Source organism: Mesoplodon bidens (assembly GCF_964165515.1).
Source record: "Mesoplodon bidens genome assembly, chromosome: 3".
In the NCBI taxonomy this organism is placed as follows: Eukaryota; Metazoa; Chordata; class Mammalia; order Artiodactyla; family Ziphiidae; genus Mesoplodon; species Mesoplodon bidens.
The window spans coordinates 90,290,355-90,362,167 of record NC_138178.1 but is presented as its reverse complement, the minus strand read 5'-3'; the positions used below and the strand labels follow the sequence as shown (position 1 = coordinate 90,362,167).

Below are 71,813 nucleotides of genomic sequence, written 5' to 3'. Positions count from 1 at the left end.
TGCTCTGCAGCATGTGGGATCTTCCCGGACCAGGGCTCGAACTCGTGTCCCCTGCATAGGCAGGCGGATTCTTAACCACTGCGCCACCAGGGAAGTCCCTAAAACAATGATTCTTAATCATTAAACCTTCAGACCTCACTGTGCACATATTTTTAAAAGTTACTTTGTTTCTAGGCTTTCCTTTTGGATCAAGATAGTTCCTATTTTACATATTTGTTCAGATATTATGCTTGTACAGATGAATCAGATATTTAAGATTTGTTCCATTGATAGCTTATTCACATTGTTTCAGCTCTGCTTGCATGTATGAGGCCAGGTGCCATCTAGTCTTCAGGTTAACATTTGGGTGAAACTAGGTGTATTTTCAAAGCCATTAAGAGAGTGAAGGGGAGTAGTCAAGGGAGATGGTTCTAATGACTTAAAGCAGAAATTCCAAAGAAATACAGTGTGAAGGAAGGGCAGTCAAAGAGAAGATCGGTGAAATTTGGGGTGGGTTGGGGATGGTAATAGAGGAAGAGAAAAGGAAAGGCCAAGTCTGAGGTAGAAGGGAAAGGTGATGTGTCTTTTCCGTACCTTTAATAAAAGAGGCTTATAGGCTTGTGAGGAACAATAAATTAATAATATCCCCCTGTTTTAAGATGAGGTCGCCCCCTACTGTCACTTCATCGTAAACTGAAGAAAAGGTTGTAGCCTGCTGTTCATTCTGGTTTAGATAATGTGTATATTCCTAAAGTGCTTCAGGAGGCCTGCAGTGCTCAAATTTGGGTGGTTGTGTATGGGTGCTGCTCACTCCTATTCCAGGTTTGACTTTTATTAGGACTTTGGAAAAGAGAGTCAAAAAGTATATTGAACACTTAGTACAAGAGAATAAATACTAAGAAATAAAAACATGTATATAGACCTGAAGTTTCCTGGCCTCTGCTTTGATCATAAACCTTTAAATTTTAAAGTATATAGAACCTTTGTAATATAGTGGTTAGGATTGTGGACCTGAAGTCGGACTGCTCTGGTTTATATTCCTGCTTGATTTTTAGGGCCTTGGACTTGCTTAAACCCTGTGTACCTTTCAGTTTTTAAACTGTAAAGTTGGGATAAGTGTTTCTGGCTTCATGAGGTTATGAGGTTTTATGATATCCATATAAAAGCCCGTAACAAAATAGGAAGAGCTCAAGAAATGTTGGGTGTTATATCATGGTATCTTGAAGTTACATATTCACATGTGGGGATGGTGCCTATTTTGCCCCTTTGTGCATGCCTGTTTTTGTTCACAGGATTTCCACTAGGATCCTTGGTTCTTTAATGTCTTCCTGTTAGACACCTATTTGTTCTTTGCAACTCAAATGTCTCTTCTTTATGGTTTTTCAAACCACTTCACAAAGAATTTTTTTCTTGTTTTCTATAGTACTTAATACATTTGCCGTAGCATTTACAGTATTGTTATGTGTTCACATGTCTCTCAAGATCGAGGATATTTCTTAGTCATTTCTGTTCCATGGTGCAGTAGTGCCTGGCCTATAGTTATTAATCAGGGTTCTCCAGAGAAACAGGATGAATCTCTGTGTGTGTGTCTGTGTGTGGGGAGAGAGAGAGAAAGAGAGAGAGAGAGAGGTAGAGAGAGAGGTAGAGACAGAGATATTTATTTTAAGGAATTGGCTTATATGATCGTGGGAGCTGGCAATTGCAAAATCTGCAGGGCAGGCCAGCAGGCTGGGGATGCAGGGAAGAGTTGATGTTGCAGCTTGAGTTCAAAGGCAGTATGGAGGCAGAATTCCCTCTTTCTCAGGGGGAATTTTCTTAGTCTTTTTCTTAAGACTTTCAATTCATTGGTTGAGGTCCACTCACATTATGGAGGGTAATCTTAAAGTCTGCAGATTTAAATGTTAGTCTCATCTAAAAAATGCCTTCACAGCAACATCTAGACTGATATTTGCCTGATATTTGCCCAAAGATCTAGGTACCATGGTCTAGCCAAGTTGTCACATAAAATTAGCCATCATGATTGAGACTGAATTGAACCTAGTAAGAGAAATAAACAGATATTAAAAATAGCTATAATAAAAACCTGGATTACGTAAATGCCAAATAGGGACTATTAAAATAAAAAGATTAAGTTCCTGAAATTGAAACATGGCTTGGGAGTCTGTAATCCTTGGATAAACAGAGCCACTGCTTCCATCCCGGATTACATACTCAATTAGACTAAAAAACAAAAAAAAATGATAGCAAGTCCCAAGATCTTGGGAATAAAATGAGCTCAGAGATAATATGTGTACGGGACTGTAGAAAAATAGATGCTACATCAATTGTAGCTTTATACCTTCTATATTAATTAGGGGCTGTTCAGTTTTCTTAAAAATGGCTTTTAGGAAGAGGTGGGCAGTTTTAGAGCAGGCTCAACAGATGAGCACATCTTAAAATTAAAACCTGATGAAGCACAGAAGGGACAATGCTGCCATCTTGTGGGACTCTGCTCTCCTAGTCAACAAATTCTGTATTGTCTCACTAGTTTGATGAAATTTGGCCTAAGCGTTTTCAACTATAGTGTTTTTGGTAAGTCACGGTTTTCTGTATGGTCTGAACTTTTGTTTAAACAATGAGATTTTTTTTTTGTTTTTTTTGTTTTTTTAAATATTTATTTATTTATTTGGTTGCACTGGGTCTTAGTTGTGGCAGGTGGGCTCCTTAGTTGCGGCATGCAGGTTACTTAGTTGTGGCATGTGGGATCTAGTTCCCTGACCAGGGATCAAACCCGGGACCCCCCGCATTGGGAGTGCAGAGTCCCAACCGCTGTGCCACCAGGGAAGTCCCAACAATGAGATGTTTGAAAATGATCTGTGAAACATCAGGTTGAAAACTACATTTTTCTAACTTTTTGAATCTTTTAGTTTGACGTTAGGCTTGAGGGTCGTCCCCCCCCCCCGCCCCGCCCTTCTCCAATCGTCTATCATCATCCACCATGCTCAGAATACTGTTCTAAAAAAAATATTCCAGGCCAAATATCTTGCTGTGGGCAAAGGTCTCAGGAGTTCTGTGCTTTTATTCACCTGACTGTCCCCATTGGACCTTTGCTGATAGGATCTGGGGTTAACACCTGGCCCAAGGGCAGCCAACCCATGGGCTCAGTGGTGGAATAATTAGCCTGGCAGGAAAAACTCTGCCTAGATGGGGACATAGAGTATCTCATTGGCCTAGTTGGTTACTGTCTTGGAAGTATGTATTAGAATACTCGGAGAGAATCAGCCCTTTAGTAATTGAAGGAGAAACCAGAAGACACACGGAAGCAGACAGAACAGCTGAGTGTTATGTGGGGAGGAGTAGGGATCCATGAACTTCTACTTCTGAAGGGGGACAAGGTCATAGACCCCTCAAAATATCTTGGATCCCGAGCTATTTTCCTGTATAAGGCTCTGTGTGACCTGGGTGCTGGGCTTTTCTTAGGTCCCTATGGGATTTAATTACTGGGCTAAGATTCCTGTTTTCCACAGTACCACCCTCCCTTCCCCTACTTCCCTTATTTATGAGATAACCTTAGCAATTCTTTATTTATTGCAACTTTAAGCATCTAGCGTTGTCATTGTCTTTTAGATTCCTTAGCATGTTATATCTTTCAAAGTGTTTCAGTGTGCACTATCTAATTTAATGATAAGGATGCTATTTAGGAGATTATGTGTTTCCATGCCTGCTAATCCAGGAGTTCAAGGAAGAAGATAACACTGACCAGCACACTGACCAGCACCCAGGTAGGAGCAGTGCTGCTGCCAGCCACACACTTACTCTCATTGCTTGCTGGGGGTTTTCTCTTGTATTATCCAGTTTCTTAGAGTGTTCTCATCTCTGGCTGGATTTCTAATCCCACATCTACTTCCAGCTCATTCCCAAGCCTAAAGTTCAGAGCCCTAGCTCTGTTGAGCATCTGTTATATGCCAGGTGCTTTATACACATCATCTCATAACAACAACTTTAGGAGTTACCACCCTAACACCATATATCCTTATCAGCATTTTATAGATGAGGACATTTTACAGATGAGGACAGCTGAGACACATTGAGTCTGAGTAACTGCCCAGATCACACAGCTGCAAGTGGTGGAGCTGAATTTGATTCTGGGAGAAACCCCAAACTACCACGTTGCTGGGGAATTTTCTTGGGCTAGAGACCCTAGGACCAGAGATAGAAATAGGCTTGGGAGTTTTACTTTAAATTTTTCTCTAAAGCTATACCAATGATAGGGAATTATGTGGACGAACCATCTGCTAATTTGTTTAATCCAGTCTGATAATATTGGAAGAAGTGGAGGAAGCATGGGTTTCCCTGTTAGGAGAGAGCCTGGTAGGAAGAATACACAGAACTCTTCTTTGATTTTCCTGCAAGACTGTTTTAATTTTAGACTGACTCTGAAGCTCCACATTTCTGCAATAGAAACAAGCAACAGTGAGACTGCACCTGGGTGAGATGCGGCTCAGGAGCCTTCCCTTGAGATGCTGCTACTGCTGAAGTAGACGGAAGAAGGGCAGAGCTGCTGGGAGAAGTGAGCGACTCCAGAAGGGCCAGGACATTCCCATTACAGCTGTTTTGAGACATTCACCACCACCACTGCCTCAAGAAAGCTATCATGGATGTTGCCTTGCTCGGCCTGCATTTCTGGGTCTTCAGCTGACCACTCAGCTCCATCTCTTTTTGCACTTTTATGGCTTTGGGGGAAGAACACAGGAGGAGAAGCCAGATTTCCTCACTGGAGGCCCCCGAGCAGTTCAGTTTCCCTTAGGGGTAAACATGCAGACAGGAGGTGATCCCTAAGACTCTTCCGGCATTAACATTATGAGACACCTTGTATCCCATGGCTCTCAAGGAATGTTGGCTTATGGGCTGCTGCTTCACCAGTCCATCTGCTTGGTGCAGTGGCAGCATCCAGGCAAAAGCACTCATCTCAGATGAGATTTTTGTAGCCTTTAACTACCTCACAGCCTGGGCCTCAGAAGAATCCTAAGGTCCGTGAATTTACCCTCCCACAATGAGGGAGCTGGGAAGAGATCGCTTCTGAATGAGGGCAGATGTACCTTTCCTGTCTGGATTGAAAGAATAATGGCGAGGAGAGAGGAGGAGAGGCACACATGAGACACCTTGCCTCTCTGCAGTCCATCCCGGAGCCTCTTATTCTACTGATTCACCCTCCTTTCCCAAGAGAGGTGTCGTTCTGAGCAGCAGCTTGTGCCCCCTTAGAAGTTAGACCTGTTATTAAGGATGCAGACTGGCATGTAAATCAGGCTTTGACACACCCACCCTAATCTTCATTCTGTGCTCCTGTCGTCACCGTCACCGTGAGACTATGTCTCACACACCTCTAACTAGAGGGACCATAGCTGACCAAGGGCTCTGGCCACCGTGCTCTGAGGCGCCCCCTGCATTTGTACTGAGGCACGCTTTCTCCAGGCTGCCTCCAGCCAATGGTCTGCTCCCTGGGAGACATGGGACTTCTGTGATGTCAGCTTTGGCTCAGGGACTGCCCATTGGCTTTGATGAAATTCTGCTTAGCAGTTTAGGATGCTTCTCCCCAACCTCTGCTTCTCTCCTTCACTCCAACACACAGTCCAGGAAGGAATAAAGAGGCTGAGGAAAGTGGACATGCTGGAAGGGCTCTATTATGTAAGCCAAAAGACCCACCAGAGGATGCATCCCATGAGAGGACACACCAGTCACCAAGCTACCAAAGTGTACTGATGAGAGGGGCACCAACATCACTAAGAAGTTCTGGAGGCTGGGGATGATGGAAGGACAGGCGGTTAGGAACTGAGCTTGTTAGCATCTACGGGGTTCATAGAGGCCAAGAGGTGGCACTTAGCTGCCAGAAGCCAGGAGGCCATAATTACCTCCCTCACCAAAAGGCAAGGCTGGAGGGCAGTCAGTGGGCTTTGCCAGTAGGGGGTTGTGGAGATGGCTAATGGGACACGGTGTCGATTTTGCACCTAGGGGCAAAATAGGCAGACAGTTGACAAGGCTGCTGCTTAGCATCTGTAACGGGGTCAGCAAACTTTTTAGGTAAAGGGCCAGAGAGTAAATATTTTAGGCTTTGAAGGTCACATGGTCTGTGTCACAGCTGCTCCACTCAGCTGTTATAGCACAAAAGCAGCCATAAATAATATGTAAACAAATGTATGTAGCTGTCTTTCAATAAAACTTTGTTTACAAGAACAGGTGGTTGTCTGGATTTGGCCCGTGGGGCCATGTTTGCTGATTTTTTTTTTTTTTTTTTTTTTTTTTTTTTTTGCGGTACGCGGGCCTCTCACTGTTGTGGCCTCTCCCACTGTGGAGCACAGGCTCCGGACACGCAGGCCCAGCAGCCATGGCTCACGGACCCAGCCGCTCCGCGGCATGTGGGATCCTCCCGGACCGGGGCACGAATCTGCGTCCCCTGCACGGGCAGGCAGACTCCCAACCACTGCGCCACCAGGGAAGCCCTATGTTTACTGATCTTTTATCTATTAAAAGAAAAACCCCAAAACACGGGAGTTCCCTGGTGTTCTACTGGTTAGGATTTGGTGCTTTCACTACTGTGGCCTAGGTTCAATCCCTGGTTGGGGAACTGAGATTCCACAAGCCGTGTGGTGTGCCCCCCCCAAACAAAAACAAGAACAAAAACAAAAAATTGGAGCAAGAGGCTGAGAGCAGTCACTGTAAGAAAAAGTCATGATCTCTTGCTCAGTTCTCAGACTTTAGTCAGTTTTCAGATCTGGAACCCATTGACTGAAGAAGTGGCTGGAGGACGGACCCTGCAACACTGTGGCAAGTATATACTGTGGCGATTCCTCCAGTCTTTCCTCAGAAGCATCTACCTATGGCCATTTACTTGGGTGACTATACATTAGGACTATTGGACAAAGGTTCTGAGCTGACACTGATACCTAGAGACCCAAAGGAGCATCCTGGCCCTCCTGTTGGATTGGGGGCCTATGAGGACCAGGTGAAAAGTGAGGTCCTGGATAAAGTCCAGCTTACAGTGGGCCCACTGGATCCACAGATCCATGTAGTGGTCACGCTGTATCTTTTCCCACCACTGACCCCTCCAACACCGTGGGGGTCAGCTGGCAGGGCTACCTGCACTGCACTTGGACCTGTTGCAACACCCTTTCCTGCTCTGGCCCCACTCAACGCTGTGTCGCTCAGTATGTGGGCCAGAGAAATATCCCTGGGGAACACAAAGAGGTCTGTAAGACAGTGTGCTTCCTCCTTTGTGACATGGTTGTAAGGTGCAGCAATTTGTCTTCTGCTTTAGAAAGGGCTATCCCAGAATACCCTTGACCAGTAGACTTCTAAAAACGTCATTGAAATGGCCTGTTTCTGACTCTCCATAGGGTTTATTTCCCATCCTCTGAAGCACAAGCATCTTACTGACTGTAGCATTCTAGCCTCTTCTTGCTTGTCCTGTCCAATCAGGGAAGTCATCAGTGTAATGGATCAGTGTGATGTTCTCTTGGATAATTAAGAGGTCCAGAGTTCTCAGACTATAATATGATAGGAGGTGGGAGAGTTGACATAACCCCGAGGCAAACTGTAAATGAATATTGTCTGTTTTTGCTGCCTACAGAGCCTCAACCAGCATTTCTGTCAGGAGGCTTAAGGAATGTCTGATCCACAGGTATGGAATCTCATATAGCAGAGTATCCATTCAGGGGATATACTTTCAAATGGAGGGGGTGTGGGAGAGGGTCATGACCAGGGGTCCTCTGGTTGTGTTGTGTACTGCACCACTCAGAGGTAACTGGCCCAATGGATTGGGAGGGCCTTCCCGACTCACAACTGAAGCGCCAGCTCTGAGGAAGCACTCTGAAAGGATGGAGTGCCGTCATTCAGAACAAGGTGTCTTTATAAATCAGAGACCTCTATATGGTGCTGTGTCCTCAGGAGGAAGGATATAAGGGTCTGGAAACCAAGCGGTGGAAGCAGGGATGGCCTTGTTTGCTGTCATTCCTAATGACCCACTATGGGATTTTGTGCTTCCTTTCCCTGCAACTCTGGGCTCTGCATGGTTGGAGTTTCTGGCCCCCAAAGAGAACACACTATTGACAGGGGCATAATAAAAGTCCCATTGAACTATATGGTAAAGCTGCTGCTATGGGGTAAAAAGTTTAAAGGGCACTTTGAACTCTTTGTGTCCAGGGACCAGCAGGCAAGAGAGGAGTTGCCGTGGTAGCAGGCGTAACTGACCCTGGTCATCGGGAGGAGGAAGGCTGCTTTTACACAAGGGAGGCGAGGAGGAATATGGGTGAGACTCAGGTGCTTCAGGTGGGCATCTCCTGGACTCCTTTGCTCCGTTATAACTGTGAATAGACACATGCAGCAACCCAGCCTGCGGAGGGTTTGATTAGCAAGTGTTCAGACCCCTCAGGAATAAAGGTTTGGGTCACACCACCAGGTAAGCCACCAGGACCTGCCTACGTGAGAGCTGAGGGTAAAGGGGATGTAGAATGGATAGGGGAGGGGGGAAAGGGGAGACGGTGAGTAAAAATGTGGCCTTGGGATCAACTCTAGTGATCTCAGGGGATGGTAATTTACCCAGTTTCTCCCTCTTCTGAGTTGCCCCTCAGGAGGGAAGGCCCACAGGCCCATGAGGAGCTGCTCCCTGCACCTGCGTGGAGAAGTAGATCTATAGGACACAAGGGGTGACTGCGGGGACAGGAGACATGGTTCCCAGCCCCTCCAGGGAAATGCTTGCTGCCCAGAGCCTCAGCTGCACAACTTCAGATCCTCCCAGTGCTCCCTTATAGGTGGACTTTTCCTGTGTTGTTCAAACGTGCATAGAAAAGAGATAGATGAGCTAGTAGATTTGCTACCTGCTCCAGGGGTCAGGAAGGCCTTAGGTCCTCATACTCTCCGCCAACTCCTGAGTTTTTCATTGACTACTGTTCTCCAGGTGCTTATCAAATGCGAGTCACAAGTTTACTGGGCCTTTAACAGCCCTTAGAGGCAGCCTGTTTTAGCTTCTTTTGACACTTCTACCTGGGAACCATTCCATGGAACCCAGCACACTTTTATTGGGAAAAAGACATTGCTAAGTCCTGGGGACAAGAAGATGTAGAAGACACAGTTCCTGCCCTCAGTGGCTTTATGTTTTTCATGGAGAGATGCAGTTTGTCACATTATGCATAACTTTATTAAAGCGGGTAATAAGTAACCATGACACGAAGTACCAAAGGAACAGAAACTGGTAATGACGGGACTCACTGCTGGCACGAAGGCAGGTTTGGGAAGAAGCATCTTGAAGGAACTGATGCTGACAGGGAGCCAGCCCTCAGCTACAATGGAGCCCCTCCTACACACCAGCTCTTGATCTTGAGGCAAAAGGAACACCCACAAGCATTTATTTGCCCTGGAGGATACGTTGAGACTTCCCCCACTTTTTGCTTCATCTCTTGGGAATATCAGTTCCACTCTCGGATTCAATTTTATGTCTAAGGGGCACTTTGCAGTGCAGTATATCTGTACTGTAAATAGTTAGCTTTTGTACATTTCCGATTACTCCCATCTTTGAGAAATGAGGTCTAATATTCTTATATTAGACTCAATACTGTTTCATTTGCCTTAGGGCAGACCTGTAGAACTTTCTCTTCAGTACCTTGTATAACGCCTGCCTGAACACTGGATAACAATAATTCCTATAATACTATAGTTACTTTAGTAACTACAATTTACTGAATACTTATTCTATGCCAGGCATGGTACCAATCACTTTATATATATATTAATTAATTTTCATAAGGATACTATGAGGTAGGTACTCATAAAAATACTCATTTTACCGATACGGTTAACTGAGGCACATCAGTTCATTCTTTCTGAGAGTGGTGGTGTATGAACACAAAGGTAACCTTTGGTCTTCATAGTCCCACATACTCTGAGGTATTTGTGGCCCAAAAGTCATAGTGTTTATTCCTCCAGCATATCCTTGAGGTAGGAGGACATATTTATTCCTATCATGTAGATGAGGAAATTTAGGCAAAAGGAATTTCCCAAAATTGAGTTTATGAAGCTAAGTTTCTGAGAAAGACTTGATTCCAGTCTTAGGTCCTCAGAGACCCCTTTGGATGGAGAGTCTGAGTCTGCTTGAGCCACACCGTCATTCTCCAGCACTCTAATGTACACGGTTTTTTTTTTTCCTTAAATTTTTGACTGCATCGGGTCTTAGTTGTGGCATGCAGGCTCTTCCTTTAGGCGCACGGGCTTCTCTCTAGTTGTGGTGCATGGGCTCCAGAGCGTGTGGGCTCCGTAGTTGTGGCACACGGGCTCTCTAGTTGTGGCTCGAGTGCTCAGTAGTTGCAGCGCACTGGCTTAGTTGCCCTGCAGCATGTGTGATCTTAGTTCCCTGACCAGGGATCGAACCTGCATCCCCTGCATTGGAAGGCAGATTCTTAACCACTGGACCACCAGGGAAGTCCCTCTATTGCACGTGTATTTAGCAGAAGTCTTTGTTGTTCTAGGGCTGAGGGTTTTCACTATCATACCACCTTGCTTATATAAGTAGAAAACAATATATAATAAGATCTAATATGTAAGGAGCCTATAGTTGCCATTTTCCTTTTTTCTTTTTTTTCTCTTGGCCGCCTAGTATTCAGTCCCTTTCCCAATTTGGGGGAAATACTCATCATAAGAATCCTGGTGGAAGTCAGAGGGGCCATGTACACTCTCTCCTTCCTCTGACAGCTGTGGCGCTGGCCTTTGACATCAATTTGGTCAGTGGACACTTCTGTGAGGACTTGAATTCTCGTTCCCTTTATATTTGTGTCACTTCCTCTGGAGTCATTTGCCAAGGCAGGGGCAGTATTCTGAGGGCTGCCAGGCTGTTCGTGCTGAAAGATGGTGTTGCGTTTTCTGCTTTTTGATTTTGCAGAGCTGCTGATTCCTGTGCACTTTTCCTGCCATCATTACTTTGTCATTTTGAGGGTACTGTGAACCCCTGAAAGCCTTAATACATTCCTTTTCTGTATAAGTTATCCAGAGCTGCTTTCTTGCCTTCAACCAAGAGTGCTGATTGAGTTAGAGCTCTTTGTAGTTTGTGAAGCACCTCCATATGCATTAGTGCTTCTGGTCTGAAAAACAGCTTCATCTTCTATGTAACAGATGAGAAAACTCCAGCCACCCTGTAGCCTGATAGCAATTCTAGTTTTTATTTGACATGCAGAATGACTGTGATGAAAACAGTACATTCAGGAGGTGCTGGGGCTGCCTTTAAAAAACACCTGGCATAATACACACAATCGTTATGCTCTGTCTGCCCACCCCCTTCCGCTTCTGAGAGCGCCTGGTGGTCTGGCAGGATGAACACTGTGTGCTGGCGGGTCCCTGCACTAGGAACTCACCCCAGCTCACACACATCTTGCTGCAGCTCCTCAGAAGATTTTTGTCAGCTGCACTGCTCTCTCAGCTAGGGAGGGTTTGCTGGGGCCAGGGGCTGAGGCTGCTTCTCTAGCTACTCAGGGAGGGGAGAATTTGCTACGGGGAAGGGACGAGGGTGGGGCGTGCTGATCCGGCTAAAGCAGGGGGTACTATTTAAAGCTTCATGCCTGTAGGAACAGCCTCTTCACAATGCTTCCTCCTGCACCTTCCTTTTCCTGTTCTCCAGAGAGCACTTTCCTCTGTTCCGTTCCCCATGCCCACCCATTCCTGTTGCCAGCCCTTCCTGCTCCCTAGCCTGTGTGTCTTCCCAGAGCCCGGTCAGTTTACTACTCTGTCTCCTGGATGTTCTTGAATTGGGGTGTGTTCCTCTTCGTGTCCGCCCCGCCTATCACTTCCTCTTCCCACTCTTTAACAGTGCGTCTCCTAGTTTCCCTTCTCCCCGGGTGCACTTGCTCTACTTGGCAGACCCCACATGGGTAGGAACCGAGTCTGAGTTTTTCAGGGCTTGCTTGATGCATAGCAGGCAGGGACCCAGGGATCATCCATCATATGGAAGAATGACTGTGTGAGTGAGCGAGCGTGTGAGTGAGCGAGCGTGTGAGTGAACTCTCAGCCCCCCTTCCTGGCTGTCTCATGTTACAGTCCCAGCTCTTCTTCAAAGGCTAAAGAGAGGGCTTAGGTGAGATAATAGGATGAATACAGGTAGAAGCCCCCAGCATGTGGGATCTGCTCAGGACACCTTTCTTAACTCTGAATCTGATTCCACACCACCAACCTCAAACCACCCAGCAAGCAGCACATCTCTTGTGATTCTTTCCTGCCTGCACCCTTCCCATCTAAACCAGGGCTGCTGCTGCTGCTTTTGTTGTTGTTGTTAAAACCAGGACTGCTGATGCTTTTTTTAAAAAAATTTTTATATTGGAGTACAGTTGATTTACAATGTTGTGTTAGTTTCAGGTGTACAGCTAAGTGATTCAGTCTAACATATACATATATCCATTTTTTTTTCTCAGATTTCCTTCCCATATAGCTCATTACAGAGTATTGAGTAGAGTTCCCTGTGCTATACAGTAGGTCCTTGTTGACTATCTATCTTATATATAGTAGTGTATATACCAATCCCAAACTCCTAATTTATCCCTCCTCCCCATTTCCCCTTTGGTAGCCATAAGTTTGTTTTCAAAGTCTGTGAGTCTGTTTCTGTTTTATAAATAAGTTCATCTGTATAATTTTTTTTTTAGATTCTACATATAAGTGATATCATATGATATTTGTCTTTCTCTGACTTACTTCACTTAGTATAATATCTAGGTCCATCCACGTTGCTGCAAACAACATAAGCCATTCTTTCTTATGGCTGACTAATATTCCATTGTATGTATGTACCACATCTTCTTTATCCATTCCTCTGTCAGTGGACATTTAGGTTACTTCCATGCCTTGGCTATTGTAAATAGTGCTGCAATGAACATTGGGGTGCATGTATCTTTTTGAATTAGGATTTTCTCTGGATATATGTCCAGGAGTGGGATTGCTGGATCATTTGGTAGTTCTATTTTTAGTTTTTTAAGGAACCTCCATACTCTTATGCATAGTGGTTGTACCAATTTACATTCCCACCAACAGTGTAGGAGGGTTCTGTTTTCTCCACACCCTCTCCAGCATTTATTGTTTGTAGACTTTTTTGATGATGGCCATTCTGACCAGTGTGAGGTGATACCTCATTGTAGTGTTGATTTGCATTTCTCTAATAATTAGTGATGTTGAACATCTTTTCATGTGCTTTTTGGCCATCTGTATGTCTTCTTTGGAGAAATGTCTATTTAGCTCTTCTGCCCATTTTTTTATTAGGTTGTTTGTTTTTTTGATATCGAGATCCAGGAGCTGTTTGTATATTTTGGAGATTAATCCCTTGGTCACTTTGTTTGCAAATATTTTCTCCCATTTTGTGGGTTGTCTTTTTGTTTTGTTTATGGTTTCCTTTGCTGTGCAAAAGCTTTTAAGTTTAGTTAGGTCCCATTTGTTTGTTTTTATCTTCATGACTCTAGGAGGTGATCCAAAAAGATATTGCTGCGATTTTTGTCAGAGAGTGTTCTGCTTATGTTTTCCTCTAAGAGTTTTATAGTATCTGGCCTTACATTTAGGTCTTTAATACATTTTATTTTTGTGTATGGTGTTAGAAAATGGTCTAATTTCATTCAGGCTGTGGAACTGGGAGGTGAGGTGGGGCATTTTGGAAATACACAGGGGCATTTTTATTTGTCAAGGTGATTAGGACACGATCTCTTGGCACTTAGAGGGTGGGAGCCGGGAATACCAACATCCTGTACTCTGTGGATAGTGCCATATACAATTAATTGTCCCGAGTCCTGCGTGATTTCTGGTGCCCCCTCTTGCCCCAACATTTAAGTATGAAAAAAAAAAAAAAGAAAGAAAGAAAAACAGGTGGGTTGATTGGAACATAGAGAAGAGGCAGAACCAAGGGAACAGTGGAGGTGGTGCCTGTAATCCCGGCCTTCCCCACCATGGCAGCTGAGCCTGCAGCCCCAGAGAACCCAGGAGTAGCAGGGGAGGCAGTACACATGACTCTGGCTTCCTGGCCACGGCAGTGCCTGCAGCCACAAGTAGCTGGGCAGCAGTGGCAGTGGTACCTAGGATACCGGCCCACCAGCTGCTGAGGTGCCTGTGACTCTAGCCCCGTGGTCTACCACCTGCAGTGGTGGACCCTGCAAACCTGACAACACTGGACACGGCAGAGGCAACTGCATGACCCCAGCCGGCCTCCACCCTCCCTCCCAGTGGTAATGGAGCCTGTGACTCAGGGGATCTTTGACGCAACAGAAGAGCCCACCATCCTGGTGCACAAAGCAGCCACATCAGCAACACTGACCCCAGAGGAGCAGAAATGATAAGGAGGGCCACACCTGTGACAGAGGTGGTAGAGGGTGGAAAGTACTGATTCTCAAACATAATTTATCAGAGGCAGTGCAGGGAAGAGAAACTCAAAACTTGTGCTATAGTGCCACCTACTGGAAAAACAAAAGAAAAGCCTCTAATTTCTAAGCTGTTGAATTGTTAGAATCATGCAGAAAGTTGTTGGCTACTTCAAATGCATGGCAGAGGAACAATTCATCAAACACCATGAAGAACCACAGTAACACCATACCACAAAAAGAAAATGACAATTCTCCAGGAACCAAACTTAAAGTCACAGAATATTGCGATCTCACTGGTAAGAGAATTCAAAATAGCTCTCATGAAGAAACTCAATGAGCTACAAGAAAACTCAGAAAGGCAGTTCAGTGAGCTCAGGAATAAAATCAGTGAACAGAAGGAATACTTTACCAAATATGTTGAAACTCTAAAAAAGAACCAAACAAATTCTCGAGCTGAATAAGTCAATAAATGAGATGAAGAATGCATTAGAAAGCACTGAAAATAAAGCAGACCATATGGAAGAGAGAATTAGTGAGCTTGAAGATAGAAATCTAGAAACGATACAACTAGAAGAGGAAAGAGAAATGAGATATTAAAAAAAGTGAGGAAATTCTATGCGAGTTATCTCTTTTAGGAAGGGTGACATTAGGGTAATGGGTATCCCAGAAGGAAGAAAGTGAGAAGGGAGCAGAGAATTTATTTAAATAATATCTGAGAATTTCCCAAACCTGGGGAAGGAACTGGTTATAGAAGTCCATGAAGCTAAGAGAACATCTCATTACCTAAATTCAAAAAGACCTTCTTCAAGACACATTATATTAAGACTGTCAGAAGTCAATGACAAAAAAATGAATTTTAAAGGCAACTGGGCAAAAAAGGATGGTAACCTACAAAGGAACCCCCATTAGGCTTTCAGCAGATTTCTTAGCAGAAACCCTACAGGCCAGGAGGAAGTGGAACGACATTCTTAAAATACTGAGAGATAAAAACTGTTGCCCAAGAATACTCTATCCAGCAAAATTATAGTTCATATTATAAAGGAGAAATAAACACTTTCCCAGACAAACAAAAGCTGAGAGAGTTCATCATCACTAGACCTTCCTTATACGAAGTGTTGAAAGGAGCTCTTTACCAGAAACAAAAAGGCAAAAGTACATAAAACTTTGAGCAAGGTGATAAACAGAACCAGAAAATTGCAACTCTCAATCAGAATAGGTTTTAAATACTTTATTATAGCATAAAGGTTAAAGGGGGGAGCAGAAAAAAATAACTAACTACAAATTATAAAAATAATTAAAATATAAAACTAAATTAAACTAAAAATATAAAACTATTTTTATAGTTATATAAAAATAACTATAACTACAAAAAATAACTATAACTATAACTTTGTAACAAGCTCACAACATAAAGAGATAATTTGAGACAAGAAAAACAAAAAGGGGGAAAAGGAAGAAACCCATATAGGTAAATGAAGATAAGATGCTATCAGCAGAAAAAGGATTATTTTACCTACGAGACATTGTGTACAAATCTCATGGTGACCACAAAACAAAAATCTAGAGCAGAGACACGAAACATAAAAAAAGAGGAAACTGAGAAAAATATCATAGAAAACCCCCAAACTAAAATAGCAGACAGAAACACAAGGAAAAAGAAACAATGGAGATATAGAGCAACCAGAAAACAAAAGGTAAAATGGCAGTACTAAGTCCTCATCTATTAATAATCACCCTAAACGTAAATGGATTGAATTCACAAATCAAAAGACACAGAGTGCCTGGATGGATTAAAAAACAAGACCCAACTATATGCTGCCTCTAGGAGACAAACCTCAGCTCCAAGGACAAGCATAAGCTAAAAATGAAGGGATGGCAGATGATACTCCAAGCAAATGGCAGACAAAAGTGGATGTAGCCATACTCATATCAGACAAAATAGACTTCAAGCCAAAAAAGATAACAAGTGACAAAAATAGACAGTACATAGGGACTTCCCTGGCAGTCCAGCAGTTAAGACTCTGTGCGCCCAATGCAGGGGGACAACTTTATTAGGTTGCTTTTCCGAGCTCTTACCTCTGTGATTGCCTCAATTTGAAGTTTGCTAGGGTTCCTCTTTAAAAAGAAAAAAAGTTGAAACAAAAAATTCAAAAAGAATTATTCAAAATTCACAGAACGAAATAAATGTAAAAGAAACGTAATTATACTTTCAAGGCACTTTAAAGTCTAACACATCTGAAGTTATAAAAGCTTAAAATTGCAGTAAGACTTCTGGACACCCTATATATGTTATAAAAAGGTGCTCTAGATCTGATGTGGTCGAGGACCACTCACCTACGCTTCGCACCTACTTAGAGCAGCCAACTGAAAACATCCAGTCATCAAAGTAGGACGCAACGTGGTGTGGAGACCAGTGTCTGAAAGCCAGCTGACCCTGACCTCCACCCTGAGGGAAGAGCGCTGCTCCGGCGCTTACCAAGGCAAGTTTTGGGGCTTCTCTGAGCCCCGGTTACTTTATCTGTGAAATGAACGCGGGAACAGCTGTCTCTCTGGACAGTTTTGGGAACCAGATGAGAAGCCCAGCAGGACGTCCAGCTCACTGGACGACCCGAAGCAAACCGCCAGGGCCTCTATCCACAGCCCAGCCTTCACATTTGTTCCTCCCAGTTACGCAACAGTGTAGGCACCCGGGAATGGGGGGAGCGACAGGTGGCCTCCGTGCCCTCCTATGTCGCGCCAAGGGCGCCCGGCCGCGCTCCAGGGTGCGCTGCGGGTAGGGGCGTCTGCCCTGCCAGCAGCGCCCCGGGCCCTGTGGACTCGCAGCGCCCCGGGCCCTGTGGACTCGCGTCCCTGGCTGTATCCTGTGCGCGCTCGAAGCCCGGGTGCAGCTTGCACTTGGCCTTGGTTCCCCGGCCCGTGGCGCCGGGCGGGGCAGCGGCGGGACCTATCCGGAACTTTCCTGGGGTGGGGGTGGGCTCGCTTTCCCCGCCTCCAGCTTCCGCCCAGGGCCGGGCGGGCCCCAGCAGAGGCGAGAGCCCTCGCAGTGAGCGGCTGCTTTTGCTGCGCCAACGCTGTGGCCGGAGGCTCTGCGCACCCCGGGGTAAGAGGCATCCCGCGGCCTCTATCGGGCACTTGGCTGGGGGAGGGGGACCGGGCGGGGACAGAGATCACCCCTAAAGCCGATTGTTAACCCAACTCTGTCCCAGCAGCTGGGACTGCGCGGCCCCTGTGTGTCGGGTTACATCCCTCTTCACACTTTTCTTCCCCACCCCCCGGCATCTACAGCTAGTGCTGCCCTTACTGGAACCCGGGTCTTGGGACTCCTTCCGGCAGTGTCGTGCCTCGGGGTCGCGGAGAGGCTGACCTGCGAGGGGTGGTTAAAAACCCGAAGTATCCGTCGTCTTGTGTATGGGAATTTCTTGGTATCTTAGTGTGTGGGAATTTCTGGCACCTTCCGCTTGTTGACACTCAGCATGGTTCCCAGGGCGCGAGGGGTGCTCAGCCCCCGGGGGTAGGAAGTGACGTCTGCTTGCCCACAGTGGGGCACATTTATCTACACAGCTTGTGGCACGGAGGGGCGCTCAAGGAGTCAGCTTCAGCTGCGGCTGGAACCAGCAGAGGAGAGCATTTAGGGCACGTACTGAGCAGGAACTGGTGGAAAGGGTAGAAAGGGTCCTCTCGTGGAATTGGGGTCCTTTCCTTTCCTTTTCGCTTCTCTCTTTTAGTTATAAAAGAATCCCAACCTAGCTTCTTACTCAACGACACAGTGAGCAGAGCCTCTGGATTTGCCTGGGCTGCCCATTGCTGTAATGTAGGGTTCTGACCCATTTTTCTGCTAATGGCACTTTGGCATTTCTGGGAAGACTAAGGACCACTTCTTGGTGCAGTACTTTTGAAGGTGTAAAATAAAAGGCATAGTAGTATAAAGGAAACCTATTCCAAAACACTTGTCAACATATTAAAAGAATTTATGCAGTAGTATATGTGCCTTTCGAAAAAAATGAATGCATTAAGTAACATGATCTAGCAGTGGATCTAATAGCTTTCATAATTTTGAAATAGTAATGAACATAAATAATATTTCAAGATTTGGGCAATGCTTGTAATATAAGAAAATATCTGTGATTTCTATTGGTGACAAAGTCATAGGTACTGCTAGTACTGCTGGGGTTTCTTGCATAAATATATGAAGAAAGTGCTAAAGTTCAGTTAGAGGTTAGTGAAAATAAAGATATAAATTTTTATCTTCCACCCAAGTTCAGGAAGTCAGGTCACGTGGCTTCTGGTCTTGACACTTCCACTGACTAGCAACACGAGCTTGTCTTTGGACTTCTTTTCACCTTGGCTTCTTCATTGTATGGTGGAGGCCATCATCATTATGTCCCCAATCCTGGTACATGGAATGTAGTCAATAAATATTGTTTGAATGAATAAGTGCATTGGAGAGGGTTGCTTATAACCACATCTAAAAAACCCAGAATTTATCCAGGAGACAGCTGGTGGTTTGCGAAATGACTCTGCTTAAAATTCGAGCTGCTTTTTCCTACTGGCTGAACAATGGTAGAAACACATCTGGAGCTGGAGGGCTTGAAATGTCAGTCGGGGCCTATGGGTCTGTGCGTGTGGGTCTGTGTGGCTGGTGTTTTGCCAGATAAAATGAAATTGAGTGTTGATAGGAAACTAGAACTACTTTGCAGAGCAGTTTCTCCTCCATCTTGCGTGTGTCTAGGCCTGTTAATCTGATGTGATGTAACGCAGGAAATTGTCTTATAGGGAGTGGAGACAGACCCATGATGAGGCATTTCTGGGCACGTAAGGACATTTCTCTTTCCTCTTTTCTTTTCACATTACCCTGCTCCGTCACCCATTACATAACTCCTCTATGACCCTTGAAGATTTGGTAAATAGGAGCAGAATGTGAAAGTTGCTATAAGCTGCCTAGACTAGACTTAAAGCCAACTAGTTGCTTCTTAATTCCCAGCCTTAAAAGTCTATGTAATCCAATAAATGTGGAATGTAATAGGAAGAAGAAAAGTAGATCCAGCCAGTGAACCCTGTGGTTTACTTTGTAAAATTGCTAACTTGGGGCAGAGAGATGGGGAGAGAACTTTGTAAAGAACAGTAAATTTAGAGCACGCTGGGTCTGTCTATGCCTGTAACTTTGAAGAGGGCAAATGCTGGTGTTATGGACTGAATTGTGTCCCCTCAAAAATTCATATGTTGAAGCCCTAATCCTCGTACCTTAGGATCTTACTGTTTGGAGAGGGCCTTTAAAAAGGTAATTAACATTAAATGAAATCATAAGCGTGGGGCCCTAATCCATTATGACTAGTGTCCTTATAGGAGAGGAAAAGACACCAGGGGTGTGCAGAGACAAGACCATTTGAGGGCATAAGAAGGTCCAAGCCTAGGAGAGAGGCCTCATGAGAAACTAAACATGCTGACACCTTGATTTTGGACTTCTAGCCTCTAGAACTGTGAGAAATCAATTTCTGTTGTTTGAGCCACCCAGTCTGTGGTATTTTGTTATGGCAGCCTGAGCAGAATAATATATAGGCTGAGGAATTTTACATTGAATGTGAGCTCTTTATTCTCTTTCTTCCTTTGTTGCACTGACCTTCAAGGCCATGTGTTCCAAATGATGTTGCTAAAAGATGGAGGAGGAAGGCTCAACCCAGATAAGTTTTCTTGTGTCAAGCCGCTGATATTTCTGGTTCAGTTTTTGCTGTAGGATAGCCTGATGTTAATCAGGCAGACTAATTCAACCTGGACCTTGCCTTTTGAAAACAAAAGCTAAGCATCTGTCCTTTTGGTTCTGCAGTTCCATGGGATGAACCCTCCTTGAGGCAGTGGATGCCTCACATCTGGATGTATGAGTGGGGTTGACTCCCAGGGTAACTGGGAATCTCAAGGTGAAAAGAGTTGGTTAATATATCAAAATATTATACTGCTGCAATTACATAGGGCCCCAAGAGACCTTGTTCTTGAACTTCCAGCCTCTAGAACTGTGAGAAAATAAATTTCTGTTGTTTAGCTGTGGGTTCTCTCTCTCTCTCTCTCTCTCTCTCTCTCTTTTTTTTAATGGCAGCTCTAACAAGTTAATATAACTTGGCACTCTATTAAGTCGTGATCCCAGCAGGTCCATCACTTTCTTTTAGGACCCCTCTCCTTTACCTACCCAAGAATATCTTATGCTCTCTTTCTGCAGACACTCTGTATTGTCCCTTGGATCTTGTCTGAGGTCGTTAAGGCCTTCTTCACCTTCATGGTCCTGACTGTTAGGAAAAACAGTCTTAAGCAAATGACCAGCCTAGCTGCTGAGCCATGTACAGAGCAGATGCTTTTATAAATGCATGGTGGGTAAAGGGATGATGGTGTTGGTGATCATCCTTAAGTACCATGGGGTAATTCCTTTCCGGTCATAATGAATTTACAAATTTGACCCTAGCCCAGCCCTCAGGGAGCTTTCATTCTGTGTAGCTGGGAACCAGCAGCTCTAGCCCAATCTATAGTAATGGAGAGGAAATATCTGTGTCTTTATCCTGGGACCAATCCCTGACTTCTGGAAGGGGGAGGCCTCAATATTGGGGCCTATGGTGATTTCAATCTATGATACTTTCTTTTTCCCTTGGCAGTTTGCTGTAAGGCAGCCCATGGTGTCTTCATAGGAAAATAATGTGTTTTAACAATCACCTCGTTTACAGTATAGATTGTGAGAACATCCCAAGGAGGTGCTGCAGTTAGTAAATGTGGTTTTGTGTTTCTGTGAGCATGTGCATGGTGCTTTAAGTGGGTGACGGGCCATCCTATTCTCTGGCCAACTGGGTTTGCACGATAATCGTGAGCCTTTCAAGGTCTAGGTAATCAAATCCAAGCTTGTTTTGAGTCATAGAGTAGGAGGGACCTTTGAAGTCAACTGGACACATCCACTTATTTTACACTCGTGGAAGAGGACTCAAAGCGGTTGCGACTTTCCCATGGCTCCACAATGTCTGTTTCCTCACTTATAAACAGGGATAATAATACCAACCTCTTGGGTTGTTGTGAGAAATTATGTGAAGTTCACAGTGTAATGCCTGTCACATAGAAAACCTTCAATAATTTTTTCTGATGTTTTTGTTGTGTCTGGGATAGTGCACAGCAACTGCCCAGTGAATCATGGTCAGCAATGGTGCTGGTGTCAGACTTGGGGGAATAGAAAGGGAGATATGGTTTCCATTCTGATTATGTTCAAGGCTTGGTTACAAACCATTGTCATTCTTTGCTGCAGTAGTTCAGAGCTCCAGTCAATTTATGGAGTTAGTAGGACAAGTATTCCCATTTGAGTATCTGCTTGTGAACCTCTATCTCCCTTTCCCCCTCGTTTAGAGGATCACAGAGTTTAAAAAAGGAAGGGACCTTTGAAACTACCCAGTCCAATCCTTTATTCCACTGATGAAGAAAACATGACCCAAAATAGTTAAGGACAAGCCCTACCTGGCACTACCTGGAATGTGGACCTGGGTCTCCTAACTCCTGACATGTCCTCAGATAAGGCTTTTGCAGGAATGGGGAACTGTGTCATTTATTTAGACATAGGAAAGACACTAGCTTAGGGAACCTGGCACACCTGTTACTGTGTCTACCCCCTCATTCTATTGTAACCATTAAAGTATTGAACTTGGCATCTCTTCAATCACGTTCAAACAACACATGTGTAACGTGTAATTAAAGAGTCTCTTCTCATTGTGTTAAGACCTCACACGCTGGATTCCATGGAACAATATGCCTGACAAATTGGCCAGTTCCTGTTTATAATAAAACTCCACTCCTCAGAGGCTTCTTGTATGTGAAACTCTGAGTGGGAATTCCAGCACTCCAGAGGCTGATGAGTAATTTTATTGTGATCATTGAATGGGTTCAGGAGATCAAGGCAAAGCTGGGTCCCTGCTGTGTGACTGGAAGCAAATTAATTCCACATTAGGCCTCCCTCTCCTGTGTGTCTTGTTGTACAGTCTCGGGATGGACGCACACAGGCATATGCAAACACTGAAACCTTCGGTATACTTGACTAGAGGCCAACTGTGAATGGTGGGGTTGAAGGGGAGCTAAATTGTGATGATTTATACACTAGAGCATGAGTGGTCAAGCTCCCACTGGCTAAAACAAGCAGAGAAGCAAGGCACTTCCCCCCATATAAGTCAGACAAAACCTTTAACTTTCAGTTGAAATAATCCAGTTGACTGTCTTATTTTTTCTTTTTCTGGAGCCATAATGTGAGAGAATTCTCTTTCTGTAAATAGGATTTTTATTTTCTGCTTAGCAAATGCATGGTTTGGTGAAATTGTCAGTCCCCCCCATCTCAAAGCTCTCTGAATGTAAAATGAATATAGGCTAAGGAAACTTGTAGGAAATTTCTCAGTAGCAAAGGGAGCCACTGTTTCATTGCCACGTCCTCATTAGTAACTCTTAATCAGCAATTCTTTAAAGAAAATTCCTACAGTTTCCCCCTAAAGAGTTAGGGAACTAAAAAACCCAATGTGACTCTAAACCCTGAATCATCAGGGAGCTGTACGGGATTGTTTCTGTTGCCTGGACGATTTGCTCTTGGTCCACTACTAGAGCACTACCTTCACAGCTTAGTGTTTAAACAAATATTTGGCATTGTAACAGCTCTAGAGGTAGAGTTCCAACATGGCCCTGCAGGCCTAAATGAAGATTGCCCCATTTTCTTTATTTGTTAACAAAATAGTAATCCAGTTCCTGAATTCAAGGGGAGGTGAGCTGAGAGGAAGGGCGCCACCTGCCTAATCCCTTCTCAGGCTCAGCTCCTTCGGCTCCTTCGTTCTCAGGGCCCTCAAGGGGCGTGGTTTCCTTCTCTCTCACCCTGCTTTGGATCTTCACTGCACTCTGAGTAGTCCAATACTGTTACTTACACCGTCTCTTCAGTATAGCCACCTGAACAAGGTCCCAGTTCGCATCCTTCCTTCTTTATCCCCTATGGCTAATTTGTCACAAAACTTCCTTCAACATCTGTTTTGCATTCACACCTTCATCTCTGTTCTCATGTCTATTTGAAGCCCTTGCTGGTGCCTGAATTTCTGAATCAGCCATTTAATGGACCTTCATATTCCTGGTCTTCCCTGTGACAATAGACTCTTCTTATTCATCCCAGGTTCCGCAGTGCTTAGCACAGTGCCTGGGACATAGTAAACACTCAAAAATGCCGAACTCAACTGAATTGCTCTAAGTCATCCTCTCGACTTCCCCCCCCAGGGGGTCTTCTTCAGTTTCCTTAAGAACTTCCAAGGGCTCTCACTGCCTTCAGTAGGGACCACAGCTCATGTGCAGCTAGGGCTGAGCAGTAACAAAGGAGTATTGTAGGCCACATGGGGCTGGGTGAGAGCTGGAACCTCGTGCAGGGTCTAGATGGGCAGTAACGGCTCAGCTCCAGCCGAGAGTTGACATGTGAGAATGTGGGTTCAGTGTTGTCAGAGAGGCCAATAATCTGGAATTTCAAGGGTAAGGTATCCAAAATTTTTAATGTTGGCACTAATTCAAAATTTAAGCAGAATTTGTGAGTCAAACAAAACACAGCTCTGGTCTGCATTGGGCCTGCAGGTTGCTACTTTGTGACCCCTAGATGAGATTACAATTGTCTAGTATTAAGCTTCCAACCCCAAATTTTACTTAATATGCCTATACAGTCTTTTTTCTCTGTCTTCCCAGTTGGCACCAGCTTAGGCTTCCTTCTCCTTGTCCACAGTTATGCCATGCTCATTCTAGCATTTGGGATTCTATCTCCCAAATCCCTAACTTGTCCCAAACTAGCCCAGACCAGCCCTTGCCTAGATTTCCCTGTTTCTGCCCACACAATTCCTCTCTCTTCAGCTGCCTAGATTCAACTTTGGCTCCGTCCCCGCAGGGGCCCTTCTTACCTCTCATCCAGTCATTCTCTTTCCCTTACCTCTGTCTTATCTGAATCTTTATTTGTATTTCTAGTGCTAGCACTGAATCAGGCCCTCATCATTATACCTGGACCTCTGTACTAGTCTCCTAACTGATGTCCAGAACTGGTTTTGTCTCTCTTTTGATTTAATTTTCTCCCGGACACTAGATTGATTTTCTCAAAGCTTCCCCCTCTGTTTTGAAAACTTTGATATATAAAGCCTCAGTTCCCTAGCATGGCCCTTTATAATCAGGCTATGATGTTTCTTTATTATCTACTCCTCTCAATATCAGTCATATCTGGTTGGCCTTCCCAGCTTATTAGTCAGGGTCTTGTGAAACACTTGGCACACTCAAACAGTGCTGTTAAGAAGGATTTAATGAAACAACTATTTACAAAAATGTAGGCAGGGTTAAAGGGAACCAACAAGAGCGGTGAAGCAATGGTATTGATTTGGGGCCTGAAGAAGCAAGTAGAGGGAGTGATTACTAGAACCCTGAGTCAGGGCACTAGCTGAGGGGAAGGCCACCCCACAGGAACCAAGGCCTTCAGCTGGAGGAATCCAGCAGTGCTCAGCTGAGGGGTGAGGGGTCTGGGGAATAAATATCCTAATTTCATTCTTTCCCATCCTCTGATCTCCTGGTGCCTCCCACTGGCTGAATACAACTGGAAGCCAGAGGACCAGGGAGGCCAGCTGATGTGCACCTCGCAGGTCAGCTCCCAAGGTTTGGAGAGGGCAGAGAAGGCTGGAGAGAGGTCTGGAGGGCAGTAGCCTACTCTTTGATTCATTTACCTATGCTGTTCCCTCCCATAGCATCTCCACTTGTCCAAATGCTGCCAATCTTTTACCTGCTGCTCAGATTCTGTTTCACCAAGTTTTCATTGATTATTTCTTCTCTCCTCAAAACACCTAAGGTGTTTAGCTCATACTGATTACTTTGCTTCTGCTAGTTAAATCCTAGATATGGGATATAAACCCAGATTTTTGGAAGCCAACGCCAACTTTCCTTCCCCTAATCCAGAGATGATGTAGGTGGTGGAAAATACAGGTGCCTCATTTTTTGGTAACTGTCCCTGAGGAGATGGCTAGAGAGTACTGCACTCCTGGTAGGCTGCAGAGGTTTTCTGCCTGTTGCCACCAACTATTTGGACCCCAGGGTTGACAAGAAGGGCCCAAATACTCGATAAGTGTTGTGGGGATAGATGGGACCAGAGTTAGAACCAGAGTCTCCAACTATCAAGAGGTTTCAATCTCTCTGAGAAAACAGGTGCATCAAAATGCCAACAAATAACAGTGACCACAAGAAAGTTCCAAGAAGGGCAAGACAGGTACCATGACTTGTAGAACCAACCTGGGCTGGAGGGACTAGAGAAGCTGGGACTTGGACTGCACTTTGGGCCACGGCTAAGATGAGGAGACAGGAAGGGGCATTTCAGAAGGGAATAATAGCCGGGGGTGAGGGGCTAATGTGTACTCCATTCCACTAGAATGTAAGTTCCTTCAGCACAAGGACCTGATGTGACACATTCACTGGTTTTTTTTCCCAGCACAGCTCCTAGCGTAATGAAGGTTAGGATCTCAGTAATTGTTTTAGTCTGTTTGGGCCGCTATAACAAATACAGTAGCCCCCTGTTATTGGTGTGGGAATATGTCCCAAGACCCACCCCCTCCCCCCGCCCCAGTGGATGCCTGAAACCATGCATAGTACTGAATCCTGTATATACTATGTTTTTTCCTCTATGTGCATACCTGTGATAATGTTTAATTTATAAATTAGGTACAGTAAGAGACTAACAAGAACAATAATAAAATAGGACAATCATAACAATGTACTATAATGACAGTTATGTGAATGTGGTCTTCAAAATATCTTGCTGTATGAATTTAATGCCTTTTGCATCCTAACTGTGCACTTATCGCACCGGGGCTGTAACTTTGGCAGTATGAGATGCAACATCAATACTAACACGAATTTCTTTTTCCTTCTTCATAATTTCATGGATAGAAGATTCATTCCTACTGTAGATCTTAGCAACCTCAGTATATGATTTCTTTTATTTTCTTAAGTCAAGAACTTTCACCTTTTCAATTAAAGGGAACATTTTACAGCTTCTCTTTGGCAAATCCAAATTGCCAGCATCGCTACTCTTGTGCTTTGGGGCCTTCATTAAGTGAAACAGGGATGACTTGAACACAAGCACTGAAATACAGTTGATCTGATAACCGAGGTGGCCACTAAGTGACTAAGGGGCAGCATACGCTGGACAAAGTGATGATTGATGTCCCAGGTGGGGCGGAGTGGGATGGTGTGAGATTTCATCACACCACTCAGAATGGCATGCAGTTTAGAACTTATGAATTTTTTATTTCTGAAATTAAAAATTGAATTTCATTTAATATTTTTGGACTGCAGTTCACTGTGGATAATTGAAACCACAGAAAGCAAAACTGTGAGTAAGGAGGGACTACTGTACCACAGACTGGGTGGCTTATAAACAACAGAAATTTATTTCTCACAGTTCTAGAGTCTGGAAAGTCCAAGATCAAGGTGCCAGCATAGTTGAGTCAGGGCCAATGTCTTTTCCCTGTGTTCTCACATAGTAGAAGGGATGAGGGATCTCCCTGGACCTTCTTTTATAAGGCACTAATCCCACTCATGAGGGTTCCACCCTCGTAACCTCATCACCCCCAAAGACCCCACCTACTAATACCATAACCTTTGGGAGTTAGGATTTCAACATATGAATTTTGGGAGGGCACAAACATTTAGAGCATAGAATGAATTAGCAGATGGCTGGATTTATTCAGTACCTTTATATGTCAGATGTGTACACAGTGAATGAAGGTAGAACTTAATTCATTCAGAAACACTCTATTGAGTGTAGAGGAAAACACAAAGCACTAGGACACATCCCTACTCAAGCTAGAAAGGGAAAGATGTACACACATCTCACTACCTTTAACCTTCCAATATTTAAATTAGACCTTCTAACGTTAAAATAACTTTCCCCTGGGGAATCCCGTGGTGGTCCAATGGTTAGGACACCACGCTTCCACTACAGGGGGCCTGGGTTTGATCCCTGGTTGGGGAACTAAGATCCTGCAGCCCACACAGTGCGGCCAAAACCAACCAAACAAACACCTTTCCCCTGAAATTTGGCTCACCTTATTATTGGCCTACCTTATCAGTAACTGGCAAGCTCTGCTGTTCTTCCATTAGTATCTAAAGCTAATAGACTGGGAACGAGACCAGGGCTGGGTGGGGAAATTTCTGTCCATCTGCACAGGTCCTTGTATGTAGTAGGTACTCAATGAATACTTGTAGAAACATTCTTAGATACAGCAGAATTGTGGCCATGCAGATTTCATGTAACTCTTTCTTTCCATAAAGATACGATTGCACATTTAGCATAGCTAAATGTAATTTAATCTGCATACGTTTTGTGTAGGAAATAAATCTGTAAATAAAAATATAGCTTAGGTGATGCTTTTTGAGCACTTCTGGCTGATGACACCTCTCTTTTATCAAGGTTAAATGGCTAAAATATATGTGAAAACTTTCCTTGTTGGAGAAGATATCTCGTTTCAGTACATTGATAGAGTGGGACAAAAGAGAGGACGCCCGGTGCTGTATTCTTCAGGAGTAATTACTGCATTAAAAAATCATACCGTAGCTATGTTATTTAGTTGCAAAATTTGGCTCACTCACTCACATAATTATAGCATTCGGCAGTAATATGTAATTAAATTGCTTTTTAAATGCCACCTGACAGTTCAGCGAGTTTGTAAGGAGAAGGAGTATAGTATAGCAAAATTTGTTAAACATGTAAAATCTTCCATCCGACTGGACAGTGGTGAATGCACGTTAATGTAGTGTATTAAAATGTACCTGGGATTTGTTTTCAATCAGGCACGGTGAAACCAGCACATCAGGAGATGACTGCCACGAAGGACAAGAGTTTTGACTCCGAGTTCCCTAGGAATGGGAGGCCTGGTACACCATGTACCAGGGCCACATGGGGAAGCATGCAGGTTGGTCAGGAGGCAGAAAAATTAAGGAAAACCTGTAATGTGGTTTTCATGAGGCAGGGGGAACAGACGGACCAGGTTTGGCATTGGCTAATTTGAATAATTTGAGTGGGCTCTGGCGTATAGGGACTGCCCTAGTTGTCTGATGTCTGGTCCTGGGATGAGTAGGGCAGAAGAATGTTGCCTTCTGGAGTGTAAAAGCCAGACAGAGGAAGTGGTTCGGGTATGGACTCTGGGTTTGTTGGCTTTACTTATTCAAAGATGTGCTCCTAGACTGAGTTGTATACTGTCTTTAGGAGTTGGTCAGCCCTGAGAGGGGCAGTCTCTTTAGCATTAACAAAGCCCCCAAATGTCAATCATAAAATACAGAAATTAAAAACATGATTAATACAGTAGGATTCAAAATACCTCTGGGAAGGTTTCATGAAGTATCTTATTCAGTGCCATTGATAAGTGCCACAAATATGCCTACATACTTGCATGTACTTCAGATTGAGATGAGATCACATTAAGGTACCATAGCATTTGGGGGGCAATGTTTGGTATTTTCCTGGCAGTCCAGTCACAGTGACAATGTCCTTCCTGAGATTTTTCCATATTTGGACCTGCCCTTTTATAGTTTAAGTCAGAGAGTGTGATGGCCAATATCATGTGTCAACTTGACTGGGCCACAGGGTGCCCAGATATTTGGTTAAACATTATTCTGGGTGTGTCTATAAGGGTGTTTCTGGAGGAGTCAGTAGACAGGGTAAAGAAGATTGTCCTCGTCAATGTGGATAGTGTCATCCAATCAGTTGAAGGTCTGAATAGAACAAAAAGGCTGACCCTCCCACGAAGAAGAGAGAACCCTTCCTGTCTGCCTGCCTTGACCTGGGACATTGGTTTCCTCCTGCCTTGGTACTTGAACTGAAACATCAGCTTTACCTGGGTCTTGAGCCCGCTGTTCCTTTGGACTGAAACTACACCATTGGCTCTCCTGGATCTCCAGCTTGCTGACTGCAGATCTTGGGGCTTAGCCTCCATAATCGTGTGAGCCAATTTCCAGGAGTGCCCTTTGTATAATAGGGAAAGTGATGACGTTTGCTTTGGTTCTCTCCCTCTCTCCTTTCCATCCCCTCCGGTTTAATCCTGGTTTTGTCCTTTTTTGGCTGTGTGGCCTTGATGTAACCAGTCTCCTGGAGCCTCACTTTTTTCAACTGGTAAAATGGGGATGATATGTCTACCTCTAGTGCCTAGCACAGTGCCTGGCACATAGGAGTCTGAGATGGTACAGTGATGAGCCAGTTTTACAATAGGGGTCAGGATCTAGCTTCAAATTGTTCAAAGTAGACATGGTATGCTGGCACGGGGTGGGAGGGGCTTTGGCAGAGCTCAGAACTGGTAGAGGGAGGGACCAGGCCAGTTCAGTGAGTCCCAGAGGGGTGGGTGGGCAGAGTGCCCTAGAGGAGTGCAGTAGGCACTAGAGGTGGATTTACCCAGAAGCAAATGAAGTTTAAGCTTCAGGGCCTCTCTCTTGCACAGGTCTCTGTGGGTGCTGGGAGTTCCAGGAACAGAGGGGTAGCCAGGTTATAACCAGAAAGCATTATGCTTATGTTTCTGATAGACTGCCTAAAAGAGATCTCAGAAGAGTCTTGACTCACCAAGGATCCAGACATTTATTTGGACTTGTTTTCTCATTCAAAATTAATATTAACTATCTAATTTTGTATTTGTAATTTTGGGTCTCCAACATGTATAGGCTTCACTGCCCATAAAACCTGGATCTGCCCCTGCCTGGAGGGCTGCCCTTCTGGGGGATGGCATGTGGGGCCCCAGCAAAGAGGTCATCTTGAGATCCGGAGCTGGGAGAAGGTCCAGACTGGGAGCTCTCCACCTCTGAGTTGCAGGCTCCCGCTCATGCCTGCATTGCTGCTCCAAAGGGCATTCAGAAAAAGTTGCTGTTCACGGAAAGGACTCACTGTAGCTCTGACCCTGCTGCAGATTCAAGTGACCTTTGGAAGATCACCTTGGCCCTCTGAGCCTCAGTTTTCCCATTTGTAAAGTGGTATCAATACCTCCAGTGTAGACTCAGGTATGGGTCCTGTGAATTGTAAAGCTCCAGGCACTTGGGAGGGAAGTATTATAATTGTGTTGCTACTACTTGTATTTCTGTTATCTTGCTATTACTTGAAATATGCTTAGACCTTAACATTTCAGTGACTGAAGAGCAAAGGTACTGTCCACCCTGACACACTGTTTTTTGATTTCTGTTTTTTGCTGTTTCATTCATTCGTTCATTTTAATTTTTTATTGAGGAACCTTTCCAGCATGTACAAAAATTCACAGATTACCACAAGGAATGCCCATATATATATCCATAACTTGGCTTCAGATTATTATCAACTCTGAAATAATGCCATTTGCAGCAATGTGGATGGACGTAGAGATTATCATACTAAGTGAAGTAAGTCAGACAGAGAAAGACAAATAACATATGATATCACTTATATGTGGAATCTAAAAAAATGATACAAATGAACTTATTTACAATTACAAAACAGAAGTAGACTCACAGACATAGAAAACAAACTTATGGTTACCAAAGGGGAAAGGGGGGGCAGGGATAAATTTGGAATTTGGGATTAATAGATACAGACTACTATATATAAAATAAACAATCAGGACCTACTGTATAGCACAGGGAACTATATTCAATATCTTGTAATAACCTATAATGGAAAAGAATCTGAAAAAAAATATATATATAATGGAATCACTTTGCTGTACACTTGAAACATTGTAAATCAACTATACTTCAATTTAAAAAAATTATTATCAACTCATGGCCAATCTGATGTCATCTACACTCCTACCTACTCACCTCCTGTAATATTTTTGAGCAAATTCCAAATCATTTAAACTGCAAGAATCCCAGTATTTTAAAAATTTAAGGGCCCATAAAAACTTATATCAGTACTATTATTCTACCTCACTCATCCCCCAAAAAACTTAAATTTTTTTCTTCCAATTTGTTTAGTAAGCTAAAATTTAATATCATATATTCCCTCCCAACTCACTCCCTGGGGCATAAGCTACTTTACATTTGAATTAAATAAAATTCAGCTGGTAGGCATTTTCCCTGAATTATCTCTTAGGTCTAACACTGAGAACTCAATTGAGGAGTAATTTTGAATTAAACTCTTCTCTTCAATCAGTGAGGTGACCTTAGGCAGGTGCTCTAACTTTACACTAAACCTCAATTTTCTCGTCTGTAAAATGGGGATACTAACACCCTCTTTACAAAGTTATTGTCTCTGAGACAACATAAGTACAACTAGTAAACACTCAATAAATGTTAGCTATTATTATTCTGATGGTTTCTCCCTACTTTTTCTTATCGAACCCTGTCTTCTGGAAGTAATTTTGTTGAGAGATGTAAATAACTGATGATAGCCTTGGCTGATTTAAGTTAAAAGGCCCAGCAAGCCCAAGGGGGAGGAGCTAATGGAGGAGGAAGAGCCTTCCAGGAGTCTTACCACCTGGGCACTAGGTGTAAGCCCAACCCATGCTGTGTAGACAAGGTTCACTTGTGTCTCAGAGACTGGGACCCACGGGGATCCAGACCCTCAGGACATCACAGCTCAGCATAAGCTTGGCTGGGAAGCTGGAGGTCCAGAGGTCAGGTAGGAGGAATGGGGTGGGTGGTGAGAGGTGGAGGCTGTTCATTGTCTGTTTTCCTCTTTGATTTTTGAAGTTTTCTACAAAGACGATATAATAAAGGTTGGCCTTGTAGTTATTGAAACCGAAAGCAATGAGGGCCCAGCCTGGCATGGGCTTGAGATAAGACAATCGTGACCCATACAAAGACCCTCTGTTTCCTCAAGAGCAAAAATAGCTGAAAGATTGACTAAGTCTTGCTGGCCTGTTGGGTCTTTCATTAAGATGCTCTGAATAATCCTTGTTTAGAGGCCAGCTCTTTTTGAACTGAGCCAAGTGTCCTAGCTGACACCCAGTGAGTGGCATGCATGTGGCATAGGATTAGGGAGCTCTTGACACTGGCAGTCTGCGGCTTGTCCCAGAAAGGCTGGCTGTGAGAGGTGGGGAGTCCCAAAGACTTGTCTAGACCAGGGTGTCTGGAGTCAGCAGCCAGCGATGTAAGTAGGAGATGCCTAGCAGGCTGTATTATTTTTCAATCAGCAGGGATTTTACTTCAGTCAGACTACAGCTATAACAAAGCATTTATTTTGATTCTTTGAAGGAAGCACTCAATTAAGTTAGCATTAATTGAATTTTTATCTAACTTAAAAGCATGACGTTATTTAACTAGGACATGTATTTGTTATATGAAATACATTTATTTCAATTAAATAAATGTGCCACTTGTTAAATGAAAGTTAACTTTGCCCTATTTATTGATTCTTTTAAAAAGTGTGTGTTTCGCCTTGTAAGTGGGTAGAGAGAAAGCAGCTGCATTCTTCTGCATCGTTAGTGGGTAATTCTTATTTCTTAACCTAACAGGTAGATGTGTTTCAGGCTACCTTCTAGGGAGACTCAGAGACTTAGACTTATGCTCCTTAGTTCTTTTGTTGACAGAGGTTTTTTATTTCTTTTCTGTTGACTTCAGGGTCAAGTTTGGCCTTTCCTTTTTTTTACATCTTTATTGGAGTATAATTGCTTTACAATGGTGTGTTAGTTTCTGCTTTATAACAAAGTGAATCAGTTATACATATACATATGTTCCCATATCTCTTCCCTCTTGCGTCTCCCTCCCTCCCACCCTCCCTATCCCACCCCTCCAGGCGGTCACAAAGCACCGAGCTGATCTCCCTGTGCTATGCGGCTGCTTCCCACTAGCTATCTGCCTTACGTTTGGTAGTGTATATATGTCCATGCCTCTCTCTTGCTTTGTCACAGCTTGCCCTTCCCGCTCCCCATATCCTCAAGTCCATTCTCACGTAGGTCTGTGTCTTTATTCCTGTCTTACCCCTAAGTTCTTCATGTCATTTTTTTTTCTTAAATTCCATATATATGTGTTAGCATACGGTATTTGTCTTTCTCTTTCTGACTTACTTCACTCTGTATGACAGACTCTAGGTCTTTCCACCTCATTACAAATAGCTCAATTTTGTTTCTTTTTATTGGCCTTTCCTTTTTTTTTTCATTCTGGTTAAGATTGTGTGACCTGCTTCCTTCAATTGTCTGGTTTTTTGATTGTTGCTCCAGACTTGGTTTAGGTCAATGTCAGAAATTTCTCTTGGTTCCTGTCGATATTTTCTGACGCTACTTCTAACACCAGGTGTATGTCTTTCCCAACACCAGCCAGTTCTCTGACACCAACTGGGTGTTCAACAGTTCATTTCTGATGTTAGCTCCCAGAGCTGCAAATAGCATCCCAGGCGACCTACACTTCTGCCTGCCTGACTACAAATTTTGGGGCTCCCAGGATGCCCTCTTAGGTTTGATAATTTGCTAGAATGACACACAGAACTCAGGAAAACACTTCACTTATGCTTACCAGTTTCTTATAAAGCTTATTTCAACTCAGGAATGGCCAAATGGAGGAGATGCGTGGGGCAAGGTATGGGCTGGGGTGGGAGGAGAGGGTGGGGGGGTGCCACAGAGCTTCCATGACCTCTCTGGGTGTGTCACCACCCTCCCAGCACTTCAGCACGTTCACCAACCCCGAAGCTCTCAGAATCTCATTGTTCAAGAGGTTTTTCTTTTGTTTTTAATTTTATTTATTTATTTATTTACGGCTGTGTTGGGTCTTTGTTGCTGCATGCGGGCTTTCTCTAGTTGCAGCGAGCGGGGGCTACTCTTCCTTGTGGTGTGTGGGCTTCTCATTGCGGGGGCTTCTCTTGTTGCGGAGCATGGGCTCTAGGCACGCGGGCTTCAGTAGTTGAGGCACCCGGGCTCAGTAGTTGTGGCTCGCGGGCTCTAGAGTGCAGGCTCAGTAGTTGTGGTGCCCGGGCTTAGTTGCTCCAAGGCATGTGGGATCTTCCTGGACCAGGGCTTGAACCCGTGTCCCCTGTACTGGCAGGCGGATTCTTAACCACTGTGCCACCAGAGGAGCCCCTGTTCAAGAGTTTTTATAGAATTCAATCTTCAGCCCCATTTCCTCCCAGAGACTGGGGGCGGGGCTGAAAATTCCAACCGTCTAATGACATGTTTGGTCTTTCTGGTGAACGGTCTCCATCGTGAAGCTATGTAGGGGTCCCATCCTGAGTCACTTCATTGACATAAACAGTTATGGTTGAAAGGGGCTCCTTATTATTATTTGCTATTGAATAACAACTCCTGTCACCCAGGAAATTCCAAGGGTTTTAGGACCTTTGTACCATGAACAGGGAATAAAGTGCAAATATATATATTTTATTATACCACAGCTCCAAAGTGGGATACTAAAAAATTATGATTATGCATTATTGTCCTGGGTTTTTTCTGGTCTTTGACTTTGTATCATGCCCTACCTTCTCCACAAATAGCATTAGATTGTGGTTCTGGTTTTTCTGATCTGAAAGTGAGGATGACATTACATTGTTAGAATGAGAGTGTTCCTGAGATTTTCAAGTGTTTTCAAGCTTGGAACATTTCCTCTAACACGTTCTTTTATGTTTGTGAAATTTTTGTTTATGGTTCACAAGTGAAATTTGACTGCAAAGGCCAGGATATTCTGCTTGATGACTGTTTTTAACGAAGTTGATAGAACTGGTTCAGAGGACTTTGGGTTTATTTACACTGAATCCAGAAATAGGCTATGGGTAACTGCTGAAATAAAACAGAACTAGCCTTCTTGGCTGAATGAGGGAAATATTTGCATAAACTCTTCCTCTTTCAAGGGGAGAACCATGGGGTATTAGGCTAGAAGGGAATTAGGAGGTTGAAGAGCCTCAGATGGCGTGGCTAGAAAGCAGAAACTTAGCCAGGCCTCCTTTTAGATCATTATTTTGTAACTCTTTCCATGGAGTTAAGATGTTGTGTCAGGACCCTGAAAAAGTGGTTTCCCTAAAAGGCAAGTGAGGAGTTTTGCTGTGATTCTGTTGTTCTGTGGACACATAGAAAGGCAGGATGTGATGACTGTCTATTCACCATAAAATATCTTCTTCCCTAGCAAACAGCAATATCTTACTTGGTGATTTCCTCCACTCCTCAATGATTAAGAAACAAAGAACGAACAAACAAAAAACCCAACCAAACAAATAAAATCAAATTGGGTGATTTTTAAAATTTAAAGCTCATTAAAGAAAACGCGAGAAAAGCACATGCAAAGAAGAGGAAAAAAATCAATTATAGTGTTATCAAAACATTGCTAATATTTAGGTGTCAGTACCGTGCAAAAAATGGTTTCCCTTTTGTGGGAAGTGTGGAAAAGCTATCTGGATTTTTTCCATTTAAGATTATCATGTAAGCACTGTTTTGTTGTTGTTGATAGAGGTAATAGATATAGTGGTTTAAAGCAGAGGCTCTGGCACTGAAGTGCCCAGGTTCAAATCACAGCACACCATTTGTGAGCTCCCTGCCTCAGTTTTATCATCTGTAAAATGGGGATGATAATGACAGCCATCTCACAAGTTAAATGTTTATGTAAAGGACTTAGTACATGTTTGTTATTGTCATCAAAATTGATTTCATTATTATAACATTAATATATGTGTACAGTAGAGATTTTATAAGATACAGAAAAGCAGAAGAAATCAAAATCACCCATTATTCTAAAACCCAGAGAAAAACCACTTACCCAGTGTTAACATTTTGCTATTTTTTAAAATACATTTTCTCTTACATAGTAGAGCTCATATTGTAATTCCAGTTTACATCCTGATCGTAATGTAATTATTCTGGAAAAGACTAATTATGTAAACATAATTTGAAAAGACTACATAGGTCATCTTGTGTAACCATATTTTACTTAACCCTTCCCCAAAGTTTTAACATGCAGATGGCTATTCCTGCCCATCTCCCCGCACCACCCCCCCATATTTAAAAGAGAAGTAATCATAAATTAGCCTTGGTTAGAATAATCTGGAGCCTGAGCCTTCCTTGGCCAGTGTGGAACCTGCAGTGTTATTTTTTCTGTAACCAGGACGTAATCAGATCCAATCCACAAACCAGTTAACTCAGGATTGAATGTATTATGAATGAATATGTGAGACATATCTTTGTAAAGGTTTGTCTTCTTAAGTATTAGAGGTTACTTCCTTAGAACAGAGTCCCAGAAATGTAAATGCAGGGTCAAAGGATGAGAAATGTTTTCTATAAGGGTCATACTGATTTAAACTTGTGGCAACAGTGTATGAGCCTGCCTCACTTTTTGTAGCCCCCATGTCCCTTCTCCCAGCTCTGGGTTGCTTTTCAGATCTGAAATATTGAGGAAATTGTCAGGGGTTCCAAAACACTGGAGTAGAGTTAATCTTAATTAAAATCATCACTCCGGCCCCTCCTTCTGACTCCTCCAGGGCCCTTCTTTCTTCCTTTCCTTTTCCCTCCCAGCTTTCTCTAATTCCCTCGTGTAGCCTTCCTCTTCTCCACTGCGGGGGGGTGGGGGTGGGGGTGGGGGTGGGGGGGGAGTCATATAATTAAGTTGTTCCCATTAAGAAGTTGGTTAACTGGGGCTTCCCTGGTGGCACAGTGGTTGAGAGTCCGCCTGCCGATGCAGGGGACACGGGTTCGTGCCCCGGTCCGGGAAGATCCCACATGCCGCGGAGCGGCTAGGCCCGTGAGCCATGGCCGCTGAGCCTGCGCGTCCGGAGCCTGTGCTCCGCAAAGGGAGAGGCCACAACAGTGAGAGGCCCGTGTACCGCAAAAAGAAAAAAAAAAAAAAAAGAAGTTGGTGACTTAGCAGCTAGAAGTGTTATCCCCCCGCTGGGTACTTGCATTTTATTTTATTATTTATTTATTTATTTATTTATTTTAATGTTGGGGGTAGGAGTTTAATTAATTTATTTATTTTTGCCGTGTTGGGTCTTCGTTTCTGTGCGAGGGCTTTCTCCAGTTGCGGCAAGCGGGGGCCACTCTTCATCGCGGTGCGCGGGCCTCTCACTATCGCGGCCTCTCCCGTTGCGGAGCACAGGCTCCAGACACGCAGGCTCAGTAGTTGTGGCTCACGGGCCCAGTTGCTCTGCGGCATGTGGGATCCTCCCAGACCAGGGCTCGAACCCGTGTCCCCTGCATTAGCAGGCAGACTCTCAACCACTGCGCCACCAGGGAAGCCCGGTACTTGCATTTTAATAAAGGGTTCCTGGAGCATTGTTGAACCCACAGGACTGAGCTTGATGGTGGAATTTGGGGTGCTGTAATATGCAGGGAGGGAGATATTTTGGTCTGGACCCCTCAAGTTATACAATAGACTGTATCCAAGATGTAAGGCCGGATCCATGGATGGGATGACGCCAAGGCCAGCTTCTGAGATGCCTTCATTTCCTCACTGCCAAAGCACCAGCTGCTCAGAGCAGAAACACCTTTTCCTAAAGGTAAAGTGTGTCTCTTGGAAAAACTATTTGGGGAGATTATTTACCGAATTGGATGGATATAATAAAAGACTGGCCAGCAGCATATGCAGATTCTTTTGATAAAATATAACTTTATGATACCAGGCAGGGCTCCTTTTATGGCTTTTGCATCATCTGGTTGAAACTGCCAAAGATATGGAGGGCCTTTGCTTATGTGTCTGTAGCCAGTGATTTAAATCGTGTGTCGCTGGGCAGGCAGATCCGGGTACTTCTTAGTGGGGCTGAGGCTCTGATTACCTTGGCCTGAACTCTGAGCTACAGAGAAGGTGGGTTACTTGCTGGACCATTTCTGTTTCAGCAAGGTCTCAGGTGCCCTTTGTGGCAAGGGATTGTTCAGGTGTCTATCTGTAGACTCATACATATTTGGTGGACTGAAAAGCCAAAGAAAGAATTGAGGAATGTGCCTGAGAGGAGAAGGATGACATCGGGATCTGTAGATGATGCCCTAGCTTTAGGGAGGGACAAGGAGAGGTACAGGCACATTATGAGGAGAACTTAAAAGATGAGACTTACTTGGTTCAAAGTCTGAGATGTCCTGAAAGGAGGAGGAGAGGGAGAAAAGGAAAGCTTAGCCAATTGTTAGCCATCTGTGGAGCATTCCCAAGAAGCTCTTGACCACAGCCAGGTGGGAAGGTGGTGTTGAAATGGCGGCAACCAGCTAGAGCCGGCCAGATGACAGCCTCCCGTCCCTCCTTGAATGAAAATGCTTTGGTCCCATAGTGGCTCCTTCCTTACACAGAGCCTTATCTGTTCCTTTCTAGCCTGATCCAGCCTGAAGATGACCCCGCTGGCTGCTGTGGTGTCTGGCCCCCGTGTCCGACTCTTTGCCTGCTTCCTCAGGCTGGGCTGTCAGCAGGCCAAACCACTTCAGCTTCACACAGGGGCCAGCCTCGCAGCCAAGAACCACTATGAGGTGCTGGTGCTGGGTGGGGGCAGTGGTGGGATCACCATGGCTGCCCGCATGAAGAGGAAAGTGGGTGCAGAGAATGTGGCCATCGTTGAACCCAGCGAGGTAAGTCTCCCCCTTTTGAGTGCGTGTGTGTGTGTGTGTGTGTGTGTGTGTGTGTGTCGTGCACATGCATGCGTAGGTTAGGGGCTGGGTTGGGGATGACATGCCTAGGCCACCATGTTCCCAGGTTAGTGCTTCTCTTTCTGGGCATAAAAAGCAGGTTGTCCAAAAGAATTGGGAGAGGTGGGGGGAGGGAGAGAGCGAGGACAGATCTCTTGGCTTATGTTCTTCTCTCTGTTAGTTTCTTAGGGCTGCCATAACAAATTACCACAAAGGGCGTGGCTTAAAACAACATAATTTATTCTTTCACAGTTCTGGAGGCTAGAAGTCCAAAACCAAGGTGTTAGCAAGGCCATGCTCCCCTTGAAGGCTGAGGGAGAAGGGGAAGCTGTCTCATGCCTCCCTCCTAGTTTCTGTGGTTGTGGACAGTCCTTGGTGTTCCTTGGCTTGTTGTAGATCACTCCAATCTCTGCCTCTGTTTTCACATGGCCTTCTCTCTGTGTGGCTCTAGTGTCTTCACATGACCTACTTATAAGGACACCAATCATTGGATTAGACGTTAGACAGTTTGATGGATAGACATTAGAGAGTCAAGGACATTCTAATCCAATGTGACCCCATCTTAACTTGATTACATCTGCAAAGACCCTATTTCCAAATAAGTCACGATCGCAGGTCCTGGGGTTAGGACGTCAGCATATTTTTTGGAGAGAAACAATTCAACTCGTGTCATCCTCCACCTTCAGTCTCATGTCCAGAGGAAAATCAGTGGCCGTTGTGCTTTCCTTTCCCTGTTCCAGTCTGGAGAAAGGGTGATGAGTTGAGGGACAGTGGGGAAAAGGTGAAAACCCACTGAAAAGGTGTCAGTGGGTTTGAGAAATTTAAGTGTAAGAGATTATAAGCAGATTATAAAGCAGAAAAAGGTAGCAGACATGAGGCGGGAAATTGGGAAGTGTTTGTAAAGCACTGTTTCATGAAAAATATTTTAAGATTGTCCAACGCTTCAAAAAATAGTCAAGATTTTTGGCGGTTGGCTTAATGTTTCCTAAGGAACTGGGTGTGTACCAGTGGGAAGCTGTATCTTTGGGAGGAAAAAGCAAAATGGATCTGGTGCTGGATTGGTGGAGAGGGTAGGGCAAGAAAGGCACAGTTCTTTTCAGGAAGTCTTCCCAGTACCAAACGAGGCTGCCCAGGGCTTTTTTTGCAATCTCCAACTGGTACGTTGTGATTTGTGGGGAGACTGGAGGGCACTCTCCGTCTATTTCCTTTTAAAAGTGACTTTAATTCAGGGACAACGTTTTAAATGACAGTGGTCTGAGAGCTGTATCAGGTGGCCTGTGGTGGATTGTAGCTAACCCATGGAAGGCCTCCTAGTGGGGCTACCCTTTGTGATGAGACAGGCCCCTCCAAGGCACTGGACACAATTCAGGAGGCCAGAATGGAGTCTGTCCTGCTCTGTGAGGAAGTGCATGACAGGAGCTGTCACAGGAGCTGCCAGCGGCTCAGGCCTTTGGCAGTTTCCCTCCTGTGTCTGGTTTGGTGATTGCTAGAGCGCGTGCTTGTTTGCAGTCTAAAAAATAATCTGAGTTTGTATTTTCATTCCCTTTTCTGTTCAAGATGGACTTGAAATCGTTGAGCTCTCACAGCTGGAGCTCTCACAACTGGAGACCTCTAACCCCCTTATCTTATCTTTTTTTTTTTTTTTTTTGCCGTAGGCGGGCCTCTCACTGTTGTGGCCTCTCCCGTTGCGGAGCACAGGCTCCGGACGCCCAGGCTCAGCGGCCACAGCTCACGGGCCCAGCCGCTCCGCGGCATGTGGGATCCTCCCGGACCGGGGCACGAACCCGTGTCCCCTGCATCGGCAGGCGGACTCTCAACCACTGTGCCACCAGGGAAGCCCTAGCTATGACCCTTTTGATCGGCCTCACACTGAAATGAATCTCCAAATACTTTGTTTCTTAGAGACATTTCTACCAGCCAATCTGGACCCTGGTGGGAGCTGGTGCCAAACCATTAGCCTCATCTGGCCGTCCCACAGCGAGTGTGATTCCATCTGGTGTAGAGTGGATCAAAGCTAGAGTGGTTGATCTGAACCCAGACAAGAACTGCATCCACACAGACAACGACAAGGAGGTAACCGTCTGGGTCCTTTGGCTTTTGTTAACCTGAGGGCTTGTATTGAACGCACAGCCATTATCAAACTGGACAGCTTCATGGTAAGAGGGCGGTATACATGTGCGTGTGTGCATGTGTGTGTGTGCTGAATACTGCATGAGATGGGAGGGGGTGTGGGGAATGGAGGATGGGATAGATGGAAGGACTGAGTGATGCTGCATTAATAAATGAACAATGAAGACAAGTATTTATTGAGCACCAGTGTTTGTCCTATTGCTTGGTACAGTATCATATGCCTGAATTTTTATTGCACAAATACTGCTGCTCTGTGTGAAAATACCAGGTACCTCCCTCCTTTTTCCTTTGAAGCAGCCAGCTCTCTCTCTGACCCCTGGTCCTGCAGAGGAAGCGGGTGTTGGGAAGTATCCATCCCAGTCACACTCGGGGGAGCTCTGCCAGAGCCGTTAGGGAACTGTGTGACTGCGGTGGTGCCAGGGCTGAGAATTGCTGCTGCTGCAGCTTGAGGCTCATGGTTGCTCTGCACCATTTAGAAGTCTCCTCCCACCCCCACCACACAGGGATCACAGCTTTTCAGCAACTGCAGCCCCTGTGTCTGACTGAGGGGATGAGGGCAGGATGGTGAGAAGACAGGCTTAGGAGCTGTCGGGGCATCGTGTCCCCTCGTCTGCTGCTGAGCCCAGGACAGCCATCGTGCCGCACAGGCCTGTTCCGGGCTCCCATGGTTCTTGGGCCCCCAGGGTGTTATTGGCCTTTATATCCTGACCCGGCTCCCTCCAGACTGGACACTGCAGCATTTTCCCAGAACTGTGGAATCTGAGAGTTGGTGGGAATCTTTCAGATCCAACCCCTTGCTCTAAGTAGGGACCATTGGCCCCAGGCATTCTCAACCTTTCCTTAGGTTATGGATCTTTCTGAGTGTGGATCTTAATCAGCCCAGTCGAGAAAATGCATATATGTACCTAATTTTGCATTTAATTTCAAGGAGTTCAGAGATTGTTTGCAGCCTTTCCCTGAACCCTGACCAACCCTGAACCAACCCTCCTTCCCCCCTTCCTTCCTCCCTCCCTCCCCACCCTCTCTCTCTCTCTCCCTCCCTTCCTTCCTCAATATTTATTAAGCATTGTTATAACCTAGGTACAGTTTTAGGGATATACAAGTGAAGGAAAACAGACAAAAATCCTTATTGTCCTGGATTTTATATTCTAGTGGAGGAGGACATACAATAAACAGTAGACATAATAAGTTATATAATGTGTTAGAAGGTGATGAATATTAATTTAAAAAAATAGAGCCGAATTACTGGGATTGGGGCACGTGGGGTAGGGGGTTGAATTTAAAATGGGTTAGTATTTACACTCTCCAGGGCCAGGGACTTCTCTGACAAGTTATCCTTCTTCATTTTTTATAGACAGACAGGTTATATGAAAGTTCTGCCTTTAATGAGTCAGAATCTACCTTCCTGTAACCTCTTTTTTTTCTTCCTTGGGCCAAGGTGTCAGTGGCCATAATACTGCTCTTGTCCCTTATTCTTCCTATAGTGTGGGAGAGAAGGCCTTCTCTCTTTCCTGTGGAGAAACCCTCCAACTATTTGAAGGTGGCTCTTAGAGTCTGTGTCTGTCTTCTCCTCAGGTAGACTTGTCCTCCTGTCTCCACTTTCCTCAGATTTCATGAGCTCCAGGCCTCTCACTACCCTCTTTACCCTGCTTGAGACATCATCTGGCTTGTTTTGCCCCCATGATCCATGGCCCCTAGAGGTGCCTGGAAGAGTAGCCAACACTACAGAACAGCCCAGAATAGAGTGGGGCATTCTCTCCCGCAACTAGATAGAATCCAAGCTAGCATTTGGCAAGTTATCACAGTGCTGATTCATGCTGGGCTAGAGGTCAGTTCAAACCACTGGGTCTTTTTTTCACATGATCTACTGTCAAGCATCCCCCATCCTAAAATATATACATACATATTTATTTATTTACATTAAAATAAAATTTTATATATTATATATGTATTATTTTCTCCCTGTTGAAACACTTCCATATTCTCCCCAGCATGTCCAGGAGAGCAGACTGGATTAAACACAAGATTGTTCTCAATTCACAAGATTGAGTTTTGGGGCTCATTTCCCTTGCCAGTCTGCTGCCAGCTCATGGGACCAGCCGACTTGTATCTTCTAATACACATCCCCCTTTGGTACAGCAGTGCCTGCCTCCTAGTCAGACCCCTTTGCATTATAGGAATAGCTCAGAGTCCTCTGTGATTGGGTTTGTGTGTATCTTAAGGAACATAAACTTGTCTTATCTCTTGAGAATGAGAGGCACTGGAAGGTGCTTTCACTTCTGAGTCCTGCTTCAACATCTAAGGCCTAGACCCTTGGGAGAGTTGTAGAGTCTTGTTTTAGGGCTGCGAAAGAAGTTGGTGTTAGTTGGTGAGACTCTTCTCTGAGATTTTTTAAGCAAAAGTATTCCATAGCCAGATATCAGAAATCTACATATAATGGCTCTTCTTCTTGGTTTTGGTTCACCCTCCCAGCCTGCCTGGATCTTTTAGATTTTTTTTTTTTTTTTTTGCGGTACGTGGGCCTCTCACTGCTGTGGCCTCTCCCGTTGCGGAGCACAGGCTCCGGACGCGCAGGCCCAGCGGCCATGGCTCACGGGCCCAGCCGCTCTGCGGCATGTGGGATCCTCCTGGACCGGGGCATGAGCCCGTGTCCCCTGCATCGGCAGGTGGACTCTCAACCACTGCGCCACCAGGGAAGCGCTCTTTTAGATTTTTGATTCAGACATCCAGTTAGCAATTTTTCCTTGCCATTATCCACGATGGTTTCATTTAAGTTCAAGGTTTTAATTCTTTAACATGCCCCTAGAGAACTTTTTTCTAGCTTACATCAATCAATCAATATTCTTTTGAAAATATTAAAAAATTTACCAAATCATTTCCATTCTTTGTTTACACTTTCCTATCCTATTTACAATGCGAGGGTACTGCTGAAATCTAGCCTCAGTGTGTCTGTGTCTCTGACTTTTCCCTGATTCAGAGTTCTGTTTGTTTGGAATGTGTCCCCCAGGCCCCAGGTAGACTGGTCCTTGCTCCTTCTCCAGATTTAACCTGATTCTGTTCTCTTCCTTGTTCCTACTCCAGCACACTGGCCTCTCATTTCCTCAAATACCTTGGCCTCCTTCTTCCCCAGGACATTTGCACATGCTGCTTCTACCTCTTCCCCTAGCTAACTCCTGCTTATCGTTAGCTTAGAGATGACATCTTCAGGCAAGCCTTCCCTGATCTACAAGACTAGTCAGATTCCCCCTTAACATGCCATCACAGCATTCTGTGGTTTAGTAATTATGTGTGTGATTATCTGATAATGTCTGTCTTGCCCACTAGACTGAGTTCCTGGAGGGGTAGGAACTGGGTCTTTCTTGTTCAGCATTGTATGTCCAGGACTTAGCACAATATCTTTCACATAGAAGGTGTTCAGTAAATCTTTGTGATCAAGTTGTGCCTCAGTTTCTTCATCTGTAAAATGGTACTACTAATAATACCTACTTCATTAGCTTGCTGTGAGGATTAAATTAATTAAAACATGTAAAACATTCAGAACAGTGCCTTGTACAGAGTGAATGCTCAAGAAATGTTGCTGTTATTGTTTTTTAAACAATACATGAAATAAACAAATGGGACTTAATTAAACTTAAAAGTTTTTGCACAGCAAAGGAGACCATAAATAAGACAAAAAGACAACCCTCAGAATGGGAGAAAATATTTGCAAATGAAACAACAAACAAAAGATTAATCTCCAAAATATACAAACAGCTCATGGAGCTCAGTATCAAAAAAACAAACAATCCAGTTAAAAAATGGGCAGAAGACCTAAATAGACATTTCACCAAGGAAGACATACAGGTGGCCAGAAGACACCTGAAAAGATGCTCAACATCACTAATTGTTAGAGAAATGCAAATCAGAACTACAATGAGGTATCACCTCATGCCGGTCAAAATGGCTATTATCAAAAAATCTAGAAACAATAAATGCTGGAAAGGGTATAGTAAAAAGGGAACCCTCCTGCACTGGTTGGTGGGAATGTAAATTGATAGAACCACTTTGGAAAACAGTATGGAGGTTCCTTAAAAAACTAAAAGTAGAACTACCATCTGACCCAGCTATCCCACTACTGGGCATATACCCTGAGAAAACCATAATTCAAAAAGACGCGGCACCCCAGTGTTCATTGCAGCACTATTTACAACAGCCAGGACATGGAACCAACCTAAATATCCATGAACAGATGAATGGATAAAGAAGATGTGACACATATATACATACAATGGAATATTACTTAGTCATATAAAGAAACGAAACTGAGTTATTTATAGTGAGATGGATGGACCTAGAGTCTGTCACACAGAGTGAAGTAAGTCAGAAAGAGAAAAACAAATACCACATGCTAACACATATATGTGGAATCTAACAAAAGAAAAAATGGTACCGATGAACCTAGTTGCAGGGCAGGAATAAAGACGTAGACATAGAGAATGGACTTGAGGACACGGGGTGGGAGGGGGAAGCTGGGGTGAAGTGAGAGTAGCATCGACATATATACACGACCGAATGCAAAATAGTGGGAAGCAGCCGCATAGCACAGGGAGATCAGCTCCTCAGTGCTTTGTGATGACCTAGAGGGGTGGGATAGGGAGGGTGGGAGGGAGGCTCAAGAGGGAGGGGATATGGGGACATGTGTATGCATATGGCTGATTCACTTTGGTGTACAACAGAAACTAACACGGTATTGTGAAGCAATTATACTCCAATAAACATCTATTAAAAAAAAGAATACATGGAATAAAGGAAAAGGAAAGGTTTATTGAGTATCCACCCTGCGCCCGCAGAGTATTTGACTGCTGACTGATGGAAAGCAGGTTTACAATCTGTGAACACATGCTGATGCTTTTCTTTTTCTAAATTATTACGAGACATCTGTTTAGTAGATGAGCCTGGAATTTTGAAATGTTTAAACATCCTATTTACTAAATTGTTAGTGTCAGAATTTACCTCCCCCATCCCCTGTATAAAATTAGAACACTTGCCCATATTTAGCCTTCCAGCGGGGTCTGCACCGTTCTCTGAAATTGCTCAAAAGTTTTGTCTACAAGGTTTTGCAGTTCCTTAGAGTTAGGTCATCTGGCCTGGAAGCTTGAACTCATTCAAAAGACTTGAGGCTTTCTTGTGTTGTTTGCTACTTTAGGGTTTATTCTCCCTTATTTATTTATTTTTTTCATAATCTTAAGCATGTCTGTTACTAGTCCTTCAAATAATCAATATTATGCTCTAATAGAACCATCAAGGCATGCACAAACCAATGGCTTTTCTTGCTGACAGTGTGCATATGTCTTACCTGTAGGGCACCACCCCCAGACCCCATGCCATCTCTGACCTCACACCCTGAAGACTCAACACAGTTCACTCAGCCATTTAATGGGCCTGGTACACCTTCCTACAGACCAAGGAATTTAAGGGCACCCAGTCTCTATGGGTAGGCAAATCATACAGGTGAAGATGTATATATTATCTGTCCACTTTGATAAGCTGTATTTTTCACAAGCAACTGAAATCAACCATCCACCTATCCTTTCATCCAGCAAACATTACCAACTTCCTCACTTTAATTTAGTGACTGTGCTAGATTCTAGGACTATAGGGAACAAGACATAACCTTTATCCTCTAGGAGCGTTCGATGTAGTGAGGAGAACATCGCTGCTGTATAACACAAGTGCTTCTCTATTTGGTACAAGACTGTGGCAGTCACCACATGTGGCTCCATTCTGGGCTCCTGTCACGGCAGTCGTTCTCCAGTTTTCTAGGCAAGTCCTTTCACTTTACATCCTTCTTGCTTACACTCTTGTGCTTCAACTTGTCCAACTTCTGATCCTAAACCCCAATTTCCATCATCATAAATATGGATACTTTTGCCTTCAGCATGGATAAGCACAATGCCCATATTTAAAGAGAGGAGTTTTAAATTCCAAGCAGATCATTAAACAAGATCAGGTAGGTTATATCACACACATCCTTTTTAGTGACCCTCAAAAGAGCAGTTTCTCAGTTACGATATTGATCCAATTCATACGACAGGTCAGATTTGCTTGGGATTCACAAGCTACCAGATAGCTTTTAAAGAAAGCTGATTGTTTTTGGAATATTACTCAGCCATAAAAAGAAACGAAATTGTGTTATCTGCAGTGAGGTGGACGGACCTACATACAGAGTGAAGTAAGTCAGAAAGAGAAAAACAAGTACCGTATGCTAACACATATATATGGAATCTAAAAAAAAATAAAGGTCATGAAGAACCTAGGGGCACGACAGGAATAAAGACACAGACGTAGTAGAGAATGGACTTGAGGACACGGGGAGGGGGAAGGGTAAGTTGGTACGAAGTGAGAGAGTGGCATGGACATATATACACTACCAAACGAAAAATAGATAGCTAGTGGGAAGCAGCCGCATAGCACAGGCAGATCAGCTCGGTGCTTTGTGACCACCTAGAGGGGTGGGATAGGGAGGGTGGGAGGGAGATGCAAGAGGGAGGAGATATGGGGATGTATGTTTACGTATAGCTGATTCACTTTGTTATAAAGCAGAAACTAACACACCATTGTAAAGCAATTATATTCCAATAAAGATGTTTAAAAAAAAGAAAGCTGGTGGTTTTAAGATTTGAAAGTCATCCTCCCACTCTTCAACCTGAAAAATGTTGTGTACAACACAAGCACTAGGGAAGCACTGTGGCCTCTTTGCTGTCGTTCTCCACTGTGTAAAAATACAGGTGTCTCGAGCTCCCAGAGGCCAGGCAGGTTATACAATATTTGTGAAGCAGTGGGGTGTGAGGCAGCAGAGAACGGTGGGCATGATGGCAAACTGGAACGTGCGTCCCTGCCTGCTGTCCTGCGCACGACCCACAGCCCCAAGTCAGTCACGGTAAAAAATGGAAACGCAGTGTTGGCCACACACATTTGGGGCCTGAGTCACCCCTTGGGCTGCCACCTTTTGGGTCCTGGTCTAAAATGTCATTTTTTTGTGTTGCAGATTTCCTACAAGTATCTTATCATTGCTCTCGGAATTCAGCTGGACTACGAGAAGGTACTGTTTTAAGCTACTTTTATGTTACACTGGCGTACTTATGCTACGATCAAAACAGCGTTTAGTTGCTTTACATTCATTTTGACAAGAAAGTATTAAGAAATCCCCTTCTAGTTTTATTTCTCAGCAGTCTTTTTATGGTTTTAAAAAAGTCTTCTCTGAGATTCTGTCAATGATCATGATATGTTCTAGCTTTAAACTTTAATCAGAGTTCAGCGTGTCCATGGCCTGATGGTAATTCTTGCAAAATAGCAGCCTTTTCCACACTTACAAGAAAACTACCTTTCTCTGTAGGACTTAGTTGGTTATATTACAGATTAAATTTTCCTTTGAAAGTAAGATTTAGATTGTGAATTCCTAAGCAGACTTTAAGGGTAGAATAGCAGCAGTTAGCTTATCAGGAGCTGGAAGGATGTCTGAGTTTTGTTGCATAGAGCTGGGGTTTTTGGTATGAAGTGACCAACGCAATATAAATGCTGCCTTAGAAGTTCCTTGGACCTCCCTTTTCAGTGAGCTAGAGAGCCAGATGCCTTCTGACAATTGTGAGTTTCAAATTTATTTTCCTAAAACATAATGGGATGAGTTAGTAATTATGATTTCCAGAAGCTTATTGGGGACTGTGGATAAGTAGCTGAAGCCCATAAAGCATTGTGATGACCAGGTCACAAGTTTCAGGAATGCGGTCCAGGTGAGGGCCACATCTGAGTTGAATCAGCAGGGTCTTTGAAGTGCGTTTCTGTGTAAAAAACCAGAATCATGACATGTCCAGGGTAGGGTGTAGTGAAAATGACCTGGGGCGTGTTCTGTGAAGGTTTAAACAAGCCGTGACTTGGTGTGAAAGTGTGATGAGTTTGGTGCCATGGGTCATGAGCCTCATATAACGACGAACTGTGGAGGAGACTCTATGGAGAAAGGTGCCAGTTACGATTTCTGGGACGTCCTTGCTTCTTAAAAAGCCCACCAGGGTTGACTTAGCAAAGAGAGCCCATCTCCACCATCCTGTCACCCCGACAACCCAGTGCCGTGAGAGGAGGACTGTTTGAAGAGACGAGTGCTGAGAGTTCTTAGCACCCTCTTGCAGTAAACCAAGAAACAATAATATTTAAAAGTAACTGTTACTATGGAGTCTCTACTATGTACAGGGACCATGCTAGGTATCTAATACTGACTCCTCACAACTGCTTGTGAGGTAGATTTTTTTTTTTTTTTTTTGCGGTACGCGGGCCTCTCACTGTTGTGGCCTCTCCCATTGCGGAGCACAGGCTCCGGACGCGCAGGCTCAGCGGCCATGGCTCATGGGTCCAGCCGCTCTGCGGCATGTGGGATCTTCCCGGACCGGGGCATGAACCCGTGTCCCCTGCATCGGCAGGCGGACTCTCAACCACTGAGCCACCAGGGAAGCCCGAGGTAGATATTTTTATCTCCTCTTGATAGATGAGGAAACTGAGGCTAAGAGAACATGAATAACATTACCAGGGCTACTGTGTTACTTAGCAGTCTTTGCAGATGGTAGAAAACTACCCAGGTTAGTGTAAACAAAAAGGGATTTCTTTGATGAGGATACCAAGGTGTTTGGATCTCGGGGGGCAGGAATGTAGTTGGGCCTCCAGAAGGGCTGGATCTCTGACCTGGGCTCTGTTGAACTGCAGCAGCTTCTCTCTGCCCAGCTGCCTTCGCCTCTTTCCCCCACCAGCTCCCAAGAGCGTCTCTGCAGCGCTGTGTCCTGCTTGCTGGTCTGCTCAGTGCAGTAGGACGGTCCACAGCTCCCAGCGCACAGCCTGTTTTCTCATCTCAGACTTTCCCGGCTCCTTCTGCTTCAGGGTTCCCAGAAGCAACTTGGATTCAGTGGCGTCATAAACTGCCCTTTATGACTAAGTCTCCTTAAAAGGAACTTGGTTACCATTTTATGGCACCCTTTTCCTTAACAACAACCTCTTCAGACTAGAGAAAAACGATGAAGGCAGATTTGCTGTTTGTTTATCTCTTGGATACTGAGTTTTTCTCTGGGAGCCAGGAAGTATGGAGGTCCTGTGGGAAGAGCCACAGGCAGTGGTCAGGGGCCTCGGGATCTGGTTCTGTAAGAGTCTAGGTGGGTCTCTCAACCTTGCTCTTCAGTTTCCTCGTCTGTGCCTGTGGGTCAATAATATTCCACCCCCTCCCTCACAGGGGTATAGTGAATAGAGTGAATATTAACATAGATGGGAAACTGCAGAAACATTAAAATGCAAGGTGATTTTATGGTAATAAATGGTTACTGTTGTTGAGACTGAGAATATTACAACTACTTAAACTGCAGCAGAAGATATGGTCAGTAATCAGAGGAATAGTTGCTGTTAATGTTGGATGCAATGGAGGAGACCATAGGACTCTGTTTCCTCGAGACCTGAGGAATAGGGTGGGTGACTCTGCAGGTGGGTGCCCTACAGCCGGGAGAACAGGCTGGAGAACAGCCTGGGGAGGTTCTAAAGGACCAGGCCATCTTGATGACTGTTTTTGATGGTTCCCTGCTTGTGCCTGAGTCTCTTAACTCACTCCTTTCCATCTTCATTGCATTGTATGAACCTTCTAACATTTAAGACAGGGACCCAGTTAATCTTCCTGGCAGGAATACACTAATACTTACAAAACACTACCACGTTAAGTGTCATTTTTCTAATCACCTTACATGCTTGGTTTCCTTTATTCCTGCTAACAACCCCATGAAGCAGTTACTTTTATCCCCATTTCACAGATGCTGAACATAAGCTTCTCAGTGTGCATCAGAATCACCTGGAGGGCCTGTTAAAACAGATTTCTGGTCTGGTCTCTGAGTTTCTGATCCAGTAGGTTTGGGGTGGGGCCTGATAATTTGCATTTCTAACAAGTTCCCAGGTGGTCCTGTTCTGGGGACCACACTTGAGACCCATCAACTGATTTATTGGGTAATTTACACAGGATCACAATGCTTGTAAGTGGAAAAGCTAGGACTCAGGCTGAGTCTGTAGGGTTCCCAAGTCCATGCTTTTAATTTCCTGCCTTTGCGGCCTTCACCAAGAGCTGGGCCTGGTCCAGCCTGATACAGAGTGATTTAATTTTGTTAATCACTGACAGTATGGCTCTTGGTTCTGCCTGTTGTTCTTTTTCTTCCCAGTAAGGCAACTGGTTCTCCAAAAAGGAAGTAAGCCTGGCTTCTTGTCCTCACTCTGATGGTGGGAAGAGACAGGTTCAAATCCTGGTCTCCAGGCCAGGGAGGCTGAGGGTTTCCGCTGGGCCAAGCCTGTTCTGTGCTTTGACAGGTGACTGCAGGCACCACAGCTCTGGGCTTAGCAGATCCCTCAGCCACCTGCCTGCTCCACTGTGTGTGAGTCCTGGGGCTAATGATTGTGCTGAAATACTTGAGAGGTTGTAGAAATGGCAGAGAACAAGGACTCTAAACACAGACTCCATTTGCACTTTTGTTAAATAATAATTTCTTTGTGTGCTTTGTTGCAGATCAAAGGCCTCCCTGAAGGTTTTGCCCATCCCAAAATAGGGTCCAACTACTCAGTTAGGACGGTAGAGAAGACATGGAAAGCTCTGCAGGACTTTAAGGAGGGCAATGCCATCTTTACCTTCCCTAATACTCCAGTGAAGTGCGCTGGAGCCCCGCAGAAGATCATGTATTTATCAGAGGCCTATTTCAGGAAGGTATGCTTCTTTTCCAGGGATAGAGACAAGGAGGGCAGAAGGGATTTCATTTTTATCCATGTCAAAATACCTTTTTTGTTTTTAAATTTTTATTACATATGTACAAAATTATGTAATTGGAAGTTTACAAAATAGAAAAAAAGGAAGAAGTCATTCATAATCCAATTGCTTTGGTATAGCTGCTGTCATCAATTTGACATGTACTTCCATTTTTTTCCCTATACATGTTTTTTTAACATGGTTATAATTATACTGTACATACAAATTTATATGTATTATATGTTATTAAATAGTCTTTGTAATATACTTTTAAATGTGTGTATAAAAGTCTACTGGTGAGATATGTTAGAGATTGTTTAAATATATCCATGCATTTGCACAATTGGTTGCACGTTGTTCATGTTTGTACATAATACTATCCTCAGCTGCTCCCACTCAACTTCAGTGTTATGAATATTTTTTGGCTCTTATTATATATTCCTGGATGTATAATAGACAAACTGCCAACTCTAAAGACAAAAAATTGTTCACTTAGAACTTTGGACCTTAGTGGAAAGAGATGTTTGGGTGGGGATGCTTTCTCAGCGTTCCTCAAACACCTTCAGGTGTCCACAGCTCAGGTACGGCTGGTGAGAAGCTGTGGAGAAGCTGCTGTCGCCCTCCTGCCCATGTGTGGGATGTCACAGTTGGTTTACCAAAGCACGGTTTGACTTGAGACAGTGACAGGCTTCAAAGCAGCCTCTGGTTCTGTAAAGGGACAGGTGGGCAGAAGAGGAGGGGAAGGTGGGACTGAAGAGGTGTTGAATGTGTGCTTGGAGCCCGGCACTGGGAAGGCCTTCCCCTGAGTTATGTAAACCTGCCCCAACCCTGTGGGGTGGGCAGTTAAGGAACAGGTCCACCATCACTGCTGTTTCTAAGAAAAGGTCACTCCTGGGTCATGAGAATTCTGGGTTGGCACAGCCTTTTGAGGTTCTTACCCACCCATCTTCTTTCAAATAGTGTGATACAGGTGAGCAAATCCTAAAAGGAGCTGAACAGAAGAAAAGAGTCAGAGGTTAGCTTTCTTCCCTCCTGGAATTCTCTTTGCATAACATCTCCCAAGTCTTAGATGGCCTGAGAGGAAGGTTCTCTTTCAGGTGCCTTAAGATCTCAGGCACTTGGGAGGATACCAGCCTCTCTGAAACATATGAACAATACGCATATGAGCCAAGTAGACGGGAACTTTGTTTTGTTCACTTCTGTCCTCTCAGCACCTAGAATAGTACCGGGCCAACTCTAAGACCTCATTAAATGTTTACTGAGTGAATCAACAAATGAATATATGAATAAACAATTCAGTTCTATTTTCCCTTGGACTTGACTTTCATCTCTGGCCCTCTTTGAACAGCGTCCACCTCAACACCTGAATCCAGTTGCTCTTAGTTGCTGTGTCACTGAGAGAAAATGAGGAGGCAGTGGATTGGTCCACAGCTCACCCACCAGTGCATAGTGATGGAGAAAGCAGGCGGGGTCTCTTCTGAGGGTTTTAAGTCTTAGGCTAAAAAAAAAAGGGTGGCCGGAGTAATACTTTGATGTTGGTTGTTTCTATTCTTTTCTTTTTCTCAGACAGGGAAGCGATCCAAGGCCAATATCATTTTCAACACTTCTCTTGGAGCAATTTTTGGGGTCAAGAAGTATGCAGATGCCCTGCAGGAGATTATCCGGGAGAGGAACCTCACTGTTAACTACAAGCAAAACCTCATTGAAGTCCGAGCTGATAAACAAGAGGCTGTTTTTGAAAATCTGGACAAACCTGGAGAGACCCAAGTGATTTCAGTGAGTGTGGAGGTGAAGCTGTCAGCTGAGCAGTGCCATAGATGCAGGCGACGCTGAGGCCCCCACTTCCTTGTCCATCATCATCATGTGCTTGGGGGGCTGGTTACAGTGAGCATCTTAGGGTTGCAACAGGGGAGACCGTGGACCAAAATGGGTGGGGAAGAGAAAGAGATAAGAGGCTGTGTCTATGGGAGGTGAGGAGGGCTCATCTACCGGTACCAAGTGAGTTTTCATGCTATTTCGTGTGCACATCCTTGGCATTGAGTCACTTGAAGCTGCCAAAAATATTTTACAACTTCAGTTATTGCCTAGAGTTTAAGAAAGGCTCCTTAAATGCAGGATTTGGGGATTGTCTCAATTTATGGTTTGTGAGAGTCAGCCCTGCTTGTGGGTAGTTCAAGAATGATGGGTGGGCTTCCCTGGTGGCGCAGTGGTTGAGAGTCCGCCTGCCGATGCAGGGGACACAGGTTCGTGCCCCGGTCCGGGAGGATCCCACGTGCCGCAGAGTGGCTGGGCCCGTGAGCCATGGCCGCTGAGCCTGCACGTCTGGAGCCTGTGCTCCGCAACGGGAGAGGCCACAACAGTGAGAGGCCCGTGTACCGCAAAAAAGAAAAAAAAAAAAAGTGAATGATGGGTATCTTTCATCTGTGGAAGGGGCTGTCTTTAAACATCTTTCACCTGTGCCTGAAAGGAAATGCTTAAAAATCCTTGAAAGATCTGGTGGAGCCACATCCTGCTTGGAAAGATCTAGCCTTTGTATATGGACTTGGCTTCTATGTGTCTGTTTCTTCTTCTGTGAAGTGTGGGACTAGTACATTAAAAACAAGATGTAAAGGCATCTGGAGAAGATGCATGAAGCATCATTTGTTTATGTCATTCTGGCAAGAGCTGTTACTAATGAGGAAACAGTACATAGAGTCACAGTTTATTCATTCAGCATTTTTAGAGGAATGAAGGAGTCCATAAAAGGAAATTTTGAAGTGAACAAAAGATTAATTTTGTAAACATCAAAACTTCACATTTTAAGCTTCCTAGTACAAGCTCTTTTTAAAATGTATTTCACACATCTTTCCTTTCTTAAATGACATGTAATGACTGTCATTTAAAATGTTGCTAATGACTCAAGGTCATATTTTTAAAAACTTTTAGTTAGAAATAATCTCAAACTTAGAGAAGTTGCAAAAATAAAAATTGTGCAAAGAAGACTGTATACAGACTTTACCTAGATTCACTTATTATAGTTTTACTCATTGATTGCACTTTCTGTTTCTCTCTCTTTCTCTCTATATGTAAGTATAATGTAATGTAATGTAATATAATATATTTTCCCAAAGCATTTAAAGGTGAGTTATGTACATCGTACAACATGGTCCTTTACCCCTAAATATTTCACTCTAAATTTCCTAAGAGATAAGAGTATTCTCTCTTTTTTTTTTTTTGCGGTACGCGGGCCTCTCACTGTTGTGGCCTCTCCCGTTGCGGAACACAGGCTCCGGAAGCGCAGGCTCAGCAGCCATGGCTCACGGGCCCAGCCGCTCCGCAGCACGCAGGATCCTCCAGGACCGGGGCATGAACCCGTGTCCCCTGCATTGGCAGGCGGACTCTCAACCACTGCGCCACCAGGGAAGCCCAGGAGTATTCTCTTACATAACCACAGTACAGTTATCAATTCAGTAAATTTAGCATGGATACAATATTTTAATCTATGAGTTACAGTCCGGTTTTGTTGATTGACAAGTAGCATTTGTAATGTATCCCCTCCAGGACAGAAGCCAGTATAATTGTCATGTCTCTTTAGCCTCCTTTAATCTGGAATGTTTCCACAGCCTTTCCTTGTCTTCCGTGACACTGACATTTTGGAATAATACAGTGCCCTCCCACCCCACTTTTATTTTTTAGTAGAATGTTCCTCATTTTCGGTTTGTTTATGTTTTCTTCTGATGAGTTTCAGGCTCTGCTTTTTGGACTGAAATACCATGTAAGTGGTGTGTCTTTCTAGGGCATCACATTGGAAAGCATTCAGTGCTCATCTGCCCCTCGCTGAGGATGTTCCTTTTGATCGCCAGTCAAGATATGGTCCAATTTCTCCACTGTATAATTATTATTCTTTTTCTTCCTTGCTAATAATAAGGAGTTTGGCGGGGCTGGGGGGGTGCAATTTCAGACCATGCAAACACCCTACTCAGTAAATTTTCCCACTAGATTTAACATCCATTGATGATTTTTGCCTAATCCAGTCTTTACTCTGATGGTTGCAAAATGATGTTCCAGTCCAGCATTCCCTCCACCTTTACTGGTAGACTCTTGGCATCCTGTCAGCAAAAGCCCTCTCTTCTCAATTAATTAATTAATTATTAGTATGAACTTATTAATTTCTGTTTTTCCCCCCAATGGTTTATAATTCATCCCTGTCCTTAATTATTTTGGTGTTCAAGTTGTCCCAGATTTGGTCAGTAGGAGCCCTTTCAGGATGGCTCCTATGTCCTTGTGACATGTCCCCATCATATTTTGAAGCACTTCCTTGCTTTCTGGTGTCACAGTATGTCTCAGGCTCATCTACTGGCCCCAGCTCAGGGTCATAATTTTGCATAGCTCTTGCATAGTTATGCTCTTAGGGCCTACTGGGTTGTTTAGGGCTAGTTATCACCTTACAAAAGAGTCTCAGACTACTCTGTTACTTGATTTTGTGTGTGTCCCCTTTGTGGTTTTCCAGTTTTCTTTTTTCGTGGCTGTCAGGCAGTTGTGACTTTGGAAGGTCCCTCCAGCTTCAGCTCTTTTAAATCTCTATTTCTGATTTTTTATTGCCTGGAAAATGAGATAGCCAAACTCATTAAATGTTATGTAAAGTGAAAGCAGATGTGCTATGTGTGAGGGCCCACAGCATACTTTTATGAGCAAAGTGTATGAGCTTGAGTGCCTGGACTTAATTTTGTTATTTGGGCCTTTTTACTTTGGTTCTCAGCTGTGCTGTGGATAGTTGAGGCTGCAGATAGGGACTTGCATAAATAAATGGTTATGGTTCTTCTAAAGGGTTTATAAGGAAAGAAGATTATTTGTGCCCTTTTGAAGTATAGGATTTTAGGTAAGATTTTCCCTCCAGACCCAATTCCACTGTTTAAAATATGAATTTCAAAAAATCGACCAAAAGGCTTTAGAGCAGTGGCTCTCAGCCCTGGCTGCACATTGCAATAACCTGGAGAGCTTTTAAAATGTGCTGATGCCTGGGTCTAACCTCCAGGGATTCTGGTTAATTGGTCTAGGGTGTGGACTGAGGATTGGGAATTTCAGAATTTCCCCTAATAATTCTCTTGTGTAACCAGGATTGGGCACTACTGCTGTAAAGAATTAAATGTACCCAAAAGCCTATAGTGTCTGATCCTTCATAGAGAGCTTGTGAACTGGTCCAAGTCTCCTGTGTTTATAAATATCTAAACTTTTTTTTATATCATGGAGTCCTAGAACTAGATGAGATCTTGGAGATTGTCTAATGTAGTGCATTTCCTTATAGATGAGGAAAGGAAAGGTGAAATCACTTTCTAAGTAATAGCATTTCATTTTTCATTGTCAATGAACCTGTTCCTTCAAGCCAGAGCTTCTGAGACTATCATCTACAGGTTTCATATGTCAGAATCACTAGGGGATTTTGTTAAAGTGCAGATTCCTGTTCTTCTCCCACACATACTGGATTGGGATCTGGGGGTGGTGGGGCCCAGGAACCTGCATTTTCCACAAGTCTCCCAAATGCTGCTTATGAACATTAAAGTTTATATTCTGAATAGATGATTTATGTTAATGAAGGAGAACCAAGTTATTTATCAGCTTCAGTTTATGGAAATAATGGATAAAGAACAAGCTACAACTGAATGCTAATGTTAATTTTCAGCAAATCTATAAAGCAGACCCCAGTAGTTCTTTTCTCAAGTAAAACTTCATACCTTTATGATGATTATGTGGAAATATTTAACCTTCCTTCTAGAAAAGATGTATGAAATTCATGTGTATTTGTGAAATTCAAGCACATTAACTTTAGTAAGGTTTAGCCCTCAGCTAAAAAAAGTGGTCTGGTTAACTGCAGAAATATAGACATGGCCTTAATAATTTGGTGGATAACGGTTCTTGACCGTTCCATCTGCTGTCCTGCAGACATGTGCTCAGTCTCCATGTAAATGAACAGACTCAGCTTCAGGGACCCAGGCCCCTAAAGAGCCACCCAGAGTACTTCGCAGAACACTGCCCATTTGTCCCACTCCTTCTACCTTAAGGTTGATTAAGCGTATAATTGTCTGAGAGTGGGAATAAATACAAGCCACCTTCCTAACTCCCTCTGCCACCAATGACTGCCAGGCCCTGGTGCGGGGACAGAGCTCCTTATGGAAACCAGGGGTTGTTGACTATCACAAGGTTAGGATTGTCCTAAGATGCTAAAGTTTTCACCGTAATGAAATGCTTTGTGAACATTTAAATCAATTTGATATTGCTAGATGGAGTTTAATAAATGAAAGGAATAAAAAGGATAAACTGCAAAATATTATGTAAACAAAAAAGAACAAAATGTCATGTAAACAAAAAAGAACAAAAAAAGAACAAAAAAGAACATTACATAAACAAAAGAGTTAAATGAGCCATTAGAATTGACCAGGTTTGGTTAGTGCCCTATTGCCAAGGGTAACCCTGGTACAGGTTTTTGGAAAAAAAATCCACCCTGCCTCCCACATGGTTCAGTAAACCCAACACTGAATCAGACCCCACCTTCTTCAGAGTGCTAGCCAATATTCTTGCCACCTTTATTTCACCTTAAATTGGTGTTTTGATGATTTCCTTTATGTATTTTGAGTGTTGGCCCACATTTGGGAATGGTGCCCACTTATGAGCTCCTAACATGGCCTTTACAAGTTTCAGGTGCTCTGAGAACCTCTTTGCAGAATAAAACTGAAGTTACCAGACTTTACAAGTCAACAGCTGAGGGTCAGGGAGAGAGCAACTGAGATACACCCCCTGCTTTGTTTTAGTAATAAATAGAAACATCAATGAGTTCTTTCAAAATGTTAGTGAGGTTCACTCCAGTATTTCGGATTCCCCCATGCCTACTGCCCAAGGGATCACGTGCCCTCTGTATAGGGAGACCATGTCAGTTATTTTCTCACCACATTGCACAGGAGCATGTAAAATCTTGGAGTGGGTGTGGATCAGTATGAGCACTAACTTACACTGCTCCGTGCAGCCATAGTACAGTGTGTGGGTTAGGGAGTTAGGACAGGAGCTTGTGGGGCTATAGAAATCACAGAAGAAACATACATTTGGATGCTGTCCTTTTTTGCAGTATGAAATGCTTCATGTTACACCACCAATGAGCCCACCAGATGTCCTCAAGACAAGTCCTGTGGCTGATGCTGCCGGCTGGGTGGACGTGAATAAAGACACGCTGCAGCACAAGCGGTACCCAAATGTGTTTGGGATTGGGGACTGCACCAACCTGCCAACGTCAAAGACCGCTGCTGCTGTAGGTAAGACCACGAGCTGTGTTTCTTCCCCACTCAACATGATGTCATCCTAAGGCACCGTCATAACAAAAACAAAAGTTGGGCACAAGTGGCATTTCATTATGTGCTAATTATATTAATGAAGATACATTTCATTATCTTCATTAATAATGAAGAAACTTTTGTGGCCTAAAAATGACTTTGGCCTCCCCAGCACAGAAGCAAGTTGTCAGTGAACCTAGTGTCGTGTAAAGAAGAAAGTATCTGTTGAGTGCTTTGCACCTCATCTGCCTTTTCTCTGTCAGAGGGGTGGTTTTCAGGGGAGGGGGCATTAGAGAGAGAGAGGTACCGCTTTTCCAGCTCTCTAGAATTCTGTTACTTCTCATACTGCCGTGCTCGCATCCCTGGCCTTCTTTGCCCCCAATGCCAGGCAGGTTGGCTATTTTTCTTCTGCCTGAAACACCGTAAAACTAGGGAAGCATTTGTTTCCCCAGAAAACACATGTAAGTCAATGAAAGCTTGCAGAGCAGAAAATTGCACTGTTAAGACAGATACAGTGGAGAGTGCCCTGATTGGTACACGATTAAGGCCTCAGCCTGGGAAACTAAATTCTTCATGTCGATGTTCTGCTCTAGCAGTGATGGAGGGAATTGCCTTTTAGATTCTGTTTTCTGTAGACAGGGACTGTCTTCTTTAGATGCTATGAAACACGGACCTCCCTGCTGACGGGTATGGGAGCATTTTGTGTGAATTACACACCTGCCAAACATGTGTTACTTCTGCTTGACTACGTCAACCTAAGAAAGACTTTCTAGGAAATCCACTGAATGTCTTTTTCATTATTATTATTACTATTTTAAAATTTATTTTTGGCTGTGTTGGGTCTTCACTGCTGCGCATGGGCTTTCTCTAGTTGCGGCGAGCGGGGGCTACTCTTTGTTGCGGTGCGTTGCGGTGCGTTTTGGTGCGCGGGCTTCTCATTGCTGTGGCTTCTCTTGTTGCAGAGCGTGGGCACTAGGTGTGCGGGCTTCAGTAGTTGTGGGACGTGGGCTCAGTAGTTGTGGCTCACAGGCTCTAGAGCACAGGCTCAGTAGTTGTGGTGCATGGGCTTAGTTTCTCCGCGGCATGTGGGGTCTTCCTGGACCAGGGCTTGAACCCGTGTTCCTTGCATTGGCAGGCAGATTCTTAACCACTGCGCCACCAGGGAAACCCGTCTTTTTCATTATTAACAGTAATTTCCCCCCAATTTTTCATTTCAAAAATCTCAAATCTATGAAAAATTTGAAAGTACAGTAAATACCCATATACCCTTCAGGTATTAACCAGTTATTAAGATTTTGTGACTAACATAATAATTAACCAATAAATTAATATTTTGCTTGATCACTATGTACATTTTTTGGTTGAGTCATTAGAAAGTAAGTTTTGACATCCTGATACTTCACCCTCAAACACTTCAACCTCTATCTCCTAAGAAAAAGCACCTTCTCCTCTATACCCACAAGACCATTATCATGTCCAAGAAACTGAACATTGCATTATAAAAATCATCAATACCATCTAGTTTGAATTTCTCCATTTTCCCTAAAAATGTCCTTTATAGCTTTCCCCGTCCCCCGGCCCCAAATCCCCTTAAATTCATGAGCCAGTCAAGGGCTACACTCAGTATTGGTTGTCATGTCTCTTTGGTTTTCTTTTATCTACAAGCCTCTGACATTTGTTTTTGTTTTTTTTTTTACTTTCATGACATTGGCATTTTTGAAGAGTCCAGGCCGGTTATCTTGTAGAATATCCCACAATTTAGAACCATTTAGTAGTTTTTGATGATCAGATTCAGATCATACGTTTCGGCAAGACTTCCACAGTGAGGCTGTGTACCTCCCACTGTGTCACCTCAGGAGCCCCTCATGTTAGTTTGTCTTGTCCCTGATGAAGCTAGATTTCATCACTGGGTTAAGAGTTGTGCTCTTGTTACAATCTAGAGGGATGGGGTCTTCTTAACTTGTTCACATTAAAGTTATTTGCAAATTAGTTTTCAGGGAAAATCTAGATGCTTATGCTTTTCTGACTTCTCCATTTCTCATGTAGCTGCCCAGTCAGGAATACTTGACAGAACAATTTCTCTGATTATGAAGAATCAAACACCAGTGAAGAAGGTTTGTATGCCTTGTAAGAATCACTGTCTCAATTTACCATCTTCCATTCTGCATGAAAACAGTGTTTTCCCACAATTTTGCCACTTTCTTAATTAGTTTCTCTAATAGGGGCACTTCAGTTTTTGCCTTTAGTGTATTTGTGTTATATAATTTCTATTTTTAACTGTACAAAAAATTAGAATATACAAAAAAAGAAAAAAATTACAACTTCTCAGAGTAAGTAATAAATTCTAAAGTATCTACATAGCACCATAAAAGAAGCCACTTTCCAACTCTGTCTTACGGCCAATTTTAGTATGATGGCTACACGTCGTGTCCGCTGGTGACTGGCTACAACCGTGTTATTCTCGCGGAATTTGACTACAACGCTCAGCCCCTGGAAACCTTCCCCTTTGACCAGAGCAAAGAGAGGCTTTCCATGTACCTCATGAAGGCTGACATGATGCCGTTCCTGTATTGGAATGTGATGCTAAGGTCAGTGCATTGCCTGGGGGAGAGGCACAGCTGTTAGCAGATCGCATCGACTTGTGCAAGGCGGTTGTTTCCAAAAGGCCTTCCAGCTTCAGGAGATATGACCCCGAGCAGGGCTGGCGAAAGGGAACCACCCTCCTGTGCCAGGTCTCATAGATTAGTGATGGCCGCCTGAGAAGGGTTCTGAAGCCTCAGCCAGATGTGGTGGGAAAGAGGCTGCCCTGGGTGAGGGAAGGGAGCCCTAGCACAGCTACCACCCACAGGGGATGCAGCCTGTTGTCTTCATTATTGGCAGTGACCGAGTCTTCTGTCTTCCAGTTTCTGGTTCTCTCTTGTTGCTGGATAAATAATAGTAATCATCATAGTAAATCACTTTGACATGTCAAGTACTTTATCATCTGCTACCTTGCCTTTGTTTTTATTATGTTATAGGACAAAGAAAACATAGCGATTAAGAGCATAAGCTTTGGAGTCTGACCTTTGTTTGAATCACGTGTCTGCCATTTACTAGCTGTGTGTCCTAGGGCCAGTTGCTTAAGCTCTCTGTGTTTAAGTTTCTCATCTGCAAAATGAAAGTAACATTGTCTTCCTCACAGGATGGGGAAGAATGAGACAATACATAAAGAGACAGCTACGTAGTAGGCATTCAAGTAGTAAACAGAGTACCAAACTTAATAATTCCTCTTTTTTTGTTGCAAAAAAAGTGATCTCATTTGACTTTCCTAAACCCTTTAAGAAAAGTAAGTCAGAATATCGATACCAGTGTTTTTCAGCCAGGGGTGGTTTTGCTCCCCAGGGGACGTTTGACAACATCTGGAGATACATTCTGTTGTCACAACTGGAGGGGATGCTACTGGCATCTAGTGAGCAGAGGCCAAGGATGCTGCTAAACTAGACAGCCTCCACCACAAAGAAGTATCTGGTCCAAAATGTCAATAGGGCTGAGGTTGAGAAACCCTGACCTACACTTAATTCATGAGCAAGTGAAAGTAGAAAGGATTGCACTCTGCACTTAGTAGGGGCTTTGTTTGGCTGAATTGAGTCAGCATGTTCAGGCTCACATAGCAAGTCAGTGTCAAAGCCAGGACTTGTCCCCTCCTAGTCCTGGGATCTTTCTACTTCGCTGTCAGTCTTGCTGTATGGTCTGGTACGTGTTTTGTGTGAGCAGCCACCAGGCTGGCCGAAGTCACCCCCATCTTTTCCGACGCAAAGAACTTTTCTGTGTCATTTCTTACAGGGGTTACTGGGGAGGACCAGCCTTTCTGCGGAAGTTGTTCCATCTGGGTAGGAGCTGAGGATGGCTCAGCTTCTGGATGGCTTGGAGGGATGGCCATCCATCCTTGGATGGCCCCTGGACCAAAATCACAGCCACTGATTGACCGCGAGCAGCATGAAGAACTCAAAATCTAACCCCGTAAAGAATTTACTGCTGGATGATGGTGATCAGACGCCTCCCTTTTCAGTCCCTCTGGACAGCCACCATGCAGGCTGCCCAGGATGAGCTTGATTCTTTGGAAATATGCAAATAAAAGAACAGACTTCTATTTTTTAAATAAAAGCTTGCCCTTGATTGACATTCTGTGAGAAAATTCTATCTTGACTAGTGGAATGAAAAGTTACGGCCCTGGGGAGGAAAAGATGGTGGTGGTGGGATAGCTTACCTGTTATCTACTTCGAGTATTCAACTGATAGCAGGCATAATTTCACCAGAGCCTGTTTGGATTTACAGAAAACAAGAGTCATTCCAGGGAGAATAGTATTTCAAACAGTGTCTGTGAAAGCCCCAAAGACGTGCGGCCTAGAACCGGTGCTGCGGGGGCAGTGGACTGAGAGCCCGGCTGCCGCCCCTCCGCTCTGCCACCACGTTCACGTGGAGGCCACGTTCTCCTAGCCAGTGACTGATGGGGGGAGGGGGTGGGCACTCATGCTGGCCTATTCCTACAGGATGTGGAACTCTTCTTCCTGGCAACTTTGGCTCCAGGATTTCCCATTAGCCTGGCTGAAACTTTCTCGGGACTGCATCAAGCCTGAGGCGGTTCTCTCCCATCCCTCCTTCCTTCCCCTCCTCCTTTCCCAGGTGTCCCTGCCGAATCATGGTCTGAAAGCCCTCCCTTGCCTTCTCCTGTTCCTCCTTCTTTAGCCTTGACAGACATTTCCCCCAATAAATCTCTTGCAAATCTAATTCTCTCATGGCCCCTGCTTTGCAGAGAACACACACACAGCGAGGATGGCGTTGATTCAATCCCAATTTTGGCCAATAAAATTTTGAATGAGATCACATTGGAAATATTGCAGGAAGTAGTTCCAGTTTATCTGGAAGCTTGCAGTTTCAGTTCAGTCTGGTATTTGAAAGCTTTGCATGTTTCACATTTATGTATACACTCCACCAAAGGGCATTGCTTAGCAGTCTATGCAATGCCTTAGATTTTTATAACAGTTCAGAGTTCAAACCTAAACTGTTAACCTAGTTTAGGTAACAGTGTTACCTAGGGTTGCTAAGTCTCTCTGGTTTCCTGACGTTCCCTGATGACTTTAGAAACTTTGCTTAGGCATTCATTCATTAATTCAGCAAGGATTTACTGAGCTCCTGCAAGCTGCCAAGCACTGTCTTGGCCCTGGAGATGCAGTGGTGAACCGACAGATAAGGGCCCTGCCACAGTTTTGTGGTTCCTAAAGGATAGTTTCCTCTCCTTTCCCTGGGAGGCTGGGGAGCTTGCCGAAAGAGGCCTTGCTCTGATGTGGAAAGTAGACTTGCCTCAGGGGCAAATGTTCTGAGGAGGAACGGGGTACCATCCTAGCAGCAGACCCCTAATCTGGCACCAGCAGTGGGAGATGTTTTCTGCATGACCACACATCTTCCTGTTTAATAACATCTGTTATTCTGGCATAGCTATCAATGGCGCCCCCTTTCACTCTCCGAAATGTCCTATTTGGACCCTAGATTATATTGACCACTGTAGTGATCGCACTGAGCCCTCCCACTCCCACCTCAGTTCTAGAATGGGAGAGCAGTGCTATAATAGGCGGCACTGTTTTTCCCTCTGTGCCGCTCTGAAACAGGCAGAGGTGGGGTGTTTCTGCCCTGTTCTCGGAGTCCCTGGGCCTTTACAGAGTTCCTGCCTGAGACCGCTGCAGCCTGCCTCCTGGTGGGCTGCTGAGTCAGCGACAGCGGGGGGCTCTTCACCCCAAATGATCTTTCCCTGCAAGGTCCAGGAAGTCCTGGGAATAACCAGCCAGGACTCTCTCGCTAAACGTGGACAAAAATGTATTTTCAGAGAGTGAGGCTGTGTCTCTGGGAATGGCTGAGGCTCCGGGGTAAGTCACTGTGAAATCCCTTCCTGGGGTGAGCTGGAGCTTCTTGGGTCTGTTTATGATCATGCATTCCGAATAAACCCCCAAGCATCAGGAAATTGCCTCAGTTCACACTACGCTGGGCAGAATTTACTGCCGGGGCTGGAGGGAGCAGTAACCATGATTGGTCAGTACACTGGTCTCCAGCTCTTACTCCTCTGAGTTGGGAAAGATCAGAAATGTGCTGAATTCCAGAAAAGTCTGGCCTTTGAAACCATATCTCCTTAACCACGAATGTGGGATCGGCCGAGGGCGAGGCCCTTCTCTGGGACTGCCTCCGGTTAGCTGGGTCAGCAGCAGGAAGGGGGGAGGGCTAAGACCAGGATAGGTTGTGGTTTCTCCAAAGGTGGTGCCTGGGGCGGGGTGAGGTTGCTGGTCCCACCCTGTGGAGGGCTCCAGCTCAGAGGCTGATGCCTCCAGAGTGCAGAAGTGACACAGGGCTAGGACTGCTGACTTGGGAAATCCCTCCTTGCCCCCCCACCCCCACCCCCACCCTTGGTGTCAGCCTGGGGTGAGCTGTGGATATAGTGAAAACAGAGCTGGGTGGCAGCTTAGGGACCACTGAGATACAGGGAGGGAAGTGAGACTTATGTCAGTAGGGAGAGCACAGGGTTTCAGATTTAGTTGGTTCTTATTTATTTATTTATTTTGTATTAAAAACATTTTTGGTGTTTTTTCCCCCCTTATTTCTAAATTTTGTAGAAAATGTAGAGAACAGAGATCAACAAATGGAATAGAAATCACTCCAAATCCATCACCCAGTTGTAACAGCTAATAGCATCTTGGTGTCTTTTTCTCTAGTGTCCTAATATGGCTGTTACATATAAAGTTCCTGAAAACAAATAGGATCATACTGTAAGTACTGTTTTGTGACCTGTGTGGGTTTTTTTGTTTTTTTTTTTGCGTTACGCTGGCCTCTCACTGTTGTGGCCTCTCCCGTTGCGGAGCACAGGCTCCGGATGCGCAGGCTCAGCGGCCATGGCTCACGGGCCCAGCCGCTCCGCGGCATGTGGGATCTTCCCGGACCGGGGCACGAACCCACGTCCTCTGCATCGGCAGGTGGACCCCCAACCACTGCACCACCAGGGAAGCCCTTGTGACTTGTGTTTTACACTTAATATGCGTTGAAGACCCAGGGGTTGGTTGCAGAGAGGAGGAGATCGGTGAGTAATTACTCAAGGTGCACGGATCATTTGTCCTGGCTGAGAAAACTACTAATTAATTAATGTAACAAATATATGTCATGTGCCTTGGAGAGTATTGGTATATAGTCAGCACTAGATACTTTTCTCACATAATCCTCCAATACAGATAATTATCAAAGACATGGAAGGTCTTTTTGTGGAAGGTGGCTTTGTAATGCAACAGTTAAGAGTAGCTCCTCTGATTATTTGTATGCACTGGATAAGTCCAGTCTGATTCTAAAGCAAAGTCCTTGCTTTATGCCCTAAGACCACAGACAGAACTTTCATTTGGGATAGGCTCATTGTGATCATGTCGGTGGTGGTGGTGGGGGAAGGAACAAGAGCAATGCTTTGGATAAGATGAGGCTTTCTGAAAGGATGAATGAAAACCAGGTCTCTCTGCGTAGGTTAACTGCCAAGTAGCTAAGGAGATTGCTTGTCTAATGCTAGAGAAAGTCAAGGCTAATACTTTGCAAAAGATAGGTAGAAAGGTCACAAGACACAGTTGTGAAAGATGGATGGTGAAATATGGAACAGTTTTCTCCCCCAGTGTTGATTTTTAAAGAGTAACTTCCTGGGAGGAGTGCATGCTGTGAACAACCCTAAATGAAGTTATAACTGTCCATGTTTGCATGCAGTAAAACTCCTGTAATTGCATCCCTCAGCTACAATTTGGGGCCACACCCAGGCCTGCAGTGGTGCAAAAAGGCAGGAACTCTGGTGCTGTACTGGCACAAGCTGGGTTCAGATTTCTTGAGGGACAGCTGGGTAGAACATAGGACCTGGAGCCACAGACGGGGATTCAGGTCCTGGCTCTCCCACTGACTCGTGCCTCATAGCGTCCCACTAGTGCGTTTTCATCACCACTTTATAACCTGTAGAGTGGGTAACAATACCTACTTCACGGGGTTAACACAAGCATTAAATGAATTGAGGTATAGCTTTTAGCAGTTTGGCGCATAGACTGTAGCTGTGATTGTTGTTAACTCCAGTAGTTGAGTGAAGTGCTCAGAAATACAGCTTCCCCTTAGACTAGAAATTCCTGCCTGTCTGTGAGAAATGGGGTCATGACGGCTCTCCAACATCCTTGTTCTAGCAAGATGGATTCTGTCACTTGATACCACCACAGCTCCCTGCCTCATTTCGACAGACTTTCAGAGTTGGGAAATTGCCAGCATTATAGATTAGCCCATGTGGGGTAGTGACTAAGAGTACATGTCTGGATCCAGCTTGCCTGGTTTGAATCCCAGATCTGCCTCTCACTGGCCGTGTCACCTAGGGGAAGTCCCTGAAACTTTCTGGGCCACTGGTTAATTTAGATCACAGAAGGCCCTTTGTATTCAATCTCTCTTGATCTCAATCAGTCCCTCTCTCCGGGCTATATAAATACATATGATAGATATATACTATTGGTTATAGGGGTTCACTGACTGCAAGAATTCACTCTCAGCTACTCCCACAAATATTTTTGGGGCATCTAATAAACACAAGGCCCTGGGGGTTCAGAGATGAAAGCCCTTGTCCTCAGTGAGCTCTGCTGGACTCTTTCCATAAAGTGCCAAGATAGATGTCCCATCTGTGTGTGGTCATAGCATTCAGAATATGCCACTGTCTTAACACCAGACATTCAGGGAGAATATCCAGAAGAAGGTAAAGTTTGAGATGAGTCCCTGTATTAGCCAGGTCTCATTTGGTTTGGACAGAAATCCAACCCAAATAAGCCTAAGAGAAAAAGGAGAACTTATTGACTCATATAACTGGGAAATTCAGGTGTTCACTTCAGATTTGGCTAGATCTAGGAGTCATAGTATAATCAAGGTGCTCTCTTTTCCTTTCAAGTCTCTCCATTCTTTTTCCCTCTGACTCACTCTCTGTGACAGACAAGGCTTTCTCACTGTGCCCAGGGAAGAGGGCTACATGCATGTCCTCCTGGCTTGGCCTCCTTAGTGGAAAAAAGAACTTGGCTTTCTAAATGTCCACAGACCAGTTCTGGGGGAGGATTATGATTATCAGCAGATAAACAAATAAATGTGTTTCCCCTGTCCGAAAGAGTGGTCTTTTTGTTGACTGCTGTATTAGCAGTACCTAGAACAGCACACAGTAAGTTCTCAGTAAATATTTGTTCGCTGAACGAACCAGCTACATTTTGGCCATGTGCCTACTTCATAGCTAGGGGAGTGGGGTTTGCTACCTAAAGAAGTAGATTGATGGACAGATGTTCTCAGCACTCCAAACCATTATTACCACGGCAGTCCTGATCCGCGAGGAAGACTTGGCCAGGAGCGGAGGAGTGGAAACTTCCCGGGCGTGGGGAACAGTACGTGTAAAGGGATGCAGGCGGGAGGCTGTGGGACCTGTGGGTAACTTGGTATGCGTATGAGGGATACTGAACGACAGGAAGACAGGGTGGGAAATGGGCTTCTGGAGGATCTTGGGTTGGGATCTCTGATGTTGCCTTTTGTTCCTCCAGCCCCACCCTGGACCTTCTGCATCCTGCTGTCTGCCCTGGGAGCCAGCCCAGCACAGGCTGTGTGAATGGTCTCCCCTGCTGTCTAGTTTCTGGTTGGGTTTGGCCAGTGTGGGTTGGTAAGAGGTGGGAGGGAGGGAGGAGAGTAAGATTGGGGCGTTTATTTTTCTGGCTCCCTCCTGGCAGGGCTATCTTGGGCCTATGATGAGGTAAGAACAGAAATTGAGAGTAGGAGTTAATTTGGCAGAGATATTTTATATCTGTTACCTGTTGAATCTAATAATAAAAAAATTGGGGCTTGTGTTTTAAAATTTCATTTTTTCCCAATAATTTTTAATTGTATTTTGCAGAAGTACTAGTCTGAGAAGAATTCGATTTAAAAAAAATCAAACAAAATGAAAACAAACCCCACAAATCTGGTCCTTCAGCACGGATGGCTGGAGAAGCCCCACTCTCTTTTTGGGTGCTGATGCCCTCTCCCTGCACCCATCCTGATGGGCACAAGGGTGGAAACAGCTTCCTGGCTACGAATCCCGAGGAACCTCACTGTGCCTGCGGTTCCCCCAACCTGGCCCACCTCTGTACATAAGCCCTTCGTGAATTATCCTCACTTGACCGTGTCATCTGCTTTCTGTTGGGCCGCTGACTGACACAACGTAAACTCAAAGGGGTGCAGAGCCACTGAAGGAATTTACGCGTGAGTGAGAGGAGACTGTAGCAGCTTGGGCGAGCTATGGATTGAGAAGAAGACTCCAGACAGGCTGACCAAGGCCAGGGCCAACTAACTTCAGCAAGGAAGGGTGAGGGCTTCAATTAAGGCACTAAGGAAGGAGAGGAGGGGGAAAATTCAGGAATATTTAGGATACTGTATGTCAGGCAAACAGAAACCACTATATAAATAGTGCAGGCAGAAAGGAATTGGAAAGTGTAGAGGTTGGCAAACTATGACCTGTGAGCCAAATTCAGCCCACTGCCTGTTTTTATAAATAAAGTTTTATTGGAACACAGCCATCCTCCTCCATTTCTGTATTGTCTAGGGCTGCTTTTGTGCTACAGTGTCAGAGCTGAGTAGTTGTGACAGAGACTGAACGTGGCCCTCAAAGGCTAAAATATTGACTAGCTGGCCCTTTACAGAAAAAACTTTACCAACTCCTGCAATATTGGGAAGTTGGTACATATAGAACTGTAGAAATGGCTGGGGAAACAAACGTCATGGGCAAGTACTGCTGGTTTTCAGGGGGTCAAGAGGCTACAGAAATTGCAGGAATACTGGCCCCACTGATCTCAGGATTTGCCCCATCAAATCAGGTGATTGCCTGCAAGCCTCTGCAAGCCTCATGTCTACAGACTGATATGCCAGCCATTGCCAAAGGGAAAGGGCTTCCCTTCCATCTTCAATCTGGAAGGGAGGTGCAAATGCCCCTCCCTCACTGGAAGACTTTGGATGAAACCAGCTGTCTTTTCCCAACTTTCTTCCTTGATACAGAGGTGAGTATAGGAGAGACAGGGATACAGAAGTCCAGGGCTTTGGGATGACTACAGTGGGTGGGGGATAGGGAGGCTGGGATGACTGCCAGGCTTGGGTGACTGTGATGGATGACAGTGCTGCCACGGAGAGGGAGGGGGGTGGAAGAGAAGATTCTGGACAGGGAGAGAGGCACTGCCAGCAGGTTAGTTTCCCAAATCCCTGCCAACTGTGGGGTCTCAGCCAAGTTCTGCGATGGGATTTTACTCAGACTCCTTCACTCAGTGATATTCATGGAGTGAAACCATAAAGTAGTTTTGACATAAGAAAACTGGATTTACAAGCCTGGGATTAACACATCTTTCCAAGCTTATAGGCTAAAGCAAGTTATAAGTAATCCTTTTAAAGGAGACCTTCCAGGAGATGGAAAACATTGGCAATCTCTTTGGCCCAAGGGCCCTGTTGGCATGTGTAGTCCTGTGAATGGCAGAGAGAGGCCTGAAGCAAAGCAATGAGGTGAAAAGAGCAGAGTGATGGGAGAGGTGGTGAGAGGCAGAGGGTGGAGAGGAGAGAAAGCGTTGCACCTGGGAGGACCTCATTAAAAAGGGCAGTCGTCACTTAATCCCTGTATGGGGGCAATGGGAGGACGTGGGGAAAGGGACAAGTGCTGACCAGCCCTTGGCCTCTGCCCGCCCCTGTTTACTATCTCAGTGGTCAGTCAGGGCCCTTCCTCCCAGAGTAGATGACCTAGGTTGACTGGGGACCATCCCCTGAAATTTAACAAGATTGTGGCAGAAAACTCTTCCCACCTTATTTCTTCCTTATCTCAGCAAATGGAGGCCTTTTCACTCCAGCAAAGCTGATTTTATTGCTTACTTCCTCCACATTGGTAATAGTCCAGCTTGTAAATCCATCCATATATCCTATGAACCCACTGTATATCTGACTAATTAGTGGTTGTCTTCTAAATGAGGAATGCCTTCTTATGGATTTTCTGTGCAAATACAATACTGTAGGTGCTTCAACATCAATAACTGTACAAACAATATAGTAATTTGAATGGTTGTGGTTAAAATGAAACTTTTCTAGAATCCAATTTATAAATCTAGGAAAAAGCTGTTATTTGTGACTAGGAACTATGTGTTCATTGTCAAAAGTTCCAAAAGATTTTCAAGATTGCATAGCAAATGAGACACGGAACTGGGACTTGAATCGCAGTCTGTTCTCACTGTGTCTTAGAAAAATTGTTGATATCAGGATTACTTTGGAAGACTTCTCTGACTTCAGTGCTGTCATATTTCTTCTCAGGAGTAAAAGAAAAAGGAGCCATGCAGTAGTCCAAGTTCTCTCATTTTCCAAGTAGCAAAAAAGCAATTTATTGGCTTATGGACTTAGAAGTTTGGGAAGGAGATCAGGCATGGCTGGATACAGAGGCTCAATTTCTTCTGCTCTTGTTCTTGCTCTGCATTTCCTTGTGTTGGTTTCTTCCTCAGGTACACCACTTCACATGCTGACAAAGTGGGGCAGGGGCAGGCTTACCTCTGGTCTTTAGAGCCCACAGTCCCTCTTTTCTAACTGTTAAAATGGCAAAAATCTGGGGAAAGATGTGATGATCCAAGCTGAGTTTGTGACTTGTTGAACCAATCTTGGGGGAGAGGATTGGGTCAGCCCTGTGGGAGCCACTTGGACTGAGAATGGGGTTGGTGGT

The 71,813-nt window shown here is 44.4% G+C and overlaps 1 protein-coding gene across 2 annotated transcripts; it reads left to right on the top strand.

Annotated features, from left to right (window-relative positions):
* The first annotated feature begins 17,314 nt into the window (after positions 1-17,314).
* SQOR (sulfide quinone oxidoreductase) lies at positions 17,315-63,214 on the top strand. Of its 2 annotated transcripts, XM_081228073.1 has the most exons (10): positions 17,315-17,424; positions 38,532-38,782; positions 40,742-40,912; positions 47,997-48,050; positions 51,522-51,716; positions 53,322-53,531; positions 58,852-59,035; positions 61,100-61,167; positions 61,463-61,641; positions 62,876-63,214. In XM_081228073.1, exons 2-10 carry the CDS (start codon positions 38,549-38,551, stop codon positions 62,931-62,933), a joined length of 1,353 nt encoding a protein of 450 aa, XP_081084199.1. In that variant the 5' UTR covers positions 17,315-17,424; positions 38,532-38,548; the 3' UTR covers positions 62,934-63,214. The 2 variants fall into 2 exon arrangements, with proteins under 2 accessions (XP_081084199.1, XP_081084200.1); XM_081228074.1 differs by lacking the exon at positions 61,463-61,641.
* The last annotated feature ends 8,599 nt before the right edge of the window (positions 63,215-71,813 follow it).

Bases quoted from the DNA above. Each gene is read 5' to 3' on its own strand.
- SQOR (XM_081228073.1), top strand. From the start codon at position 38,549: ATGACCCCGCTGGCTGCTGTGGTGTCTGGCCCCCGTGTCCGACTCTTT. The intron at 51,717-53,321 runs GTATGCTTCTTT...TCTTTTTCTCAG, and splicing joins CAGAGGCCTATTTCAGGAAG to ACAGGGAAGCGATCCAAGGC. The intron at 59,036-61,099 runs GTAAGACCACGA...TTTCTCATGTAG, and splicing joins AAAGACCGCTGCTGCTGTAG to CTGCCCAGTCAGGAATACTT.